Source organism: Brassica napus, chromosome C9 (genome assembly GCF_020379485.1).
Source record: "Brassica napus cultivar Da-Ae chromosome C9, Da-Ae, whole genome shotgun sequence".
Classification (NCBI taxonomy): domain Eukaryota; kingdom Viridiplantae; phylum Streptophyta; class Magnoliopsida; order Brassicales; family Brassicaceae; genus Brassica; species Brassica napus.
The window spans coordinates 43,805,533-43,868,079 of NC_063452.1; the positions used below are offsets into that span (position 1 = coordinate 43,805,533).

General features: G+C 33.6%; 6 protein-coding genes and 2 long non-coding RNA genes across 15 annotated transcripts; 5 read left to right on the forward strand and 3 right to left on the reverse strand.

Moving 5' to 3' along the window:
- Positions 1-753: 753 nt before the first annotated feature.
- On the forward strand, positions 754-3,830 carry LOC106420700. 3 transcript variants are annotated; one of them, XR_007329384.1, is made up of 8 exons: positions 754-1,415; positions 1,665-1,721; positions 1,808-1,958; positions 2,112-2,398; positions 2,489-2,585; positions 2,817-2,894; positions 2,964-3,034; positions 3,128-3,830. It is a non-coding gene; the product is annotated as an uncharacterized LOC106420700 (long non-coding RNA). The 3 variants fall into 3 exon arrangements; XR_007329386.1 differs by having other exon boundaries at positions 3,242-3,830; XR_007329385.1 differs by having other exon boundaries at positions 2,159-2,398.
- Positions 3,831-14,877: 11,047 nt separating this feature from the next.
- LOC106420651 lies at positions 14,878-17,174 on the forward strand. The gene is made up of 6 exons (XM_022714368.2): positions 14,878-15,974; positions 16,052-16,325; positions 16,428-16,554; positions 16,639-16,763; positions 16,860-16,938; positions 17,008-17,174. The coding sequence occupies exons 1-6, from the start codon at positions 15,810-15,812 to the stop codon at positions 17,171-17,173; spliced, it is 936 nt and encodes a 311-aa protein (XP_022570089.2). The 5' UTR covers positions 14,878-15,809; the 3' UTR covers position 17,174.
- On the reverse strand, positions 17,084-19,737 carry LOC125592434. The gene is made up of 7 exons (XR_007328429.1): positions 19,294-19,737; positions 19,159-19,215; positions 18,681-19,054; positions 18,180-18,268; positions 17,646-17,726; positions 17,463-17,556; positions 17,084-17,275 (listed from the first exon to the last, which is right to left on the reverse strand). It is a non-coding gene; the product is annotated as an uncharacterized LOC125592434 (long non-coding RNA).
- LOC111212772 lies at positions 17,313-18,173 on the forward strand. Its single transcript, XM_048767585.1, has 2 exons — positions 17,313-17,582; positions 17,653-18,173. Exons 1-2 carry the CDS (start codon positions 17,448-17,450, stop codon positions 17,854-17,856), a joined length of 339 nt encoding a protein of 112 aa, XP_048623542.1. The 5' UTR covers positions 17,313-17,447; the 3' UTR covers positions 17,857-18,173.
- A 2,251-nt stretch (positions 19,738-21,988) lies between the features above and the next one.
- On the forward strand, positions 21,989-27,324 carry LOC111212774 (double-strand break repair protein MRE11). 2 transcript variants are annotated; one of them, XM_022714371.2, is made up of 23 exons: positions 21,989-22,179; positions 22,554-22,593; positions 22,871-23,006; positions 23,079-23,236; positions 23,383-23,473; positions 23,597-23,716; positions 23,789-23,857; positions 23,935-24,026; positions 24,097-24,199; positions 24,296-24,403; positions 24,536-24,598; positions 24,669-24,740; positions 24,836-24,913; positions 25,099-25,161; positions 25,250-25,310; positions 25,390-25,472; positions 25,624-25,737; positions 25,850-25,927; positions 26,016-26,087; positions 26,193-26,422; positions 26,504-26,615; positions 26,701-26,904; positions 27,022-27,324. In XM_022714371.2, exons 2-23 carry the CDS (start codon positions 22,586-22,588, stop codon positions 27,052-27,054), a joined length of 2,148 nt encoding a protein of 715 aa, XP_022570092.1. In that variant the 5' UTR covers positions 21,989-22,179; positions 22,554-22,585; the 3' UTR covers positions 27,055-27,324. The 2 variants fall into 2 exon arrangements, with proteins under 2 accessions (XP_022570092.1, XP_022570091.1); XM_022714370.2 differs by having other exon boundaries at positions 22,871-23,236.
- Positions 27,325-36,054: 8,730 nt separating this feature from the next.
- LOC106434505 (chlorophyll a-b binding protein 3, chloroplastic) lies at positions 36,055-37,215 on the forward strand. Its single transcript, XM_013875376.3, has 3 exons — positions 36,055-36,313; positions 36,420-36,581; positions 36,646-37,215. The coding sequence occupies exons 1-3, from the start codon at positions 36,188-36,190 to the stop codon at positions 37,153-37,155; spliced, it is 798 nt and encodes a 265-aa protein (XP_013730830.2). The 5' UTR covers positions 36,055-36,187; the 3' UTR covers positions 37,156-37,215.
- On the reverse strand, positions 37,164-43,736 carry LOC106434504 (myosin-2). Its single transcript, XM_013875375.3, has 23 exons — positions 43,483-43,736; positions 42,741-43,327; positions 42,335-42,436; positions 42,094-42,237; positions 41,856-42,006; positions 41,713-41,740; positions 41,457-41,625; positions 41,306-41,369; positions 41,173-41,186; positions 40,999-41,083; positions 40,747-40,850; positions 40,519-40,657; positions 40,321-40,439; positions 40,077-40,229; positions 39,890-39,979; positions 39,730-39,807; positions 39,440-39,598; positions 39,146-39,331; positions 38,721-39,062; positions 38,391-38,634; positions 38,193-38,308; positions 37,907-38,119; positions 37,164-37,830 (listed from the first exon to the last, which is right to left on the reverse strand). The coding sequence occupies exons 2-23, from the start codon at positions 43,188-43,190 to the stop codon at positions 37,357-37,359; spliced, it is 3,624 nt and encodes a 1,207-aa protein (XP_013730829.2). The 5' UTR covers positions 43,191-43,327; positions 43,483-43,736; the 3' UTR covers positions 37,164-37,356.
- A 9,458-nt stretch (positions 43,737-53,194) lies between these two features.
- On the reverse strand, positions 53,195-57,746 carry LOC111213359 (PTI1-like tyrosine-protein kinase 1). 5 transcript variants are annotated; one of them, XR_007328566.1, is made up of 6 exons: positions 56,607-57,739; positions 54,920-56,072; positions 54,120-54,848; positions 53,656-53,905; positions 53,454-53,570; positions 53,195-53,377 (listed from the first exon to the last, which is right to left on the reverse strand). XR_007328566.1 is itself a non-coding variant. In XM_048768439.1 (5 exons), the coding sequence occupies exons 2-5, from the start codon at positions 53,865-53,867 to the stop codon at positions 53,285-53,287; spliced, it is 360 nt and encodes a 119-aa protein (XP_048624396.1). In that variant the 5' UTR covers positions 53,868-53,905; positions 56,607-57,746; the 3' UTR covers positions 53,195-53,284. The 5 variants fall into 5 exon arrangements, 4 of the variants coding, with proteins under 4 accessions (XP_048624396.1, XP_022570820.1, XP_048624395.1 ...); XM_048768439.1 differs by lacking the exons at positions 54,120-54,848; positions 54,920-56,072 and having other exon boundaries at positions 53,656-53,720; positions 53,783-53,905; positions 56,607-57,746; XM_022715099.2 differs by lacking the exons at positions 54,920-56,072; positions 56,607-57,739 and having other exon boundaries at positions 53,656-53,720; positions 53,783-53,905; positions 54,172-54,465.
- Between the last annotated feature and the right edge of the window lie 4,801 nt (positions 57,747-62,547).

A 62,547-nucleotide genomic window follows, 5' to 3' on the forward strand; every position in this document is an offset into this window, starting at 1 on the left:
TTTTAGGGTTTCATTCTTTACAATCAACCAAATTCGATTCATTATGTTCTTAGAATTTGAAATACCTTTAGTTTAGTTGTTTGTAGAAACCGGACCACCAAGAGAGAACCTTGAGCTGGACAGCGAGCTGGAACGGAGTCGCGAACGGATTAGGGTTCGTTGGTATCGTCGGGTTCGGATTAGGGTTCCAAAGCAAATCAGCGTGCACTGTATCTATGTGTGAGGGCACTTCGGTGGTCAGATCGACAAACGGTTTGCACTGACTGATTCGTCTCGGCCAGGGCTTCGATTTGATATCTTGATCGTTTTTTGGGTCTTCACGGTTTGGGAGAACGGCCTCTTCGAAGTTCCAAGGCAGATTCCTTTTCATTTAGGGTTTTAGCGATTTGGTTTTAGGCTCAGGGTGTTAGAGGATATCGTGCTGATAATGTGTTGTAAACTTAAGGATTTAGAACTGTAAGTTTCTGTATATTATTAATGAATAAGTGTTCCCTTTATATAGGGGTTACAAGAGAGATAAATGGAAATACAATAATAGGAAAGATTACAAATTATAAACATAAACGAATTAGGAAATAGGCAAGTTGTACCCGCCTCTCTCTCCTCTCCAAGTCTCGCGGCCGCCTCTCTCTCTCTAGGGTTGGACCGTCTCTCTCTCTAAGTGTATAGGCCGGTTATGGACCGGACCGGTTATGGACATCCACCAATTGATTTATAACAACAATATCAATATTTCAAATTAAAAAAATGTATTTAAATTAAAATAAATTTTATAAATAGATTAATATACAATTAATTATATAGTGGCATGTATAAAATCTAACAATACTAAAAGTAGGATATCAAGCTCTCTAAGCGCGTCTACGTGGGATTGGAAATTCAGACCAATCAGAGATTGACTTTCTGCCACGTCACTTATTTCCTCGGTCTGAACCGGATCAAGATTTATGTATCTGAGAGGGTCCCATTTTGAGATCCATCGTCAAACCCTTCATCTTCCTGCACCTCCCTTCTTTCATCAAACGTATAAAAAAAATATCACTCACGAATAGATCAACGTTACATCTCCTTCACTCCTTTAAGGAAAAACCACATTCAACACACAATTTTGCCTTCAGTTCCAAATTAAATCCCTTCTAAACATCTCTCTATTACATCTACCCTTTCATTTCAATCTGAATCCAGTCATTTCATGTATCTATGAAAGCTCTCCTATAAATTTAGGGCCAAACACGACTAAACCCTCGCCACAATCCACCGCAAAAACATGTCGTCAGCAGATTCGTCTTTCTCAATTCCCGTCTTCCTTTATTGATGATCTTCATCATGATTTATGTCTCGGCTTCATACATCTCCCTCGACAGTCTCCATCTGGATTGATTCAACGTATTGGATTGCATATATGTTGGCTTACGGTATGAAACTTACCTTATATTTTGTTTTTCATCATTTTCATTTTAGTTTGGCATCTATTAAAGCTTTCTAGAGTAGATTGTGGATACATTGTATGTCAGGAAAAAAATAGTGTTACTGTGGTTGATGAAAATATGGAGAGCCTTAAGAAGTACATGTATTTATTTATTGAGTCAACATTTCCCTTTCTGTTTCTAAAAATTTGTTTTAATGTTTCTATTTTCTTTCAAAAACTTCTGAATCTTCTAAAGAAAAAGCTGAGAGTTTCATTCAAGGGAAATAAAAAGGACGCCACTGAATTCTTGGAGGTATATCATTTTAATTAAAAAAATTCGTTCACTAATGTTTTGGCTGGTTTATAAAAAATAGCATGCATCATGTAATGTTTTGTTAGGAGATGAATGAGAAAGAAGCTACATAGATGAAAGAAATCATGGGTCGAAAGGGGAATGGAGTTCTATGTGTCTACCCTCGGGAAAAGAACATCAAAAATATGCTGTCCATCTCAAAAGAGAAGAAGAAAGAGCACCAACGAGTTCAAGCAGGTATAATCATATATGGTTTGATTTCTCATGTGTAAACATCTGCAACTTTTCATATATGATAACTCCATTCTTCACAATTGAAGTTTGTCCTTTAACTTGGATGAAACTTACCTCATCTTACACAATTGAACGTTGTTACTTTCTTTTATGCAGACTTTCTTTCTTAGTTTTGCTTTTTAAGATTTCAAGAATAAAATCAGGTTAGTCCTGTGGATGGCACCGTTCTGAGGTTCGGGGAGTTAAAAGAAAGTAGAGGGATGAACGAGCAAGTCAAAGGACATTCCTACTCAGCACCAGGTCTTCTCGGAACAAACTCACCTTCCCATGGTACCTGAAGGTAAGGATGAATCTGAGAAAGAAGTTGTTGCAGATAAAATCGACAAGTCTTGGTTGAGAATCTCTTTGGCTTCTCCAAAACTACGGGAGAGCATCTCAGCTAGGTCAGTGAAATATTAGCACGTCTAAGCAATGACTTTAGTGTCAAGAAAATTGCAACTTATATGATCGAGTTTTGTTGCACTCCGATGAAGGGGCTCTATTATTGTGTGATATACCTAAGACCAGTGGACTATCATCGTATACACTCTCCAGCTGACTGGAATGCATTGGTTCGTAGACACTTTGCAGGTTTGGTTACTCACTAATCTCTCATGACCTTTGTAACTATTGGTATCTTTCTAAAAACACTTTTTTCTCAGGGCGGTTGTTTCCTGTGAATGAGTGTGCTACAAGAACTATAAAAAATCTCTATGTTGAAAATGAAAGGATAATTATTTATTTGTAAACGTACCAAATATGTGTATGCTTTTCTTTTATCTCCAGATATTGATCGTCAGCTGCTAATCTAATTGAGAACAGGTCGTACTTGAAGGGATATGGAAACAAGGTTTTATGGCACTTGATGTTGATGGTGCGACCAACATTGGATCCATTGAGGTAAGTTTGATGAAAGTTACATATCTTAACTCTCTAAGCCAAAGAAATTACTGACATTTTCTGTCACAGCTATTCATCGAACCTAGGAGCAAGTGTATGATCCACAAGGTCATGGCGTAAAGCTTGAGAAAGGAAAGGAGGTATGTGGTTTCAAAAGATAACAGATACAAATTGGAGTCTAGGGAATGTAATAATATTCTTTTATTAATGTCTTTGGTAAATGGTCGATGCAGGTAGGTGTATTCAACATGGGATCAACTGTGGCGGTTCAAACAGTTCCTCAGATTACAGATTCTGTGTGAAACTCTGTTTGTTAATGACAGTGTCTGAATATGACCCTTTGACAGGCTAATAGCGGTTGAGTGTTGGAGCTACCTAGATGCCTAGAAGAACTCGCTGGCAAGCAATGCTTCTTTCATGATTCAAGTGAAACCATACAATTTCACTCCCAACCATGGCACCTTCACGTACAATGTCTGCAACTTCTGAGGACGTGTCTGTGAAACTCATTCAGAGATAAACAAAGCTTAGTAAAGAAAACATCTTCAACAGCGGTGATTGAAATAACGCATCTACTTATTAGTTATAGGTTGAAAGCAGCAACACAACTCCACAAGCGGCATGGCAGATTGCACAACCACCTGCTTCTGGCACCAACCCGATGGATGGGGCTACAAAAGGGATGGACGTTGATCAACCAACACCACCCAGCTTTGAAGATGAGGAGAAGAGCCTCAAACGCCCCTGGAGTGATTGTTGGAAGTACTACAATTCGTCTTTCCCACCAAGTTTTCTTTTCCTACATTACAAGCTCTGCGCAATTACTCTTTTCCGTCGTTTGTGTTTTTCCTATTTTCTTTTTAAAATTTCCTGCAACAAGCTCCATCTGAGAACATTGTTATTCTAATTTAAATTAAAGGAAGTTTGATGGCTTAACATGTTCACTAATATTCGTCTGGTATAATTAACATGTGGCTACCTTTAGTTAGTCCCTTGATGCATCAACATAGACTTCACTTAATGCACCAATCAAAAACCTCACCTTAATCGCATCGTACTTTTAATACTCTCTATTTTCTTAAAGAAATACAGTGATTTGATCAAGTAACATAAATGCCGTAGCATTCAACCGTCTACTGATAGTATCAATTTTTTTTTTGTAAACTAATAGTATCAAATCTTAAACCCGATAAAAAGGTCATCAACTAAAAGCTGAATGACACTAAAATAGAACCAACCAAAAATAGTGACACAAATACACTTAATATGTTCAACGACGGTGAGGCAAATAATACCAAAAAAAACATCAAAAGACACACACATGTCAAATGATCGTCATTTACAAGGTTTCTTCAAGTAAATCAAGAACACACCTACACCTCCCTACTTATTCCCTGACCCACAATTCTGCAAATATCTACAACGCAACAACACACGTTTAAGAATAACTTCACCTACAGGATTAATTACTCCATAAAGCAACAAGCCAACAACATATACGACCCCGCGCTTGTGCGGGGGGTTCCGCCCCTAGTATCTATCTTATTAAAAGAGAAACATTGTGTTGGATATAACCTTTATTTTGTAAATTTTAAATTAAATACACCTTTCTACTTTATAGTTAAACCTACATTAAATCACTAATATTTCTTTATTTATATTACTATCAATGTTTCTAGGCAATATACTAATTTTTTTATAATACTATCCATGTTTCCAAACAACACTATAATTAATCTTGTGTCCAAACAATATAAAATATTAGATTTCATCTTTTTCTTTCAAATTATTTAGATAAATTAAATAATTGAAAAATTCAAATAATTATAAAACAACGAAAATAAATAAAACTTATTTTTACAGGTTTAAATACTAAAACAAAATTCAATCAATAATATATCAGTTAAATTAATGGATTATTTTATTTATATTTCCTAAATAATGGTTATATCATTTATTTAAGTAACATAATAATTCAATAATAGCCATTACATATAATATATATAAATTTTTTACATTGTACAATAAATATAATAATAAAAGTAATTATGAAAAATGTTCAAAATATATGTTATTTAGGGAAAAATGCTTAACACTAATGGATAACAACAAATTTAAACGATTATAAGATAAACAAAATTATTAACAAGATAAATTTTACAAAAAGCTATAATAAAATTAATTAAGCTATATAAAAAGGAGAAATATGGTCAAGACATATTTCTTTGCGATGGTACGGAACAAGGTGGTACTTGTGATATTTCGGCTTGGGACACATTTTATTTGGCAGTTTTCGGATGTTAATTACTATTGGATGGGTTATGTCGGCGATAAGAAAGAGAGAAAATAAAGAAGGTATGAAATCCTTAGCTCCACCACATGTTAAGCATACGAGAATTGAGTTTGACCAGAATAAGGAAAGTAGTTCTGAGTTAATCTGAGACTGGAGTTGGCCTAGTGGATGAGGGCGTGGAAGATGGTCGGATCTCACTTATCTGCTTGGGTTTCTCGGCCTGGTATCCTAAACCTCGCGTTAATGATGTGCCCCGGAGACACGGTCGCCAACTCTCCTAAAAGACCTTTCTTTCATGCGATTGGCGTACATAAATGGGATCTCCAATAGCTGGCCCAAAAGTTGGATAGGGGTCAAGACGCAGTCGGGCGCTGGTGGCTTACTCAAGTGCCCCCCGAACCGCGAATGGTCACCTATTACACGGCTCACTAACTCCGCCTTTATCGTTTTTAATTATTTTATATCTACCATTTTTTTTATCAAAATTTTGTAGAACGTCATAATTTCATAAAATTGCAAAACAATGAACTGTAAAATTTAGATTAAAAGGTGACAAATTATGAAACTATAAAACAATTTAAATCAAATTGGATTACATATCGGTCATCCATCGGTTCATTCGGTTAGTCTCGGGTTTTAGTGCTTTTTTTAAATATGTATATTTCTAAAACCTAAATTGAATTATGATTAACCGGTTTGACCGGTTCGAGTCGAATTTAAAAGCACTGATTTTTTAAAAAAATATTTTAAATACACAAAAAATTTACAAATTAACAAAATACTAGATCTTGACCCGCGCAACCGCGCGGGTGTTTGTTTGCATATATTTTTATATACAATTTTGTTTACAATTCTAAATTGGTATATTATATAATATATATAAAGTGTGTATATCACTTTTTAAAACATAATATTTTTATCATATATGTTTTTTTTTATTGTTTCAAACTTTTACATATATTTATATTTTTTTATTTAATTTTTTAGAATTTTATTTCATTATATAACTCGTAATTATATATAAAGATTGGTAAATATTGTTTAATTGCTATTTCATTATTTAACTCATAATTATATATAAAGATTTCTTATACTTTTTTTTGTTTGTTGGATTAGTATTTCATTATTGAATAAAAAAATTGAAATAGAATTTGGAAAATATTAAAATATTATTATTTCCAAGGATAAAAAAAAAACATTTCACAAATAGATAGTGGTCGCTTTCTGAGACCAGGTTTTTCTAGTGAAAAAGGAAAATCAAATAGATAGTGAGTCACAATCTTTACTTATAGTTTACACTAATCAGAAAATATTTTGAAACTTACTTGCTACAGAGGTTACACAATTTCTCTGTTCAACTGCTGTTGAAGCTTGGCCAGTCCCACAATCTATACCTATGATTAGAAAATTTAATTTTCTTAGAACTCAATGCACATTGCGTAAAGAGAACCTGATCAGAACTTCAGTTCGTAATGATAAACATACTTTTATAGCACTTGCTGTTGTTAGTCGGTGTACATGGAGTGATCAAGTGTCCTTGATTTGCAGGATTTGGAACAGCACGACTTGGAATGTATCCAACACCTTCGTATAATCTATTGAAAACATAAGGTAAAGGGATATCCAAAACTCCATTTCGTTTTCTACCAAGTTTGGTTTGAACATGAACAAAATTGCCATCATTCTGTTTTCGTCTTGCTGTCCTATCTCTTCCTTTGGTTGAATTCACCAAAGGGGGAGCACTTGGTTTACGTTTCATTGTGCCTGCAATGGTATTAGTTCAACACCAATTCGATATATATTATACGTGTTTCATGTGGAAATTTAATTGACCTGTTCAGGTTTTGAAGTAGTCAAAATATCTCTGCTCCTTGTGAAATGAAAACCAAACACGGTGATACAGAAAATGTTTGAGCAAATCTAGCAGATGAGAAACGAAATGTAGCGTTTTTGAGTTATTACTTTTAAAATATTTAGTTGCTAAAATCTAGAAATTATTGTTAGAAATGGAAGATTTATGACTTAAAAATGTAAATAAACATATTCATAAACGAAATTTGTCTCTTATTAACTATCTATATTTTATCATCGTTTTCTTTTGTGGGGATATTATTAGATTTTGTGAATTCGTATATGGTATGCAACTAATGAATATATTTTAGAAAATTACTAATTAATTTTTTTCCTTTGTTTCAGTAATGATATTGAAATATATCAAAGACTCCAGCCAAACTAAGCCATGCGACTTCCTTTTGTTATCTTATACTCAGGTTAGTTCCTTAAACCATTTATTGTTTGATAGAATATTCAAGTGGTTTGGTTAGATAACAAGGTAATCTATACTAATAAAAGGAACCTTTTGAGGATCTATGGGACGTCCACATCAGCGAAAAAAAATTTTCTCGAAAGATGACACGTGGCATAAAATATAGTTTTACATTTTAATATTACTAATTTTCGAAAATTATAAATAATATGTAAACATACATCATAAAAAATGGAAAAACTACATTAAACATATGTAAAATAACCATTTTTCACTTAAAAAAGCACTAAAAAAAGACGGCTTATATCCATAATGTAACATTACCGTTTTATAAAAAAAAACAAAAAACATTATATATAATTTTGAAAATAATAAATATATGTAAACATACAACATAAAAATGGAAATACTACTTTAAACATATGTAAGATTACCATTTTACATATTTTATTTTTAAAAAAATAATATGTAAACATACAACATAAAAAATAGAAAAACTACATTAAACATATGTAAGATTACCATTTTTCACTAAAAAAATGGCTTATCTCCATAATGTAACATTACTATTTTGTAAAAAAAACATTATAATATGTAAACATACAACATAAAAAATGGAAAAACTACATTAAACATATGTAAAATTACTATTTTTCACTTAAAAAATAGACGGCTTATCTCCATAATGTAACATTACCGTTTTATAAAAAAAAAAGACATTATATATAATTTCAAAAATAATAAATATATGTAAACATACAACATAAAAAATGGAAATACTACTTTAAACATATGTAAGATTACCATTTTACATTTTTATTTTTTAAAAATAATATGTAAACATACAACATAAAAAATAGAAAAACTACATTAAACATATGTAAGATTACCATTTTTCAATAAAAAAAAGATAGCTTATCTCCATAATGTAACATTACTATTTTGAAAAAAAAACATTATATATAATTTCGAAAATAATAAATAATATGTAAACATACAACATAAAAAATGGAAATACTACATTAAACATATGTAAGATTACAATTTTACATTTAAAATAACAATAATATGTAAACATACAACATAAAAAAATGAAAAAAACTACATTAAACATATGTAAGATTATCATTTTTCACTAAAAAAAAACGGTTTATCCCCATAATGTAACATTACTATTTTATAAAAAAAAACATAAATATAACTATTTGACTATTTGTTCAAGTTCTTCTATTAAACATTGCCGTTTTACATTAAAAATAGAAAAAAAAATATTAAGATTTAAACATCTATATTAAAATATAAAATGTAGATATTAACTAAGTATAAAGTATAAGAAAGAGAAATACTCAATATATAAAAAAGTAAATAATAAATAAATATTATAAATATATAAATATATGAATTATATATACAATAATAAGTAAATGCACAATTTTTAAAATATGGAAAGATTACATTAAATATTAAACATCTATCTCAAAAATGTAAAATATAGATATTAAGTAAATAGAAAGTATAAGAAAAAGAAATACACAACTTAAAAACAATGGAAAAAATATATTAATATTTAAACATCTATCTTAAAATGTAAAATATAGATATTACGCAAATAGAAAGTATAAGAAAAAGAAATACACAATTTAAAAAAATAGAAAAAGTACATTAGTATTTAAACATCTATCTTAAGGTCTCGGGTCTAATTGTATCAATAAGGAAGGGATCTTTGAATCCCGAATAAAAGAGACATTTTGAGGCTCCATAGAACGTCTACATCAGCAAAAAAAAATTATTCCGAAAGATGACACGTGGCATTATTATTTCAAAAATAGAAAATAAATAATAAGTAAATTTGCAATATAAGGAAAAATAAATAATAAGTAAATAAACAATATAAAAAAATAGAAACATTGCATTAAACAATAATAAGTAAATATATAATATAAAGAAAATAAATAATAAGTAAATATATAATTAAGAAATAAAAAAACTAAATTAAACATATATCTGAAAAATGTATAGTATAATAAATAATAACCAAATACACAATATAAGAAATAGAAATATTAAATTAAATATTTATCGTAATATTAGAATAAATAAATATAAAATAAAATAAAAAATAATAAGAAAATATAGTATATAAGAAATAAAAATATTACATTAGATATATATCGTATTATTATCATTGATATAAAAGCAAAAAATTTAGAATAAAAATAAAAAGAACCTTTTGAGGCTTCATAGAACGTCCACATCAGCGAAAAAAATTCGCCCGAAAGATGACACGTGGCATTATTATTTCAAAAAATAGAAAATAAATAATAAGTAAATTTGCAATATAAGAAAAAATAAATAATAAGTAAATAAACAATATAAAAAATAGAAACATTGCATTAAACAATAATAAGTAAATATACAACATAAGGAAAATAAATAATAAGTAAATATATAATTAAGAAATAAAAAACTAAATTAAACATATTTATCTGAAAAATGTATAATATAATAAATAATAACTAAATAAACAATATAAGAAATGAAAACATTACATTAAACAATAATAATTAAATATACAATATAAGGAAAAATAAATAATAAGTAAATATAGAATATAATAAATAGAAAAGAAAAAAATTAAAATAAATAAATATACAATATAAGAAAAAATAAATAATAGGTAAAATACAATTAAAAAATTAAAAAACTAAATTAAACATCTCTCTGAAAAAAATGTTTAGTAAAATGAATAATAAGTAAATATACAATTTAACAAATAGAAATATTATATTAAACATCTATCGTAATATTAGAATTAATAAATATACAATATAAGAAAAAATACACAATAAGTAAATAAACAATATTATAACTCACTAAACTAAATTAAGCATCAATCTGAAAAATGTATAGTACAATAAATTATAATTAAGTATATTTTTTTTTGACAACAATAATTAAGTATAAGAAATAAAAATATTACATTAAGCATCTATCATAATATTAGAATAAAAAAGTAAATATACAATATAAAAAAAATAAATAATAATCACAAATATACAATATCCATAGAGCGTCCACATCAGCAAAAAAAAACTTCTCTCGAAAAATGACACGTGGCATAAAATATAGTTTTACATTTTAATATTACTAATTTTCGAAAATTATAAATAATATGTAAATATACAGCATAAAAATGGAAAAACTACATTAAATATATGTAAGATTACCATTTTTCACTTAAAAAAAGACGGCTTATCTCCAGAATGTAACATTACCGTTTTATAAAAAAAAAACATTATATATAATTTCGAAAATAATAAATATATGTAAACATACAACATAAAAAATGGAAATATTAAACATATGTAAGATTACAATTTTACATTTATTTTAGAAAATAATATGTAAACATACAACATAAAAAATAGAAAAACTACATTAAACATATGTAAGATTACCATTTTTCACTTAAAAATGGCTTATCTTCATAATGCAACATTACCATTTTATAAAAAAAGAAAAAAAAACATAAATATAATTATTTGACTATTTGTCCAAGTTCTTCTATTAAACATTGTCGTTTTACATTAAAAATGGAAAAATACATTAAGATTTAAAACTATATCTTAAAATATGAAATATAGATATTAACTAAATATAAATTATAAGAAAGAGAAATACTCAATATATAGAAAAATAAATAATAAGTAAATATTATAAATATATAAATATACAAATTATATATACAATAATAAGTAAATGCAAAAATTTATAAAAATGGAAATAGTACATTAAATATTAAACATCTATATTAAAATGTAAAATATAGATATTAAGTAAATAGAAAGTATAAGAAAAAGAAATGCACAACTTAAAAACAATGGAAAAAGTATATTAAGATTTAAACATCTATATTAAAATGTAAAATATATATATTACGCAAATAGAAAGTATAAGAAAAGGAAATACACAATTTAAAAAAATGGAAAAAGTACATTAGTATTTAAACATCTATCTTAAAATGTAAATCTATCTTAAAATGTAAAATTATTAGTAAATAGAAAGTATAAGAAATAGAAATACACAATATAAAGAAAAATAAATAATAAGTAAATATATAATATAAGTAAATACCCAATTTAAAAAATGGAAAATTACATTAAGATTTAAAAATATATTTTAAAATTTAAACTATAAATATTACGTAAATAGAAAGTATAACAAATGGAAATATACAATTTAAAAAAAATGGAAAACGTACATTAAGATTTAAACATCTATCTTAAAATGTAAAATAGAAATATTAAGTAAATAAAAAGTACAAGAAATGGAAATACTTATACAGGAAAATAAATAATAAGTAAATAATGTAAATATATAATATATGAATTATATATATAATAATAAGTAAATACACAATTTTTTTAAAAAAATGGAAAAAGTTCATTAAGCATTAAACATTAAACATCTATCTTAAAATGTAAAATATATAATATAAGTAAATACACAATTAAAAAAATGGAAAAAGTACATTAAGATTTAAATCTATTTTAAAATATAAAATATAGATATTACGTAAATAAAAAATATAAGAAATGGAAATAAACATTTTAAAAATGGAAAAAGTACATTAAGATTTAAACATCTATCTTAAAATGTACATCTATCTTAAAATGGTAGTAAATTATATAAAAATGGAAATACCACATTAAACAAAAATAAAATAAAAATGTAAAGTTTTACATCAAGAAAGTCCCTATAAAATTCATTATTCCATCAACATCAACCTCACACTATCAAGGAAAACTTCAAAGCACTCGAGCAAAAAAATGGTTCCATTATCAACTATTGCCGTCCCAAAAACCTTTAATGACCTTGAAGGAGATTTTTTATAACAACGAACTTTTTGTTAGGTGGATTCATTGTTGGGAAACCCGCAACTTCCAAAAGCCAAACTTATTCATGGAAATTGAATTGCTTTTCATAGACTCAAAGGTATTCTTACAAATTTAAATTAATCTAATCCATAATTTTATTGTTAATATTCATACTAACTCTTTCATGATCAAACCATTACAGTTAATAATCATTCAAACGTTTATCCCGAAACACTTCTTTTAAGCTTTCCCTCCTTTTAAGCTTTCATTGTTTGATGAGTGAGGCCTTCTTCGGAAAGTCTTACATGTGCATAATGTTGAGAGTATCGGGAACGACAATGCTTGATCTTCATTCTTGCTAGATTAGGCACTCTATTGTCTAGCTATAGGTGGGGGGTGAGAGTTGTGATTATGATTTGGGAACAATGAAAAAGGAAAAAAAAAATGACTCTTTGTGTTTAAGTGAATTGTCTTATTGGGATAAGTAGAAAAACCTCTAGCTTAAGTTATGAAAAGTCTTGGCCCTCATCTAAAAAAAAAAAAAAAAAAAATGAAAAGAAAAGGAAAAGAAAGAAAAAGGGGGCTAGCAAAGTTGTTAGGAGCTAAGTAATGTTTTGAGGTTGTGAAAAATCCCTTGTAGATTTCAAAGAGAAGGAGTTAATGTTCTTAGGATCTTTTGGTGAGAGATGTGAGTTGGGTTTAACATTTGAGAATGATTGTGTAACTTGTATGTTTTGGGAAAAGGGTAGAACAATGGAGATTGAGCATTGTATGCATGAGTTGCTCCCTTTCTTAGATATATTATGTGCAATGTCAAGGCTACTTGTTTTGAGAGTAAACCACCTTAAAGATCATATATTTTGAACCTCTTGACTCACTTGACTAAAAGCCTTCCCTTACCCAACCAAATGACTTGGACCAACTGACCATTTGCAAGAATTCACTTGATGTCTTATGCTTAATGAATGTGAGAGTTGGTTGATTTGAATGTGTGGATGCTTGATGATGAGTATAAGGGCAAAAAGGAGTTGAGATAGGCCTAGAGAAGCTAGAGTGTAATAAGATAGTGTGCTCATGTTGGATTAGATGTTGAATTGAGTGCTAGTTGTGTTTCTCTTGGCTAAGAGCTCCCATCTTCAAACCTCTCTCCCTATGAGTTCTAGAAAGTTCACTTGTGGACAAGTAAAAGAACAAGTTTGGGGGAGTTGATATCTTGCATATTTCCATTATCTTATCCATTCATCCATGTGCATTTTGATCATATAGACTAGGATTTAGCCATGTTTAGGTTACATTTTGCATACATGAGTCTCTATCAGGTGTTGGAGTGCCACATGGAGTTCTTGGGGCTATTTGGATGCATTTGGAGCTCAAAGGAGGTGAAATATGTGATCATTGGACGAGCAGAGCACGGGAGCGAGGTTCCGCAGCGACGTCATGAGGTCGCTCCAAAGCACCTCTCAGAGCGACCTAGCTGGAGCGACCCCGTGAAGTCGCTCGCCATATTCACCCCGTGAAGCGACTTGCCCAGAGCGACGCGCCGAGGTCGCTCGCATCTCACACCCCTCTCGGAGCGACCTCCCAAAGCGACACCCCGAGGTCGCTCGCGTCTCTATGGCGAGACGACACGAAGCGAAGCCCGGAGCGACCTCTTAGAGCGATCCACTGAGGTCGCTCCCGAAGGCCAGAGCGACCTCTCGGAGCGACATGCCGAGGTCGCTCCGCGTCTATTGTTGGGTCGATTTTCTATTTTACTTAAGGGCCTTTTGGTCATTTCATTATGCACGTTTTACATTTCTAAAACCTATGTTTTAAACATCTTTTGTAGCCACCAGGCAGAGGATCTTTTGATCTATTGAGAAATACACAAAAACTCTCTTGAGAAGTTCATCTCTTGGATTTTGATTGCTATGTTCTTGTGTTATTGTTGATTTCTTATCTATTTCTCTACATGATTAATCTGAAATCCAATATGGGTTTAAGAGGAATCATGGAGATTAGTGAGTTCATGGGTTAGGGAGATCTAGGGTGATTAGGTTAGTTCTAGGATGTTTTAGTGTAGATCATTCTTGTTCCTTGCTAGTATAGTATTCATAATGCATCTTCTGAGTTGGCCACTCAAAAGTTGATCAATAGGCATTTCCCACCCAAAAGGTGTTTGATGAAATGCCTGAGACAACTCTCCTAGGCTTTTAGTATACTTTGCCAAAGACATTTGTTGTTAAAGGTGCTAAAATAGCTAATAGACTTGTTAGTAATGATTGCTTTCATATTATTCAACCAAATACATTTGATGTTTGAGATATGTTAGCAAATGAGCATTCATCTAGACATAGAGCTTGCTTAGAATTGTGTCTAGGCTTAAGGTCGATAGTTTGATTGATCATTTGTCATCCTTAGTTCGAAACTTGATCACCCAAGGTCTAATCCCTACGCCCATGAGTTCTCTTTTCCCTTAGTCAAGAAAGTATCATTCTGTTATTGCTTTTTAGTTTTAGTCATAGCTTAAAACTCATCTAAATCATTGGTTGCACTTAGATTAAGTGAGTACTTGCATTCTCAGTGCTTTGATATCCCTCAGAACTGGTTCGACAATCACTATACTACAACATTTGTCTTAGGAGCTTGAAAACGCTTAATATCAATGGCCGATTCACGCCTGAAGATCCTCAAGAACAAAAATGAAATTCAGACTAAACAGCTGAGGCGAGAGTTAGCTCAATTGCTCGAAGCTGGGAACAGCTTTACCAATGGTGAATTCGCGCCTGAAGATCCTCAAGAACAAAAAAGAGATTCAGATTAAACAGCTGAGTCGAGAGTTAGCTCAATTGCTCGAAGCTGGGAACACCCCTAAGATAGAATCCGGGTAAGAACAACTTGAATCTTTGTTTCAATCATGTTGTGTATTGATCACATTGTGAATGTATCCACACTACTTTTGGTTTCACTCATGTTGTTTGTTGATGAGATTGTGAATGTGGTTTTGTTATGTTTCTCTTTCTATCTCTCAGGTGGAAGAGAAGACAGTGGCTGCCTATGAACTCATTGGTATCTACTGCGAACTCATTGTTGTTCTTTAGGTGTTATCGGGTCTCAAAAGTAAGCACAAGTTAGCTTCTTTTTGGTGAACATTATTATAAAGTCTTCGTTTTTTGTTCTGTGTATAATGTGCTGATCATTGTGATCAATACTTACAGAAACTGCCCCATTCATCTGAAATAAGCGGTTGCGAGCGTATTATTCACTTTCCAGAGGTTATCAGATGTCCCTGAGCTCTCAAAAATCGTTAAGCAATTCACGACCAAGTACTGGAAGGATTTTCTATACTGGAAGTTGATCCTTCCCGTACTTTATGAGACAGTGTAATAGAAGTTAATAAGGATTTGCTCATATATTTCTCTATAAAACCCATTATCTCAACACCATCAACCTCACACCCATCAAAGAAGACTCCAAAGAAATCCAGCAAAGAAAAGACAATGGCTCCTCCAACAACCCTCGCTGTCCCAACAACGTTTGACGACCTCGAAGGAGATTTCTGTAACAAGGATGTTTTTGTCAGACTGATTCATTGCTGGGAAGCCCGAAACTTCAAAAAGGCGAACATACTCATGGGAGTTGAGTTGCTCCTCATAGACTCAAAGGTATTCTCTCAACTTAAACTACCATAATTTTATTGTTAACATTCATTACTAACTCTTGCGTAATGATACCACCACAGTCAACAACCATTCAGGGGTTTATCTCCACACACTTCCTTCCCCGCTTCAAAGAGGACCTGAAACCCAACACAGTTTACAAGCTCAACGGGTTCAGCATCAGACCTTCCAAATCAGTTTACAGAGTCTCACCACATAAACACGGGATCAGCTTCAACAACAAGACAACCTTCGCTCCTGTTCATGAAGTGGACTACCAGATTGATTCTCAGCACTTTCGTATACGCGATCTCCAAGCGTTCACCGACATTGTTGATAAACACACAGATCTTCTCGGTGAGCACTTTTTACTCTCTAAACATTATAAATCTTTGATTCTAATGATTTATTTAGACCAGATTGATTCTCAGCACTTTAACATTTTTTACTCCCTGACAGATATCATTGGCTTTTTGCGAGTCATCAATGGGGACAACTTAGAGACTCAGACACCCATGGCTACTGCCCCAGCACCTGCTGGTGAAAGATCAAAGGATATGGTCTTCTTGCATGTCCAACTTGAAGAGTAAGACCAAACTAATACCAAACGTATTTATTTAAGCGTCTAAGAGATTTGGTGTTAAATACCTTAGTATCTTTAATTAAACAGCGGCGAGACAGCTCGTGTTTATCTGTGGGACAAAATTGCTGCTGCTTTCCGAAGTAGATGGAATGATAGCAAGACAAAACCGACAGTAATCTTGCTCACCACTCTCAATTCAAAAACACTTGGAGGTTTGTCTATTTTCATCTTTTTGTTTCATAAAGTCATATATTAATTTAATTTCGTGTGTGTATCACTACCAATATCAATTACTGTCCACTTCGCAGGTGTTGTTACCCTAAGCTCCACAGCCTCCACACGCCTCTTCTTTGACTCGGACATCATTGAGACAGAAAAATTATTAAGGTAGTTGTGAATCAACCCCTCTCTTACTGCAAAGCTATCATGTCTCATATTCAAACATGTTCGACCTAGGTTTGAAGCTGATGGAAAAATCCCACCAACTGTCAACAGCTCCTCCGCTGCAGTTACTAAAGTGGAGACAGTGACATTGAAAGAAATTCACAAATTCTTAGAAAATGAGTCACCACAGGTTTGGCCTTCCTCGCACACATTAAAATTATTTCTTTATTATTCTTAGTATTTACACCCATCTAAACATTCAGGTTGCTAGCTTCATTTGTACTGCAACAATAACGGATGTCATGGAAGAATATGGTTGGTACTTCATCTCCTGCACCGCCTGCAAGTGGCAACTTGAAAGGTCAGAAACAACTTTCATTTGCCCTAACTTCAAGTGCAAGAAACCAAACACTGTCGGGCTCATCAGGTCAGGTTCATTTAAAAACAAATACAGAAAACATATGCTAAAGAGCTACCAAACTTCAATCTGATTACTCATTTTGATCTATCGTATGTGGTATAGATACCGGTTCGAGGTTAAAGTTTGCGACGACAGTGGCAATGAAGGAACCTTTGTCATTTTCGACAAAGAAGCACTGAAACTGGTGGTAAGACAGGCACCTGACGTCATGAATGAGATGAGTGAGGTAAGAACAATCGAAAAGTTTAACAGAGCTTATGTGTCAGTCTAACTAATCACATGTTTATACCATGTAGTCTGGTGAAAACGGCTCAAATGAAGATTCTGGCACCGCAACACCTCAATGTGTCCTAGACATTGTGGGGCGCACCTGCAAGTTCCAAGTGAAGGTCAATGACTTTAATTTCAAATCAGCTCGCACAACAGCTACAGTTTCCCGCATTATTGATGATGATGTTCAGAACGAGAAGAATGATGGCAAGCGCCAACGTCTCAACTAAGCTCCCCAGCATTGAAGTTTTTGATTTTAGCTTTCCAAGTTTTTTTTTTTATCATTAATGCTTTGTTTTAAATCAGAACTAAGATTCTAGCTAAGTTTGTTTTGTTTTTTGTTCACGTCAGGACTAAGATCCCAATTATGTATCAGATTTTTTAAGTTATTTTATGCTTTGCTAGGTATTTCTAAATTTCTCAATCAAACCTCCTCATACAATAATGGAATTTTAATATGAATAGATCTTGGATTTGAATACTAAAAATTTAGAGGTTTCTCAATCAAACCATTCCTAACTTCTAAAAATCTGAAAAAATGGTTAATACTTACTGATTAAATTGTTGCAGAACAGTTGGAGAAAAGTCATCGCTTTGCTTCCTTATTTCTATCTCGATGAGCCATGTAGTACACATATGGTCCTATAAAAGCAACAAAATCAACAGAATATATATCAGATTAAGTTATATATCCATGTTATCTGGTTGCTCTCCATGCTTTCCTATCCACAGAATCTAAACAATTCACACAAACATATAATTCAAATTACAAAGCCCTCATGTGTTCACTTAGTAAATTCTTTGACACACAAAATCGAAAATAAAGAATGACTAAAAGCAAAAAAAAAAAGCTATATATTACTCATGAATTTGAATTTTAGAAAACTTCATAATTTAGATTATTTGACATACAAAAACTTGTAGATTATTTGACATACAAAAACGAAAGTAATCTATATTTTGCTTTAATATTAAGAAGTGATTATTCATGGATGGCAAACAAACTCCTAAAACTAAAAGCAGACAATTTCCCAACAGTAGGCAATGGGCGTACCCGACTGTTTTGGCACCATAACTGGTCTTCTAAGGGTAATCTTTGAACATTCTTGGGAAGATCTGCCTAAAGACTTGGTGTCCATTAACTGTATGACCAAGACAGATGGATTCTTCGACCAGCTAGATCAGAAGAACAAGTCGAGCTCCATACATTCCTGTCCACATTAACTTTCACAAGTGACGAGCACATATATGAATGCTCTGTAAATGGTGCCGCTGCATTAAAGTTTGTTGCAGGAATGGTATACATAGACTTACTAAACTCTTCGCCAGAAGTCAAAAAGGATAGGGTGATCTGGCCAAATCTGCTGCAGTTGTGTGTCAAGCCAATGCATCAACAAACCATTTTGCAGGCTTCCCTTGAACAGTAGACTGAAAAATAAACTGGTTACACATGAATATACAAACCATTTTTTGCAAGACAGTCAACACCGAAAGGCCTTTTTGTTTCACACTATCCTCAGAGATTCTCTTACCGAACATAACTGGCAGGAATATCAGACAAATGAGCGACGCCAAGCTAACCAAAAATGCTGCATACAAGAAAAGAAAACTCTAATAATCAACATCAAATTCATTTACGAGTTTGCAAAATTCAATAAACCAATTACCAAATCCAGAAAGATTAGAACTTGATTCATGATCATGATCATGATGAAGACAAGGCTCAAACCCACATAACCTCATATCCTCCTCCTCAACCAGCTCCTCCGGCAACTTCATCTTCACCGCCTCATGATGATGATCGTGATCATGCAAGTGACTACACGCACCTCCGTCATGATGCACGTGATCCTCACACGCCGGCGTTGAGTGAGAGAGTCCGGTGTCTCTACGCACAGATCCAGAAACAGAATCACGAGTCTTATAGTTGAGAACGACATCTGATTGATCTAATGCAGGGAGAGACTAAGAGGAGCGGCGGTTTTTACAGCAGGCGCCTTCCATGGTGATGAAGCAGACGATGAAGAAGATGAGAATGACGATTCCGTGTATTACTCCGAAAGTGACCGCATCCCTTTTTTTGTAAATTAATTAACTTTGAAAATCTTTTTCTTTATTTGTAATTTTAACCCTTTCTTTCTAAATAGCCAGAAAAGCCACATTTATGAGATTGGGTAGATGTGCACGTTCAAGTGTTTCGAACTTTTTTGGATTCTCAATTAAATTTCAGGTCAAATTCAATTATTTTTGTCATAATCAGATTTTAAGTTACAATCACATATTTAACCACATTTTAATTTTATGTTATTATATTTTTTTTATTATTTATCTAAAAAATATACAAAATATAATTATATAAGTACGAACGAAATTACACTGCAATTAGTTATGATTCACGTAACAAAATAACAAAATTTTCATTAATCAATGGATATCGGCACCACTCAAAAGATGATAAATATCAATGCAAATATCAACATCATTCATAAAAAAATATATCAACATCATTCATAAAAGAACATATTTTTACGGGTTTTTGGGAAAATGTTGTTACAATTTTATAGTTTAGCTTAGTATTTTTTTTTTTACAATTTTAACAAAAAATTAATTTCTTTTTTTCAAAATAAGAAAAATAGTCCCGGGCGTAGTCCGGGTTAACCCCTAGTTTATAAAGAAATCCAGGATATTTCATTTTTCATGGTTTAAGGTAGTATAAATTCGTTTTGGTCAATCAGTAAGGAAATTGGAAAATTTAATTAGGAAAACAAAAACACATATTATTAAGTTCAATAAAGAGAACAAATTGTCTGTTTCAAGAAACAACAGACATTATTAAAACACCAGAACACTTAAAAAGGCCAAAAACAAAACAATAAGAAAGAAAGAAATCATCTCCATCGCCTGACACCTTCAATTTCATTTTTAATCATCTTTAATCTTCTCCATCTTGACAGACTTGAAACAAATTTTCTTTGAAGTCGAATTCTGATCAAGTTGGTCTTTTTCTTGGCGCTTTGAGAATGGGGTTGAGGTTCCTTCAGATGAATTCTGACTGTTCTTTCCCGACGCAGAAACCTTATTATTAAGTCCACAAACAACATAACATGAATAACACTAATCAAACTGTACAATTACCAAAAGGATACAAACAATATAAACACTCATAGTTTTTAAATTTTTACCTCTCCACCAGACATGATTGATGAACCATCAATAAGATGAGTGATTGGCTCAAAATTTGCCTCGATCTGAAGAATCTTATCCCCAGAACAAACTTGTGAAACCAGAAAGACATCTGATCCATTTGCAACATTTTCAGAACCAAGAGTAACACCAAAACACAGAGATTTACCAGCTAAATCTTGAATAGGCTGAGGCAAATCTATCGGATCTTCAATCTGCATACTCAAACTTTAGTGACTCAATAAAACCACCATAATAAATCCAACAAAAAAATAAAATATATAGTAACCTCATCATAGGAGCCATCCCAAAGTTCTTCAGCTTCACATCCGACTAAGAGTTTAGCAACAGAATCAAGCATGATGACTTTGCAAGTACTTGTGTCATCTTTGACAACCATATGCAGTTTGTATCTGATCAGGAAGATCATAATAAGTTTGGCTGAATTAACAATATATATTAAAACATAGTGGAGTACTAAACTCACTTTGGTGCTACACTAGTGACCTTAGAATGACATGATGTGCACCAGAACAATGACATGATTGTTTCAAAATCTAGACTGGTACGTATCTTGTTTTGAAAAAAACTTTTTGGATATTTTGTTAGTCGTTTAAAGTTGGTTTCCAAAATGGAATAGGTTTCGAGATTTTAGTGGTTATTTGTTTTTGGAATTGTAGCCATATTTATGTAATTTAGTTAGGCATAATAACAACCTTGATTAGATATTAAATGTAACATTAGTTTCTAGTAATAGGTCTATTAGGTCCAGTTTTTAAAAAATCATACATCAATCAAGGTTAAGACTTCTCTTTTAATATATAAGATGTGTTAAGTTACTAATGACATTTCTCATCATAAAATATTTCGTGCTGGCAAAGCGCGGATCAAAATCTATTATAACCCTTAACATAAAAAAAACAAAAATCAACTTATAAAGATGTAAGAAGTTCTTACTAAGAACTAAGAACAAAAATCAACTTACTAAGAACTAACACTCGTACGGCCCAGTCACACCTAGTAGAAGTAAAAGAAACTCGTGCGCTGCTTTAATGGGGCAAAACAGTAAGCCCATTTTGATTTTTGAAGATTGGACGAAACAGAAAAGCCCAAACAAACCGAATAAAAATTGCTTCTTATGGACCTTTTTAGTTAATACTAAAATATAAAGTGCTTTCGGAGTATTAAGTCATTAATAGAGGACCAAATATGTAGTATACTAAAAATGTGTTGTCGTTCGTCTAGTCGTCTCCCTAAATTGGTCCGTCGTTCTTTAAAGTTCACTCCGATTCTCAGTCTCGTTTCCGTCGGATTCTCTCTTTCTGGTGACCGGAGTTCCGTCCCTTGAGTTTAATCCTATCGAAGAGCAGGTTAGGGTTCTATTTCCACTCTGCTGAGAATGTGCGACTAGGTAGAAAATTGTGGAAACAGTCCTACTACTGATTCAACACTTGGTAGTTTTTTTTATGAATCAATTTCAGACCTGGTTTATTGAACATCGATTATTCTTTTTTTTTTTTTTTTTAATGTAAAGAATTTAGGGTTTTAGAAAGTGCGTTTGGTGAATCAACACCAAAGAAAGTGACCCCTTTAGTTTTTCTTATCGCAGTTAATCTCAATAATGGATTCAATCAATGATATGTTTGTTTGATTCTTCACTGAGAAACTTCCTTGTTGACTTCTCTATATATTGTTATGAAAGTGTGACCAGATCAGATCATGTAATTTGTTTTGTATTTTTCAGGTTTACAGAACTGCAAGCGCTTGCCATCCATCATGTCTAGGTGAGCTTTTTGGCTTTGTTTTTCTTTCCTGTAACCCCCCCCCCCCCCCCCCCCCCCCCCCCCCAACAAATAAACAAGATTTGTTTTGTTCAGTATTAACCAAAAAAAAAATGATTGCTGACCTCAAGGCTGTTAAACCTTCTTTATTCTCTTACTAGTTCAACATTTTCTTTAACTCATTTAAGATGTGTACAGCACTGAATGTTGGCATCTCTACATCAATTGTTACTTTTCTTTTTTTCTTCTAGAATTGAGTGTGTTCGTGTATGCTTGACAGAGAGGATTTGAGTGATACTCTTCGGATACTTGTTGCAACTGATTGCCACTTGGGCTACATGGAGAAGGATGAAATAAGGCGCCACGATTCCTTCAAGGCTTTTCAAGAGATTTGCTCTATTGCTGAGGATAAACAGGTTTTGATTTTTTTTATCCTTTCCCTTGCCACTATTTTCATTTCTTCTTCTTTTCCTCATTATTTCAAACAGGTGGACTTCTTACTCCTTGGAGGTGATCTTTTCCATGAGAATAAACCCTCTAGAACTACGCTTGTTAAAGCCATTGAGATTCTTCGTCGCCATTGCCTTAATGATAAACCCGTGCAGTTTCAAGTGGTCAGCGACCAGACTGTAAATTTTCAAAATGCGTGAGACTCTCTACTCTTTTGCTATTTTACTCTTAATCATTATCAGGAGGAACACTATATTGACTCAACATGTGCTCTCTTGTACACTTCATTTTCTCATACTGTGGATTAATCTATTCTTCCTTCGCCTTATTTTCTTCCTACAGGTTTGGTCATGTAAATTATGAGGATCCCCACTTCAATGTAGGCTTGCCCGTCTTTAGTATTCATGGAAACCATGACGATCCAGCTGGAGTGGTACATTTTCATTATTTGGTTATGAAAAATTCATTTGAATATCTTTGGAACTTGTTTATTTTGTGCAGCTTCTTCCTTAGGCATATTATTTCGTTTTTTCTTTTCTGTGGCATCTGGCAACAGGACAACCTTTCTGCAATTGATATCCTCTCAGCATGCAACCTCGTGAATTATTTTGGAAAGATGAATCTTGGTGGTTCGGGTGTTGGCCAGATTTCTCTCCACCCTATACTTATGAGGAAGGTTGGTGCAAAGAATTTGTAGCCTGGACACTTGGCTCCTCTTGGATTTACATTTAATCAAATTAATATTCAGGGTTCAACAACTGTGGCTCTCTATGGTTTAGGAAACATCAGGGATGAACGTCTCAACAGAATGTTTCAGGTAATCCAGAGGATTCCTCACCTTTTGCTATACAATTGTTTATTGTGTTAATATTTATTGCCTTGTTGGTTTTACAGACCCCACACGCTGTCCAATGGATGAGGCCTGAAGTTCAAGAAGGCTGTGACGTTTCTGACTGGTTCAATATTCTGGTGCTTCATCAAAATAGGTTGAACCCATTGCAATAGTATGTTTAGATTCTGTATTTTGATTTTGTACTCATATTCTATGACTTGCAGGGTGAAATCAAACCCCAAAAATGCAATAAGCGAGCACTTTCTTCCTCGGTTCCTCGACTTCATTGTGTGGGGCCATGAGCATGAATGCCTTATCGACCCCCAGGTCCGTTGAAACTTTGATTCTTGGAGTTGTTGCATTTAAAGAAGTGTGAGGCACAATGTGCATTGTCTCTGAGATAAACCGTTTAAATTTTTGAAGGAGGTATCTGGAATGGGCTTCCACATCACACAACCAGGATCTTCTGTGGCAACATCACTGATTGATGGGGAATCAAAGCCAAAGCATGTTCTTCTCTTAGAAATCAAGGTTCTTCAGCTAACAATCTGAGACTTTATCTTTACTTTGATCGTACTGCTTAATCTACTTGCCTCAAGTATGGGTTCTTGCTCTTTTTAATCAAGCATGTAAGCCTGAGTAATTTCAATATATGACTTGCAGGGCAATCAATATCGTCCTACGAAGATACCTTTGACATCTGTGAGGCCTTTTGAGTATACAGAGGTAAAAAAAAAAGTTCCCTATATGTTATGGCGGTGACAGACTTCTATGCTTACATATTTTCAAAGTGCAGATTGTTTTAAAGGATGAAGATGATATTGATCCCAATGATCAAAACTCAATTCTCGAACACTTGGATAAAGTGGTAACTATTCAATTTTCTCGTATTTCATGTGGATATTTGTTTTTCTCCTGCCTCTTTTTTGATTATGCCTCTAAGAATATCTACAAAATTGTTAGGTCAGAGATCTAATAGAAAAAGCAAGCAAAAAAGCTGTCAACAGATCAGATATCCAGCTCCCGTTGGTTCGAATCAAGGTAATTTGTTTCCGGCTTCCATGCTTCCTTCACACCGCTGCAAGTTCTAGCAACTCTCACATAATTAAACCTTTATTGTCCAACAAAAGTAGAGGCATGGACACCCACCCATAGCCACAAACTCATACTCTATTTGTTTTATTTCAATGACCAAAAAAAGACTGAGATCAGGTTCAATCTTTCAGGTAGATTACTCTGGATTTATGACGATAAATCCTCAAAGATTTGGACAGAAATATGTGGGAAAGGTACCTAAAAATTAGTTGGTATAATTTGATGTTCACCATCTTTCTGCAATGTTTGGTTAACTTGTGATAAATTCTGAAACAATTACAGGTTGCAAATCCCCAGGACATTTTAATATTCTCCAAAGCTTCTAAGAAAGGTCAACGCGAAGGTAGGGGCATTTGGACAATATTGTTGCGTTTTATCTAATGTGATTTAGTTATCATATATTTCTATCTTCCATTTTACAGGCACCATCGATGATTCTGAGCGGCTCCGTCCAGAAGAACTGAACCAGCAAAATATAGAAGCACTAGTAGCTGAAAGCAACCTGGTACATCCCGCAACCCTTCTATCGTTATGATTATGTTATTGGCTTCAGCCCCTGTAGAACTTTCACCAAAGAATGATATAGACTTGATTCAATAGATTACGAAATGTGCTTGAATACACAACGGGATAATCACTCTTATCCTCTTTTGCAGAAAATGGAGATCCTTCCAGTTAACGATCTTGACGTTGCTCTTCAAAATTTTGTGAACAAGGATGATAAACTAGCTTTCTACTCATGCGTTCAGTACAATCTTCAAGAGACTCGTGTATGTACTTCTTTTTTTTCGGTCACCATTGAAACTAAGTTCTACGTAGGATATAGTTGTTACTCGGTAGCACGATTGTTGTATTTATGATGTTCTCTTCCCATTTTTTCAGGGTAAACTTGCAAAAGATTCAGATGCCCAGAAATTTGAGGAGGACGATCTGATTCTTAAAGTGGGAGAGTGCTTAGAGGCAAGACGATTTAATTTCAGTTATTTTATCTCGTAGATTGTGGGAAGGTATAAAATATCAACCTACTAGTTGCACTATGTTTGTGCAGGAACGCTTGAAAGATAGGTCAACTCGACCCAGTGGTTCCTCACAGTTTTTATCCACTGGATTGACATCAGAGGTTTATATTCTTTCTAAGAGTTTCCTTGCAGTTTCTGACTTCACATTCATCTCTGTCATGCCGTCGCTTTCTTACAATGCTGTTTTCTGCCTGAGATTGGTACAGAATTTGACGAAAAGAAGCAGTGGCATCGCGAATGCTTCTTTCAGTGATGATGAAGACACGACTCAGATCTCTGGTTCAGTGCCTGCCACTAGAGGACGGAGAGGTTCATCCACTGGTACATCTCGTGGCAGAGCTAAAGCCCCAACCAGAGGAAGAGGCCGAGGTAAGGCCTCAAGTGCGATGAAGCAAACCACTCTTGATGGTTCTCTTGGTTTGCGCCAGTCTCAGAGGTATTTTTTTGTCATAACGTTTAACCAAGTACGGTTTGGTTCAGCTAGCTAATGTCATGTCCGTGATTTGTCTTTCATTAGATCTGCTTCAGCTTCCTTCAAAAGTGCTTCTACCATTGTAGAAGACGATGTGGATTCTCCTTCAAGCGAAGAAGCAGAGCCTGAAGATCTTAACCAAGTTGACAGCAGTTCGGTATGAACAATTCCTACATTGTTATTCATTTGTGCACTGCAATTAGTTCGTCTCATCATGATTCTTGCTTCAATATCAATTAAAGGAGGAGGAAGAGAACACTAGAGGCAAAGGACGGAAAAGACAAGCTACTACTAAGAGAGGCAGAGGTAGAGGTACGGTGACATCAAAACGTGGTAGAAAAAACGAAAGCTCTTCTTCACTTCATAGGCTGCTCAGTAGCAAAGACGAAGACGAGGACGAAGATGATGAAGATATTGAAAAGAAGCTAAACAGATCTCAGCCTCGGGTATGTTAATCACATCTATTTTTCCATTTTCTTTGCTGTTTCGGGCTCGTTAGTGAGTTCAAGTTCCTGTTTACCATATGATATTTGCTCACTTAGTTGTATGATTTGTAAACGTAGGTTACAAGGAACTATGGAGCTCTAAGAAGATAAAATGGCAAGCTCTCCGACGTCCCAGCTCACAACGAAGCTTTATAGTGTTTTTTTCTCTTCATTCGTAGCGACTTCTCACGCCAAATAACGCTGAAAAGAGCAACCAAACACTGATGAGTCTTTGTGAAATGGGTAGTGAGAATTTTGTAGTGTACTTTTTACCGTGCTCTTTTTGAGTTTTGATGTTGATCAATGAGGAAATATATTTTATTATCAGACATCTTTGTTTAACATCGTTTGTGTCAGTAATAATATGTAAAACGCGATCAAGTATAATGTTTAACATAGAAAACAACAAGCGGGGATAGCTCGAGCGTCAGACTGAAGATCTGAAGGTTGCGTGTTCCATCCACGCTCACCGCAATTTTATAACTTTTGTTTAAATTAATTTTATATGATTTTGGTTAATATGAATTATTATTCTAGTTTTGATTTACATTATTAAGTTACTGTTGTGAAACAATAGATTTAAAGCTGAATGTTTATGTATTTCATTAATGAATAAGTGTTCCCTTTATATAAGAAATTACAAGATAAGTAAAAAAGAAAGTATCAAAAACCTAAATCAACTAGGATTAGGAAAGACTACTAATACATAATATGGAAAGGTTACAAAGAATGAAAATCTTAATCATACAAGAAAAAAGAAACACATGAATGTGCCCGTCTCTTTCTCTCTACTCAATAGGCCAACTCTCTCTCCTCTCTCTCTCCTGCGGATGGGCCGGTTATGAAAATCCATCAATTGATTTATAACACTCCCTTTGGATGTCATAACCATACAGAGATTGTAATACGCTTAATGTTGCCTCATTAAAACTTTATCATGAAAAATCTAGTGGGACAAAAACATGATGAAGAAAAAAGAGTACAACACGTACTACTCCCCCTGATGAGAACCTCAGTAGAGGTCTTTCAGCCTACGCATCCCAATCTGATGCGTGAGCTTCCTGAATGTACAGGTCGGAAGTGCCTTACTGAATAAATCGGCCTAGTGATAAGCCGAGTTATCACTAGACCGTACTTGGATCACTTTTACCTCTCCGGTCTTTTGCCAATCGTGGGTAAAGAAGAACTTATGCAAAATATGTTTTGTCCTATCCCCTTTGATATAACCATCTTTGAGCTGAGAATGCAAGCCGCATTGTCCTCGAAGATAATGGTCGGCTCTTTGCACTCGACCATCCCACAATCTGATCTGATATGTTGGGTCATCGACCTCAACCAAACGACCTCGCGGCTAGCCTCATGAATGGCTAGTATTTCCGAATGATTGGATGATGTGGCCGCGATGGTCTGTTTCATGGAACGCCATGATATGGCCGTACCTCCATGTGTAAAGACGTATCTTGTCTGTGATCGAGCTTGATGTGGATCTGATAAATATCCAGCATCAGCAAAGCCAACTAAACCATCCTTATTATGGTTAGTATAAAACAGACCCAAGTCTTTCGTTCCTTGTAGGTAACGAAAAACATGTTTGATCCCGTTCCAGTGCCTAAGGGTCGGACAGGAGATTCACGACAAAGGCTATATCAGGCCGTGTATGAGTTGCCAAATACATCAAGGCTCCAATGGCACTGAGGTAAGGCATTTCGGGACCAAGGACATCCTCATCGTCCATCTTGGGACGGAATGGGTCAGTGTCCAGGCCGAGTGATCTCACGACCATGGGACTGGTCAGAGGATGGCAATCGGCCATGTTAAACCTCTTGAGTACTTTCTCTGTGTATGCCTTCTGATGCACAAGGATGCCGTCACTTATGTACTCAAGCTGTAATCCCAAACAGAATTTTGTTTTCCCGAGATCTTTCATCTCAAATTCTTTCTTAAGGTATTCAACGGTCTGGGAAATCTCTCCAGAGGTTCCAAGGATGTTGAGATCATCAACATACACAGCTATGATCACGAACCCTTGATTTTCGAATTTCTTTATGAAAATACATGGACTGATAGGGTCATTTCTATATCTCTCTTTCTCTAGGTACTCACTGAGTCTATTGTACCACATTCGTCCGGATTGTTTCAGTCCATAAAGAGATTTTTCCAACTTAATACAATGTTGGTCTCGAGAACTCTCTTTGTTTTTCAATTCTATACCCTCTGGGACTTTCATATAAATGTCATTATCCAGTGGGCCATAAAGGTATGCTGTTACAACATCCATTAACCGCAAATTCAGACCCTCTCTCACGGCCAGACTTATCAAAAATCTGAAGGTCGTAGCATCCACCACAGGGGAGTATGTCTCCTCATAATCTATTCCAGGTCGCTGTGAGAATCCTTGTGCAACAAGCCGGGCTTTATACCTCACGACTTCTTCTTTCTCATTTCTCTTTCTCACAAAGATCCATTTGTATCCCACTGGTTTAATATCATGAGGTGTTCGGATTATTGAACCAAACACACCTCTATTTCTCAGTGATTCTAACTCCACGTTTATGGCTTCTTTCCACTTAAGTCAATCTGATCTTTGCATGCATGCATATATAGACGTGGGTTCTTAATCCTCATTATCCATAAGTTCAAGTGCTACTTCATAAGCAAATAAATCATCCATGTCGACATGTTTTTTATTCCACTGTTTCCCAGACAAGACATAATTCATTGAGATCTCATTATTATTTGTACCATCAGTACCATGAATCTTGGCGTCCCAAGAATCATTGTTTGGCACATCAGGGCCGGCCACTTTAGTGGCATCAGGTCTGGCCATGTCTAAAGCCGGGTTGGTCGGCCGCAGCCGTGTCTGGTGTCTTATGAACCTCGGTTGCACCTTTCTTTATTTTCCGAGGGTTCTTATCTTTGAAACCTATAGGTCTACCACGTTTCACACGCTGGCTAGACTCTGTAGCAACTTGATTGTGTCCCTCTTGAACATCAATTCTTATTGGTGCATTAGCAGCAGGTATGTATGACTTGGTCACACTTTTCGGGTCAGCAAAGGAATCTGGCAATTGATTAGCTAGCTTTTGTAAATGTATAATCTTTTGAACTTCAAGATTACACACTTCAGTTCGAGGATCTTGCCAAGAAATGGATGTTTGATTCCATGAAATTTCTTTTATCATTTTGCTGCTATCTCCCCCTAAGGTCGGATGTTCGGATTCATTAAAATGACAATCCGCATATCTGGCCTTAAACAAATCACCCGTAGTTGGCTCAAGATATTTTAAAATCGTGGGGGAATCAAATCCGACATATATCCCCATCCTCCTTTGAGGTCCCATCTTTGTTCTCTGTGGTGGAGCTATAGGAACATAAACGGCACAACTGAATGTCTTAAGATGGGATACGTCTGGCTCATGACCCGTAAGTAATTGTAATGGGGAATACTTATGTTCACTTGAGGCCGCGTGAAGGACCGCATGTCCCCACGCTGAGACCGGAAGCCTCGACCTCATGAGTAATGGTCGAGCTATGAGCTGTATGCGTTTTATAAATGACTTGGCCAAGCCGTTTTTTGTATGTACATGTGCCACGGATTGTTCCACACTTACCCCCATGGACATACAGTAGTCATTAAACGCTTGGGAAGTGAACTCACCAGCATTATCAAGACGTATAGTCTTTAATGGAAAATCTGGAAAGTGTGCTCGTAATCGAATTATCTGAGCAAGCAACCTGGCAAAGGCCAAGTTCCTGGTCGACAGGAGACAGACATGCGACCATCTAGTGGACGCATCTATGAGGACATGAAATATCGAAATATCCCACAAGGTGGGTGAATTGGTCCACAGATGTCTCTTTGAATTCTTTCCAGAAAGTTTATAGTCTCTTTAGTGACTTTAATTGGTGATGGCCTAGAAATGAGTTTCCCTTGGGAAGAAGCAACACAAGATATGTGCTTAGGGATGACTCGTTTCTCTTTAAGGGAATGGCCGTTCGAGTTCATAATCAGTTTACGCATCATGGACGACCCGAGATGACCCAGTCGGTTGTGCCACAAAATGAAGTTATCGATTGCCTCTTTATTAAAAATGGCATTAGCTTTGATCATATTGACTTTAGTGTGGTAAAGACCAGTAGATAGTGCGGGTATGCATTCTAAGACTTTCTTATTGCCATGGACGAGTTCAAAGATTTGAAGAAATTCTTTGTTTCCCTCGCCCTTGGTTTCAATATGAAATCCATTCATTCGAATGTCTTTAAAGCTTAATAGACTTCTCATAGAGTTGAGTGAATACAAGGCATCTGATATCTCAAGATGTGTACCCATAGGCAACATAATACTAGCCTGGCCGTGCCCCTATATGAGGCTGGCAATACCCGCAATGGTTGAGATGTTGGCGTTTTTAAGAGTTACATTTATGAAGTATCTCTTATCTTTAAGAATCGTGTGGCTTGAGCCACTGTCCACAACGAGTACATCCTTGTTCTTGTTCATCTCTAAAACAAGATTCAAAAGGATGCAACTTAGAGACTTCATATATATAAGGAAAGCTTTTATTTTATTATATAGGTCTTTAAAACAAGTTTAAATAAAATACAACATAGAATTTAAAAAAAAAACACCAAAACATAGAAATCAGATTATAATGTCGAAATCACTTCAGTCTTTAAGACAATCCGAAGTTTCATAATCTATAAGATCATCCTTGTCATGATCGAAGTCTTTTTCATTGTCTTGACAAAACCATATGGGCTTCAGGATTCTTCCCTTTCAAACTCTCTTGATAAAGCTCAACAAGATGCTTTGGAGTTCTACAAGTCTTAGCCTAATGATTGTCCATTCCACATCTATGGCACACTGATTTACTTGATTTGGTCGAGTGTTGATGCTTAAACGAAGATCCACGTCCACGACCATGGCCTCGTCCAAATGAGCCACGATCATGTCCATGATCTCGTCCATGATCTCGTCCATTCTGATTACCTCGTCCGCGGCCAGAGAAACCTCGGCCACGGCCACGTCCGTATCTACTTCCTCGACCACGGCCATAATAGCTGTTTCCTTGGACATGGTGGGACTCTTTATCGTCCTCGGTGTTGTGTGCTTCAGGTGGTGTTGCTGAGCCAACATGTCTCATCTCACTGTTTCTTATTAATAACTCATTATTCTGCTCAGCAAGCAAGAGACAAGAAATAAGATCAGCATAGGTCTTAAAACCTTTCTCTATGTATTGTTGTTGTAACAACACATTGCTTGTGTGGAAAGTGGAAAAGGTTTTCTCAAGCATATCCTGATCCGTAATACTTTCACCACACAGTTTCAACTTTGAAACGATCTTAAACATGGCCGAGTTGTACTCGTCTACGGACTTATAGTCTTGGATTCTTAGATCCCTCCAATCAGACCGAGCCTTTGGTAAGATCACTGTTCTCTGGTGATCATATCTTGATTTCAATTCGTTCCAAAGCTCTAGTGGATTCTCAATGGTTAGGTATTGATCCTTGAGACTCTCAGCTAGATGGTGACAAATGATCAAGATGGCTCTGTAATGATCTTTCTCATTTGAGTTTTTGTCCTCGGTGATACATTCACCGAGACCTTTGGATTTCAATATGATCTTGGTATCAAGCGCCCAATGAAGGTAATTGTCTCCAGAGACATTTAGGACAGCAAAATCCAAGTTATTGATTTTCGACATCTGAAATCATAGATAATATAGGTCTTTTAGAAATAGGGTTTTTTATTTTTTAAAAACATTCAAGTAAAGCCTAATGGCCAAAGTATATGCCTTACGGCCAAGTAGAAGCCACACGGCCAAGAAAGAGAAGCCACAAGGCCAAGATTCAATTTAGGGTTAATGCATATAGTTTTACATGTAATTGCAATCCTAAGATGGTTGGTTTCTATCAGTTCATGATTCAATCAAACAATCAAACAAACCAATCGGCCAAGTAATAGAACAAGCCACACGGCTATTTAGTTCAATTCAACATCATCCCTATAATTAGATCTAAGTTCAAATGCAATCAATCAGTAGTGATCAGGTTTGGATATGGATGCAACAAGGCCACACGGCCACGGATTATGATCTAGAACAATTTAACCTAGAATGTATTAAGGCCACACGGCCACAATCTAATTCGATTTCAAAGTGATAAAAACTAGATCATTAGGGTTTTAACCAAGTCAAGCAATTCAGATTCAGGTTTAAACAATCCTAATCAATATTTTCTAGGTGATCAAACAAACAATTAAATTTCAAATCAAAATTAAAACCGATTTTCCAATTTAGGGTTTTAGGGATTTCGAAACTTTGATCTTTGATCAAAGAGATTTGATTTTAGATTCAAAACCTTTAAGGTTATGATTTTAATTGATCAATGGATCAATCTCAATTTAGGGTTTAGGGGATCGGACTTATTCGAGCTCTGATTTACTCTTTTAGGGTTTGATCTATTATCCTAGGGTTTTATTTTAGAGATTAGTTTTTAGTGTTTTAATCTTTACAAACAATCCAAATTCAATTCTCATGTTCTTAGAATTAGGGTTACCTTTTGTTTGCAGATTGTAGAAACCGGACCACCAAGAGAACCTCGAACGGACGCGAGCTGGAACGAGCTGGAGTTGAAGTCACGCGAGTTGATCGATGTCGGGTCGCGAGCTGGCTGATCGGGGAATGCGAGCTGTAGCTGTCCGGGATGCAAGCTGAGAATGGATGGAGCTGAGGCTGTGTTCGTCTAGTATCAGAAACACCTTAGGGCTGAGGCTGATCGGATGAACACGAGCTGGAACGCTTGCAATAACAGATTAGGGTTCGTCGGGTTAGGGTTCAAGGTCGCCGGCTAGGTTTTAGGTTTAGGAGTTTTTCGATTAGGTTTTTAGGCTCAAGGTGTTTAGGGACTATCGTGTTGATAACGTGTTGTGAAACAATAGATTTAGAGCTGAATGTTTCTGTATTTCATTAATGAATAAGTGTTTCCTTTATATAGGGAATTACAAGATAAGTAAAAAGGAAAGTATCCAAAACCTAAATCAACTAGGATTAGGAAAGACTACTAATACATAATATGGAAAGATTACAAAGAATGGAAATCCTAATCATACAAGGAAAAGGAAACACATGAATGTGGCTGCCTCTCTCTCTCTCCTCAATAGGCCGACTCTCTCTCCTCTCTCTCTCTCCTGCGGATGGGCCGGTTTATGGACCGGGCCGGTTATTGACATCCATCAATTGATTTATAACAGTTGCAAATTTGTATAATATCGAAAAAGTAAATGAATTTTTGTTTAAAACTAGCTTATTTGAGATTTTGTATTACAATGTCATCTTTATATTTTATGTATATTTTGTATGAATTAGTGAAACATAAAATTTACTAGGTAGATTTTTGGATAATTTAATAGTATAGATTTATAAGGTTTATAATAGTTTTAACAACGTTTTCATATCTGATCCAGCCTGTATGTGAACCGGTAAATCTGGTGATTCGTATATATCCGGTCTGGAATTAGTTAAAATCTGATATATAAATAACTTAGAGAAAATTCTTTCAAAGCCCAAAAACCTACCACTAACATGCGATCCAATATTGGTTAACCTGATAAAATCCCACATAAAGCCTGATGATATTGTTAAAAAAATTGATTCAAACTTTTGACTCGAATTAATATTTTTTCAAACAGGAATCTTGTTTAACTTAGGTATTTCGATCATATTCATACTAATCTTCAATGTGTTTCGACAATAAATAGAACCTCTTTCCAGATTTTCAAATGAGGTTCTATATCATTTTTTAATATAATGAAACATATAAATTTTATCCATAATTATATATATTAACATTTTCTATATGATTTATGTTTAAATTTGTGTATAGAATTGATTTTTGTTATTTGAACTCTATTTTTAGAGATATCAGATAATTCTAACTTGAATATCTTTATTTAACCCGTTTGTTTAACTTGTTTTAGCTAATTGTCATCAATGTATTTTTATCAAATAAAAATACATTTATTTATTTATAAATATTCTGACTTACAATATTTCTATATTATAAATCAAAATTAATTATTTCACATTTAAATATTTTTAACAGTTTATATTTTAAAATTAAAATATATTGTAAGATATATGAATATGTGTATATTATAAATCAGAATTAATTATTTCAAATTTAAATATATTTAAATTTTTATATTTTAAAATATATGAATATGTGTGATGCAATTTTAGATTATAAGGTAATTATGTGTTGTCCAGAAAAGAAACTTATATAATCAATGACCTTTAAGGAACCAGTTCAACCGTATATATATAATTTTAGCCAACATAATTACTTAAGAAATGAATGTATGTGTAGCCAATATATGGGTATTCGAGACACTGAATATCCGGGATACCAAATATATGGGTGGTTACGGATCGAATCGAATCGGATAACTGATTATTCGAACGAAACGATCGGATCATGACTACCTCTAAGAACCCGGATATCCGCTTCGCTTCCACCTATCTACAACTGTTACTTTTGTTTCCAAGAACTGAGTGTGTGGAGTGATACTGATACACTTCTAATACTTGTTTGATTGCATGCACATCCATCGCCGCAAACTCATATACTGTATTTGTTATAGAAGAATATTCAATGGCCAAAGAAAGACAAAAGATGTGGTTAAATCTTTCAGGTATATTACTCTGAATTTATATACAATCACTCTATATAGTCTATCTTGCATCATTAATTGCCAAGGTTTTTAGTTCAAAAATATAAAATAAAAATTGCCAAGCTTTTGGAGCTAACAAAGGCTTGATTTATTTTGTTTCATGCAAGTCTGAAATGTCGGAAGAACTAGCGGACATTTGAGCGAGTATAATTTAAGAAGTTGAATAATATGCTTGTCAAACTAAATGTATAATCCAAAGACAAGGGCCAAGGGGAAGACGCAGTTACTTTTTTTCGTAAAAAGGTTAAAAATTTAAGGGGAAAAGACAAAAAACAAAATATGGATAAAAAAAGAGATTGAGTTAGAGATTCTTCAAATCCAAAACTGTTTCCTGATTGGCTAATCCCAGCATCTAACTCTATCAATATCCCATCTCTGATTCTCCCGTCTCTTCTCATCCACAAAACACTCGCTTTAAAACTCAAACTCCCTTAGATCAATTCTCCACCAAACCAGCAAAGAAGAAGAACGACACCACAGAGAGAAAACAAACGCTCAAAATCCTAGAGAGACTCAATGGCTTCAACATTCATGAGCTCAAGCAGTGTTCTGACCCCAACACCATTTCTTGGACAGACTAAAGGCTCCACCTTCAACCCTCTTCGTGATGCTGTCTCTCTCGGATCTCCCAAGTATACTATGGTTTGTTTCTTTTTGTCCTAAATCTCTTGTTTAAGTTTAAGAGTTTCATCTATGCTATTAAGTTGGTGTCTGATTTTCTTTTTCTTTTTAAACTTGACATGTGAAGGGGAATGATCTTTGGTACGGACCAGACAGAGTTAAGTACTTAGGACCGTTTTCCGTCCAAACCCCGTCTTACCTCACCGGAGAGTTTCCCGGAGACTATGGTTGGGACACCGCTGGTTTATCCGCAGACCCTGAAGCCTTTGCCAAGAACAGAGCTCTTGAGGTTAGACTCTTAACTCTCACTCACTCAATTGGGTAAACACTAATCACTAATCACCATGTTACAGGTGATCCATGGGAGATGGGCAATGTTGGGAGCATTAGGTTGCATAACCCCTGAAGTTCTTCAGAAATGGGTCCGTGTGGACTTCAAAGAGCCGGTCTGGTTCAAAGCCGGTTCACAAATCTTCTCTGAAGGCGGTTTGGACTATTTAGGCAACCCAAACCTAGTCCACGCCCAAAGCATTTTAGCCGTCCTTGGCTTCCAAGTTATCCTAATGGGATTAGTTGAAGGTTTCCGCATCAACGGTCTTGATGGTGTTGGTGAAGGCAATGACTTGTACCCGGGCGGGCAATACTTTGACCCGCTGGGTCTCGCGGATGATCCGGTTACTTTGGCCGAGCTTAAGGTGAAGGAAATCAAGAATGGAAGGTTGGCTATGTTCTCAATGTTTGGCTTCTTTGTTCAAGCCATCGTTACAGGAAAGGGTCCTTTAGAGAATCTCCTTGACCATCTTGATAACCCTGTTGCTAACAATGCTTGGGCTTTTGCAACAAAGTTTGTACCTGGTGCTTGATTTTTTTAAGTCTTAAAATGTAATCCTTTTGAAATGATATGAACATAACCTTTCTTGTTCCTCTGCAAATTACAACACTCTATTTGCTATGCACAGAAAAAAAGTTCCAAAACAAATACATGTCTCTCAGCTGAATCTACAATGATCTTGTGATTGTGTTTTACTAATACAACAAACCCTAAGCGAGTGGTGGAAAACCCCTTAGCCTCTTTTGCCCCACCATTTCCGGTGGCGACCTTTATCACTATGGAGTCTTGCTTTAGTCTCTCTTAATCTAGCTTTGTAATCTTTCTTCCATGTCTCAAATCTTAGCTTCAATCTCTTGAACTCATCCTCTGGATGTTGCTGCTGTTGCTGCCCGTTTGGAGTTGCCTGCGGTCCACCTTTCACCTCCATGATAGCTCTAGCATCTTCGTCGAAATTGAGTCTCCTTTGATCAAACTCTCTTGCGAGATGATTAACAGCGTTCAGACTTCCGTTGAGCTCTCTGATTCTGAGTTCTGGAGTGTTCCCGTTGCTGAACTTAGTTGTGGGAGTTCTCACTCCGGGAGTTCCAGTAGACATTGTGTCCTCCGAGTCATAGCCGAAAGGTGACATCGATGCGTCTTGTCTTCCTCCTGCTTGACCTGTATTGTTTTCTGTAGCTAGACTCTTTCGAGCAGCAGCAAGACTCATCTGAGAGAAAAAGGAAACACTTCTTAATCTTTATTTTATGTTTGTGTCTTGAATCAGTCAAGGATGAGGAACTAACCTGCAACGATGACATTTGTTTTTGCCAAGTGTCCTCCATCGACTTCATCTTTATTTCATACTCTGACCATCTCTCCTCAAATTGTCTCAACTGATCTCTCAATGCTGTGTTTTCTTCTTCCTTCTGCACTAAAGCTTCTTCAGATTTCAAAACCCGCTTCTGGAGATCAGACATAGCTGATTGTTGAACTTGGAACCGCTCCACCGGCAAATCCTACATCACAAACGAGAGAATGTTAAAAGTGTTTGATTCAGAAGTGTACAATCTTTCTTTTGATAGTAAGTACCTTGTCTTCTGAAATCCTCCTGCCAGCTTTCCTCTTTGATTTAGTCGTCACATCGACAAGTTCTTTCTGTCTTTGCATAATGTTGAATCTTTTCCGAGCCAACCATCCACGAACAGCTGCAAAAGAGACGAATGATGAGCATTAAGATCCATATTCCAAATATGACAACCAAAATCTCTAGTTAAGCAAATAAGATACCAGATTGCAAGTTTATGACTGCAGTCAACTCTCCTGCACCTGCTTCAGAAACAGACTCCGCATGGATCTTTGCTTCAACGTCAAACCTTCTTCGAGCATTTTGACCTCGTACATATGACTGAAGTACCAATGCTCCGTTTCTCATATTTTGGAAGTATTCACGAGACAAGTGACCACGGAGATGCTTTTGTAAGCCCACTATGCCGTAGAGAACTTTCTTTCTCCTATCTTCAAAGACACCAATCTGTAAAAAAAATTGAAGTTCAGGCGCATAAGAATTGTACAAGATCAGGAATTAGCCTCTATATCTCTGCGTAAAGAACTACTTACTTGCCCAGTTCGAAGGTACAGTTTTGTATAGCCAACTTGATACATTTCTGGATGAAGTTCGTACTGTTTCAGAACAGCGATTGATACGCTCAAAGGATCCTGAGAGACCTTTTTGTCTGACAACAGGAACCCATATCTTCCTGCAAACTCTTGATGTGTCAAACGTGTAGGATATCCAGATCTTGATATTCTAACAACCTCCAACACGCCACAACATCTAAGCTGTTGTAGGACAAGATCCTCTTCATAAACTCTGGGAAGCTGCTTCGAGTTTGGCTTTATGCATCTAATGAAGTGAGGGCTTGTGTTTTCCAACTTGTTCATCAACTTGAAAAGTTGACCCTGTAAAGAGATAAATAACCATATGAGGGGATGCAACGTGAGTTGAGAAAGATTGCAAAACTGCATCATTCAAGCCTTTTTACCTTGAACTTAGTCCCAACAGTTTGATTTGTGGAGTCTGATAACATAAGCGGCTTCTGAGATTTGCCACGCATTTTAGTAGAAAACAATTTCAGCAACTGGCAGTCGCATGATGATAAAAGATTGATAAGATCAGCAGGCAACGGATCCCTGTTCTTTTCCAAAAACCCATTTGTATCGTAGAGAACCTGCAAGCAAAAAAATATTCATTCAAAGAACAACCCCCATAAGTACAAGAAAAGCTGTACACAATCAGGATGTAGAGACTAGTTTTTGATCTAAGGGGATCAACTGACCTCTCCAGCATAATGATTAACTCTGAAGGCTCGACCTCTCTCTCCTTTGAAGCAAGAGTTGGTCTTCAAATGTTGCTTGAGCTTGTTTGCAAAGGTCAAATCAGTTGCTTTCGGAAAATTTGATTCCTCGTCTAGTAGGGTCAATAAACCAATGGGTTTCTGCACAGGCAAGACATATGCAAGAGATTACTTTTTAAAACATGCAGAAAACGTCCTTATAACATAGAGCAAACTAGTAATATATCTCTTTCCTTCTTGAAGCAAATAAAACAAAAGTGGACACTGATTACCTTTTCAATTAGATCTAAGCACTCTTGATTGTCTACAAATTCGACCTTGGTCCAATCAATTCCATCCTCTTCATATTCCTGAACAGAGAAGAACAATATTGAATGGAACAGTATAGCAGAAAGCACACACTATCATATCATTTAGACCAAAACAAATCACCTCTTGTTCAAGTTTAAATAAATGCCGGTTGAAGTGTTGCTGCAACCTTTCATTTGCATAGTTTATACAGAATTGTTCAAAGCTATTATTCTGCAATCATAGAGAAACAAATCATCGTCTCAGGAGTCAGGAGTTCAAAGAGAACGATAGTAATAAGAAATCTAAAACATGTATGGGTACTACTAACCTTAAATGATTCAAACCCATATATATCAAGGATGCTTATAGATCTCCCTGTGAGTGATTTACCGACTTCTAATGCAATGTTTATTTGCTCAACAAGCCAGTCGAAAAGGCTTGCATAAATAAATTTTGCTATTCCATCCCTCATGTTCGTTGCCTGCAGGTAAAAACAGTCCAGAAATTTATACAGTACCTTATGATCGATGTACATGTATATAAGAATCAAGCTTATGACTATTAGACGGTACCTGCCGCAACGTCAGTTTTTTTGAAATACGATCTGTACCAGCTTGAAGTTTACGGGTAGACAAAACCACCATAAGCTCTTCTGAGTTGCACCCCATTAACATAGCGGCATTGGTGACAGCTGTAAGAAATAGCAGCCAAGTGTCAAGAAAGCATCACCAAGTCACTGTTTTTGATGAATTAAGATAAAGAGATTCTACCTTCATCTGCGACCACCTCCACATGATTTTCGTTGTCAGTAACTCGGAAAGATACATTCCCTAGCCACAACACCGCCGCAAGCAATGCAAACACACGCTCCTGATGTTCTTTAGGGATTTGAACAATGTCAAAAGCTTCCTACAAAAGAAGAGAAAACCATAATAAAACTTTGGCATCTTAACAATGGAATCAGAAGCAAGCAGGGGAAAGAAAAACAGAAAGATTACAAGTAGCTTGCGAAATTTCTGAGCATCATCAACACGGTCGATGGTCAAGCAATCACTCTGGTTTAGGTAAGTATACTCACTTGCTGTTTTAAGCTTCAACCTCTCTACAAAAAAGAATCATTGTAACGATAGTTTAGCCACAAGACAAAGTAAGCAAATATTTGAAGTCTGTTTGTATTTCTACTTCAGCAAGGCATTTCTAAAGAAAGATAAACAGTGTTAAATTTCGGAGATTTCAGTTTGTGATGTTACCTTTGAGAACAGGCGAAGCACCTGCACAAAACTCATAAAATATGTGGTAGGATCTTTCGCCATTGCACAGCTGAACCACTCTTGACTGGTCAAAGGATACTACTGCCAGTTAGTGACCGATGGCTGAGTAGTGAAAGTCAGATGAAAAAAGATTCTCAATGGAAACAAAGTTACCTTCTCTAGCAGAACTGTGCGCATTAAACAAAGAGTAGTTATGCAAAACATGGAGAGAAAGACAAAAGAAACAAGTGAGCTCCCAATACAAACAATATGATAAACAATGTCTGTATGGTTAGAGTATACTCACAAGTTTCAAGTTTGGCTCCACATATCTTTCCCATTGCACTAAAATGAATTTCTATGAGTTTACCCTGCGCCAGTTAAGATCTAACGATCAACTTCTCAATTTACATGATAATAACTTGACCAAATAAGGAATGGAGAAAACTACAACTCACAAATCTGCTAGAGTTAGCATTTCTTGATGTTTTAGCATTTCCAAAAGCTTCGAGAATGCAAGTTGTCTTGAGAATTTCATACTCTACTCCACAGCTGCCTCCACCAAGAGCTGCCAAATACTGCATTGCAAATTTCGCAGTCTCAGTTTTCCCAGCTCCACTTTCTCCACTGCAGAACAATTTTGATGTAAATACCAGAAAAAAAAAACACCTCATGTATTCAAAATAATCCAGAAATATACAAAGCTACTCGTACCTTATAATAATAGACTGATTCTTCTCTTCTGCATGTAGAAAGGTTCAAAATGTAAGTGCCAGATTACCCAGTGGAAGACCGATTAGGATTACTGAAGTCATGTAAATACAAAAAAAAGCGTGATTATAAATGTGTCCCCTCACCGCTCATCATCTCATCATAAGCTGCACCTGCCACAGCATATACATGAGGAGCATCCACAGCCTTCTTCTGATAAGCTGAGATGAAATCATCTCCGTATATATCAACATTCTTGAACGGATTGACCGCAATCAACACTGGTCCTGCTTTGCTCTACGGTAAAAAAAAAACGCCAAGTTAGCTATGAAAAATCACAAGAAATCAAAAGAGTCAAAGAATTATTAGCAGTAGTAAACTCACATAAATAACGTCTTGCGAGTATCTGACACGAAGGTTAAAAAGAACAGAGGGTTCATTTAAATAGCTAAGCTGTATAAGGTTTTCAACACCTTCCAGAATATCTGGGTTTGCAGGAAAGAGATCTTCAGTAGACACTTCCACAACCTTTGGTAGCAACAAAGATCACAAGATTTGGATAGTCAGAAGGCAGAAACTTTTAAATTTCATATGGAAAGTGCAACAAGGTTACAAATAAACTTACATTTGCAGTGGACAACATAACAAGAGACGTATCAGCCGCAGTAGACTGTATCTTCCCCAGCTGCCACTGCCCATTTGCAACCCGGCACCAAACTCGAAGTTTCTGGAACAAAAAACAAAACAAAGTTCTAGATCTCATTTCTAAGGTAGAAAAGTAAACACAACTAGGACACCTCTAAGCAAGCTATCTACCAAGAGAAAACGTATTGGGCCTCTTCATCATATATGCTTCCACAAAACATTCTGAGAACAGGCTTTTGTTATGACAAAGTTCAAAACCTCACTGCTCAAGTTACACTAAAGACTCATTCCTGATCTCTCAGCCCTAACCTCTGACTCTGAGATGAACACACTAAATTTAAAAACAAAGGACAACCAAGAGACAGAAGAATCATGTATGTACCTACCTTCTTAATGAAATAGTCAACATTATCGTTCCACTCAGGTTTCTGCTCCTCCACGGGACTGACCTTAGCAGCAGCAGCCACCTTTACATCTTCCTCTTTCTCTGCAGCGTAAGGAGACTCTGAGCTAGGACCAGTCCTCCTCATCTTCTTGCTTCCGAAACTCTTCCTCTTAACTCTTAAATCCTTCTCTTTCCGCGGCTTCCCTTCCGGTTCAGGCTGCCTAGAAGAAGCAACACTCCCGTTCTGATTCTGATCTTCAGTGACGCTAGAAACACTAAAGTTGGCCGGAAGCGAGCGGCGAGAGGAAGGAAGACGAGCCCTGGAGTTAGGGCGAGAAGGAAGCGCCGGAGGGATATCTCGAGGCTGCTGTTGTTGGCACTCATCTTTCTGCCGGAGAGACTCGAGCATCTCCTCTAGCGAGCTTTTCGCTAGCGACGCCGATAACATCATTGCCCCCTCCCCAAAACACGAATCACTAAAAAGTTTAATCGACAAGCACTCCACGCAATCTACGCTTCATAAACCCTAAATTTCACAAACAGGTGCAGTGAACGAGGGACGTCGTTAACCTTCTTGGGAAACACAGCCTATTTAAAAAATAAACAATAATAATTTCAGCGCACAATCTCTCTCAAGTAAATTGCAAAATCTCGAGGGCTCCTCCATTTCTGTTAAGAGACATTTGGAATTAAAAAAAAAAAAAAAAAAACAGATTTTGACTAAACGGGAGATCAACAAAAACCTGGTCCCTTGCACGAACGATGAAGAGAAAATGATTTGAAAAGGGGAGAAAACGAATTCTTTCCTGACAAAATTGTAAACCCTAATATTCTCTCTTCTTCTCAGAAAATGATGATTGTTTTTTCTCTGCAACTTTTGCTTTTTCTATTGGAAAGAGCAATCAAATAAAATCCTCTCTTCTTCTTCGACCAACAAACAAATTTCAAATTTTTTGGTTGTTCAGACAAAAGATGGTCCAATTTGAATTATACTTTAATGACTTGATTAAATATTTATATATTCGTAAGAACGTTGGTCGCGAAAATAACGTTGCTGCTGTCATCTGCATCACACATAACGCTCTACCCCTCCCCCCCCCCCCCAAAGGTAAAAGAATGTACCCCCTGTTTTTTCAAAAAAAAATGGTATCCCCCCTCACACTGAAGTAAGTGAATCTTCAACAAATCAATCCTTATGGTAGTTAACTTAATACCAAATCTGTTAACATTCCGAGTTGTGATATATAGAAAAAATCAAGTGGATTGATTCGGCTACGTATGTCATCAAAATGCAATTACATTTTCTGTCACGCACTCTAGAATTAAACGTGATTGAGTTAAAATAGTGGAAGGATGGATTACCTATCGGAAAGTGATTCGCGATACTGTGTAAGTCATGGGGAAAGGTCTATGATAATTGCATGGTCAGTAAATAAAATTTTCGGACCTTGAAAAATTAACGCACCGCCCGTCAGATGGAATATGATCCACGGGCCGAATGAACGGGCGTGGGTGATCCATTAGTTGTAGGCGGTCGGAGCGTTACAAAATCATTAACTATGAGGCCTCCTCATCAAATAGATATCTAGAAAAAAATTTACTAATTAAGTTAATAAAATTAAAAGACTCATTTACAAAATAATATTGCTGCTGTCATCTGCATCGCACATAACGCCCTTGTGAATGTAACCCCCCCCCCGGGGTAAAAGAACGTACCCCCTGTTTTTCAAACAAAAAAAAATGGTAACCCCTTTCACACTGAAGTAACTGAATCTTCAACAAATAGGTAATACCAAATCTATGACATCCCGAGTTGTGATATATAAAAAAAATTAAGTGGATTGATTTGGCTACCTATGTCATTAAAGTGCGATTACATTTTCCGCCACGCATCCGTTTAGAACTCCAGAATTAAACGTGATTGAGCTAACGTAGTAGAAGGATGGATAACCTATCGGAAAGTGATTCGCGATAATGTGTGAGTCACGGGGAAAGGTCTATGATAATTGCAGGGTCAATAAATAAGACTTTCGGACCTTGAAAAATTAACGCACCGCCCGTCAGATAGAATGGGACCCACGGACCGAGCGAACGGACGTGGGTGACCCATTAGTTGTGGGTGGTCGGAGCGTTACAAAATCATTAACTATGAGGCCTCCTCATCAAATAGATATCTAGGAAATTTTTTACTAATTAAGTTAATAAAAGGGCAAATCTCCAAAATAGCACATTTCTAAGTTTATGTCACAAAAATAGCCCTCAAAAACTAAAATGACCGAAATAGCATTTTATCTTTTGAAAAATTTAAATTTTTTTTATTTTTCAAAATTTGAAATCTTATCACAAAACCCCACTCCCCAACTCTAAACCCTAAACCCTAAACCCAAAATCCTAAACCCTAAACCCTAAATCTTAAACCCCACCCCTTAACTCTAAACCCCACCCCTAAACTCTAAACCATAAACCCTAAACTCTAAACCCTAAACCCTAAACCCTAAACCCTAAATACTAAATCCTAAACCCCACCCCTTAACTCTAAACCCTAATGTCTAAATTAATTTACCATTAGGGTATAAGTGTATATTTATCTCTTTTGATAAAATATTAAGTGCTATTTTGGTCATTTTTATTCTTAGAGGCTATATTTGTGACAAAAACTTTTTTAGTGCTATCCTAGTCATTTTCTCTTAATAAAATTAAAAGACTCATTTATAACTTGACATTTTCTATTGGTCTAATTGTTTTCTTAAAATTTTAATTAATGTTAATTATATTAAATTTATACTGTATTATGAAAAACTTACCTTAGAGCTTACTTCAATGCTGATGATCTATTCTAAACATCTACTACATATTTTTATCTATAGATGACCTCCCATTGATAGATAGATCGTTAATCAAATTTATGTCTTAGTTAACCAAAATTCATAAATTTTATCATATCATTGGTTTTGTTTTATGTTATTATAAAGTATTAAAATTGCTACTTTGTTTTCTATTTTTAATTTAAAATATATTTGATTAAAATTGCTTTAAGTTTTATTTTTGTAATTTAATTTAAAATTATTCATATTTTTATTTTCTTCATTGTTCTTCTATATTTTGATCATCTAACTGCTAAACCAAAAAATACACCTAATAATTAACTAAGGCGACCTGTTAAAAAGAAAATAATGTACTTATTTTAAAACACTAATCCTTTAATTATTTAATAACCATAAAAAGCTTCATAGTGGATTTTTTTCTACTTAACTTTTAGTTTTCTAACACTAATATCCTGATTTTGCTCAAACAAAATCTTAAGCTTTATGTTTAATATGTATGTCCATTTACTTTGTCTTATTTTTCAAAAGTTAGTTAATTATTTTATTTTATTTTGTATTCAAAGCTCAAGCCCAGTCTATATACGTTTATACTTAAAAGTCATTTATACTAAAACCAAAAGTAATGGTCCATGATTATCTAAAAATGGAAATACAAATGTACTAATTTCGTGAGCATGAATAGACGTTGATACAGCGATTTAATATTTGAAATAGATCCACAAATGACAAAAGTCAAAAGTATTTGTTGTAGAGCGTGACACGTTGGAGGAAAGATTAATGGTTGTTAAGGTTTTGCTTTATCAAAACTTGACGATAACACCCTTGAATCAAGGCACTCACGTAGCATCTATTCATCAAGTCTCTCAACACCAACAACCCTCTCGACTCTTCTCCACAAACTTTAATTTGCCAAATTTTTTTCTTTATTGCAATATTTCCCGGTGGACCGATTGCTAACCACACAGCAGTGTTTCGAAACACGTGAATCCACGGTCGAACCGGTAAACTCGATAATCCGATATGTAATTCAGTTAGGTTTTTAAAAAAAATAATTATTCAAAAACTTGATAAAACTCGCAAAACCCTGTTAAAACTCAAGTCCGGTTAAACCAGTAAGTAGCCTTTAAATTTTTTCTTAATTTTTTTGATTACGTTAGTAAAATATATTTTATTTTAAATTAAAAATTAGGTTTTAAGGTTCTATAATTGCTTATAGTGAATTGGAAAATGTTCTTGCTGAAAATATCCCATAAATGAAAAGTGACTCATAAAATCTTGATGGTACTTTTAAAATTTTGACTGAATTTCTGATTTTTTATCTTACATCATATCCACTAAACTATTTTATTTGTGACTTTAAAATTTGATAAAGATTTCACTACAGTATCTGAAGAAAATGAAGTGAACGATGATAAAGAGAATCAAAATCAATTGATGTGATTTGGTATTAATTTATTTTTGTTATGGTCAATCTATTACCATTGATGTTTTATGTTTGGTTTATTTTTTATTTAAAATTTAATTTTATTATCATATTAGACATTTAAATACTTATGATATTTTGATATTTTTATTATATGTCATAACTTTTAACTTATTACAAAAATTGTTAAATTATTTAAATTATTTTTGGTATTTTGTACGTGAAATTAAAATAAACTAAAGAAAAAGTTTAAATAATTGTCTATGTACTTTTAAAATGTAAAATATCTTTTATATTTTTAAATAACTAATATAGTCGTATATAATAAAAATAATTAATTTATTAACTTGCAATTCACATGTGGTAGTGGCTCGGAGAGTTGTCCGGTACGATATCAGAGTTGGACTTACAAACATTGTCCCACAGAGACCGAGACTCAAACCTAACATATTTATCTTTAGGACAGAATAATAGAAACAATAGCTCCGGGTAATTTTTCAAAAGTTAGTTATGTAATTATGTTAAGTTCATATTTCGTGCAATTAAATTAATAAGATGTTAACTGATTACAAATGACAATAAAAGTATATACTATATATATATATTATTATATCTACAAAAATTTGCATTGTCTATCATAACTTACACAATTTAAATATAGATTAAAGACATAAGGATGATACTAAAATAAATGATTAGTGTATAGTTCTTGGTCAATATTCACAAATTTACAATCCTAAGTTTTTGATTGAATATTATGCTACCATATATTTGAAAAATCTGAGTCTATATAATTGCACAGTATTTTCTTTGAAAGATTACACTCATATTGGTATTTACTTTGATGACTGAGTAAATAATGTCTAGCTGTCAAATACAAAGTCCATACGTAGAATCTCCATAAAGTAATATTCGATAAATTAATAAATGCTATAAATTAATAAATTTCATCAGTTTTGAATTAGACCAATGTAAAATATATTACAATTCGACAAGATAATTAGATAATATTTTTTTAAAAAAACTTATGTTAATATATAATCTCAAAATAAACATAAATTAATAATTAATGTATATAAGTTTATATATATAAATGTAAAAAATATATTGTATAGTTTATTTTTATTCATAGTGAAGTCTATATTTAATTTTCTTAACATTTCTAAATACATGTTGATGTTATTTTGTCATTTTACACTTTAAGTGTATTTAAATTTAAGGTAAATATTTTTTATACATCAAATAATCAAATAAAAAAAACATAAAATTTGTATTCTTACAATTGAATCACTACATATACGGTAAAATCAAGTGTTCTACTTATTTTTTACATCAAAATATACTTTAAATTTTTAAATTCTTAAAAAATAAAATCCTATGTGAATTAATAACTCTGTAAGTTAATAAAATATTAGAATTTTTTACATTATTAATTTATAGAGTTTTTATTGTATATCAATAATTTATGCCACGTATGCACAATAATTGAGTTTTGTAGATAAATTATTTTTATTATTAAATGAACAAAGTATAAACGTGGCTTCCGCTAATCTAGCAATGAAAGAGCACTGAGATCTTGCACTGAAGCTTTATACCTATAATAATAACAATAACGAGAAATTAATGTTTCAGACAATTATTTTTTCATTAATTGGTCACCTTATTAATTTGACCAGACCACGAATTATTTCTTAAACACTAATGATGTTTTAATTAAAAAACTAGATCTCGATTCGTGCAACCGCGCATGTTTTTATTTTTATTTATTTTTATATAAATATTTTATTTTCAATTCTAAATTGGTATATATTATAATATATATGTGTCTATCAATTCTTAAAACATAATAAGTTTACAGTATATTTTTTTCATTGAATAGATTGTTCAAACTTTCACATGTATTTCTATCTTCTTCTATATATATATTTTCGGATTATTATTTCATTATTAAAATCGTAACTATATATATAAAGATTAGTAAAATATTGTTTTACTGTAATATTCAAAGATATTGCAACATTTCACAAATTTAGAAAGTTTTTAAAAAATTAAATTTTTCGCTTCATAGATTTATATTATCGAATAAATAATTAAACATTTAGTTTTTGTTTAATTTTTAAAATAAACTATATAGTTTAAATTTTGTTTTCATTGGTTTAAGGTAGTAAAGATTAATCATTGTTAGATAATATGATTTTTGTTATTTAAAAAGAAATATTTATAATTTTAAAAATTAACATCAACAAATATTTAAATAATTAACATATGGAGGTATAATATTACAACATTAAATTATATATATTTAATTTATACTATCTATAAATCCAATGGATCTTCTATTGTTTAAATTCAATTATTGATAGCCCAATAAAAATTTCTGGTAGACCCAAAATTTAAATGATAAGATTAGAGATTAAATGTAATATGACTTTCTAGGAATATGTCAATTAGGTCCATTTTTTTAAAAAATCACACATGAATCAAGGTTGTAACTTATGTTTTAATATATAAGATGTGTCTATCAATTTTTAAAACATAATAACTTTACTGTATATTTTTTTCATTGAATAGATTGTTTCAAACTTTCATATATATTTGTATCTTCTTATATATATATATATATTTTCGGATTATTATTTCATTATTAAAATCATAACTATATATCTAAAGATTAGTAAAATATTGTTTTATTGTCATATTCAAAGATATTGTAACATTTCACAAATTTAGAAAGTTTTTAAAAAATTAAACTTTTTGCTTCATAGATTTATATTATCGAGTAAATAATTAACATTTAGTTTTTGTTTAATTTTTAAAATAAAATATATAGTTTAAATTTTTTTTTCATTGGTTTAAGGTAGTAAAGATTAATCATTGTTAGATAATATGATTTTTGTTATTTAAAAAAAAACTTTATAATTTTAAAAGTTAACATCGACAAATATTTAAATATTTAGCATATAGAGGTATAGTATTACAATATTAAATTATATCTATTTAATTTATACTATCTATAAGTCCAATGGATCATCTATTGTTTAAATCCAATTATTGATAGCCCAATAAAAATTCTTTGTAGGCCCAAAATTAAAATGATAAGATTAGATATTAAATGTAACATGACTTTCTAGGAATATGTCTATTAAGTCCATTTTTTAAAAAATTACACATGAATCAAGGTTGTGACTTATGTTTTAATATATAAAACTAGACCTTGATCCGCGCGACATATTTACTTTTTCGTTTTAGTTTTTGGTGTACTGAATGATGCATTTGCCAGAGTTAGTCATATTACACTGAGTTATTTTTTGTGTGTCTGTTAACAATTTATTGGTATCATATAAACAACTCAAAAATGTATATATAATTAGAGGTATGTAAAGTATATATAGAAAACTTATTTTTGAATTTGGTAATATGAAAAAATAGAGAACTAAGAGTTAGTATGATATATAATCTTGTTAAATTAGTTATAACATTAAGACTGAAAAAAATTATTTAATTTCTATAAAATTTGTACGATATAAAACATTTGGATTATAATTGTAAATAAATATTAATGAAAGTATCAATTTATAAGATAGATGATTACATCTTTTTATGGGCTCAAATTTGTGTATACAAAAATAAAAATTTGAGTTATCATAAATTGTTGGAGGTCCAATTGTATTTGTCAGCTCAATTGAATATATATATATTTTTTGGTCGAGAAAAGCCAACCAACAAATAATGGGAATGATTGATTGGGCTGTAGATACACACTTTAGCTTTAATTGTTATCTACATTCTTTTGAAATACCAATCATGTTGTAAATCAATTTATAAAGCTACATAAAAAAAATGGCTGTAAGCCTTCTGTTTTATAAAGAAATATTTAATAGACTACAGAAAAATGTACAGCTATAGCAGATATATCTACAACAAAAATTATACACCAAATTTTACAATATAAAATTTAAAACTACATCTCAATCGATCATCCCCATCTCTTCTTGTTGGTTGACATTATGTTCTATAAGTGGGGATGAAAAGATTTGTGTGGGAGTTGTTGAGGTGATATTGAATACGTATTCATTGTTTCTTATATATAATGTGAATGTGAAACCCTAATGTATAGAATATACTTAAACGTACTGTGGAAGAGAAAATCACGTGATATTATGGAACCATATAAAATTGTTTCCAAAATATCTTTTAGCATAGGAAAATATAAGCAATTGCTTGGATACAAATTATTCACAAAATCTTGCATTTATTGTTGACTCTTCAGCAAGTCAAACGAGGAAGAATTGATTTGGAAACAATTTATAGAAAATATATTATTTACGTAATATAATAGTTAGCGAAAATGTAGGCTATAGTTTCTATATTTTAGATATATTAATAAAGATTGGAATGTTGATGTAGCCTATGCATTTTTTGGATTCGGAATGTATTTATTCGGCTAATAGTTGTATGATAGCAAATGAAAACGTGACTGAACTTTGGATTTTTAGGATTAACTAATATATGTATGATAGGTGAAGAAGAAAGTTGCAGGTTTCAGTTAAGTGATAGGCTGATAGCACAATAAAAGAACAATAAAACCATTTCGTTTTTCACATGTTTTAGTTTAGCTACTGAAACAGATTACGTTTTGCTCATTGTTTCCGTTTTTGTTGGTAAAATTAGAATTAGGAAATGCATTTATTAATCAGAAAAGACAACATTATTAAAAGGAAATATTATTTATAATTTCAGTGGCATTTTAGTGTAAATAAAATACAAAACTAAGGGGTATTTCTATTTTGTACTCCTTTTTTAATAGATTAGATGGTTACACACTATATGCAAACCTTTAGAGCACCGTCAGTTTAGGCTATGAATGGTAACTTTAGAGCACCGTCAGTTTAGGATCCGAATGGTAACAGCGGATTGAACGGTGCGGGACAAGCGGATTGAGCGGTGCGGTACGGTTTAACTGCGGTTTGTATAAGAGAAACGCATGATGTATAACAACTGTGATTCGTCTAAAATAAGCGGTTCAAAACAAATTATGAATGGTAACATGTATAATAAATAGTATAACTGCGGGATTCATATAAACAAAATAAACAGTGATACTAATATAATTTTTAAAAATATAAATTTTATTTTAAAATTATTTTATATATCTCAAATATGAAATTTAATATGCTATTATTGAGATTTTATTTAATTTAGAAAAAAAATTATATATGTGTTTGTGCTATTTTCTATATATTTAATAATTAAAAACAATAAAATAAATTATCTATATTTAGTAATTACAAAATTGTACCGCACTTAGCTACCTAAAAGCACTTAGCTACCTAAAAACCACATAGGCTTCGAATGTTACGAACCACACCGCATCACAGTTAACACTAACAAAAATCTCTATATATACTATATATCTATATGTTTTTATAACTTTTAGAACCGCACCGCAGTTGAACCGCTTGTTCCGCACCGCTCAATCCGTAATTACCATTCAGAGCCTATTATGAGTTGCATATTATTATCATGTGCGTTTTAGTTTTTCACTTCGTAATTTTGAACCGGACTTGGTATAATTTAAATTTTTTTTTATCAAACACTTTAGTTAAGAAACACCTAGATTTTGTGCTCCAATGCTAGTTTCTTAATTAATGGTTCTTAAAAAAAATATTAAACATTGTTTTATTAAAGATAAAATTAATTTATTAAATAAAACATATTAAAAGATAACATTTAAAACATAAATTTTAAAATAAAAACATAAAAACAAAGATTAGTAAAATAATCGAGAATAATTTGAAAGAAGCATCTGAGCTCAGTTGTTGTCTTCATCACGTCCAAGTTTACGTCATATATATTCAACCAAATCAGCTTTCAGTTGTTGATGTATTTGTCTATCACGAATTCTAGTTTGAACACCCATCATATTGGTGATATTTGTAGGGATGCCATATATGTGTAGCAATTGTTTTAGATTTTCATAAAAAAAAAAAAGAACAAGAGTGTTGTGAATAAAGTTTGGTGTTGTGAATAAAATTTGGTGTTGTGAATAAAAAGAGTGAATGGTGATTAAAGAGAGAACAAAAGTGTTGTGAAACTTTATATGGACTTTGAATAGAAAGAGACTATGAATCTTGTGTTGTGAAGTTACTTGGTATGGACTTTGAATAGAAAGAGATTATGAAACTTTATATGGACTTTGAAGTTATGTTAAAGAGAGAACAAGAGTATTGTGAAGTTATATAGAAACTTTAACACAAGTCTATGGACTTTGAATTGATACATGACACTTGCATGACTTTACACAAGTCTGTGACTGATAATACACAAGAATACAAAAGTTCTATTCAGACAATAATACAAGAGCTCGTGCTCCTTGAACTCCCTTCCTACCTGTAATCAATTTACATGGACATACATGTTATTTAGCTAAAAGAACTGAGCAAAGGAATCTCAAAGTCATTCTCACCATGTAAGATATCATGCAAGGATCCCATTGCTGCAAACTCATATGCCAGGACTCGGAGGTTTCCATCAACACAAAAACCAAGTAGTTGAATGAGATTCTCATAGACACCATGAAAACCTAAGGAAGAGCAAAGTATTAATATATAAATAAGTTTGAAAAGAAAATGTAAACACAAGCTTCCTGAATCAAGAAGATTAATAACCTGACTCAAGAACTCATCATCTGATTCAGCTTTAGGTGCGACATCAAGTTTCTTCAGAGCAACCGCTACACCATCGACCAAATGTCAACTCATTTGATTGGTGTCATTGTAGATAACAACAACATACCATTGGATTGCTGCTGAGAAGATTTCAAGTGTTCCTCTTCATTGGAGTCTTGTATCTGACATGTACAACAGATACACTTGCGCATCCTTGTTCAATAAGAGATGTTACACAACCTTTTGGCTCCTGGAAGAGATTTAAGTAACTGAATATGGATGCAAAGGAGATATGAGCAGATCCACGAGGCAAAAAAACAGAGACCAAAGTAACAAACTTTATGGAAATTTGATTGAGCATGTTCTCAGATTACACAAATTCATCAAAAAAAAAATTCAAAACTTTCAATCAAGAACAGAAAGAGACATGATCCAACAACAAACACTACACTGAGAACATTTACATGCAAATAACCTCCTCTTTGCCAGAGATATAATCAAAGTTGACAGCTTTACCAACACTACAAGAAAATCTGAGAATTGCCACTATAAATTTTGTGGCTGATGATTGAATTTTGTGGCTATTTCACTCATAGCTACGAATAGCCACAAATATAATTCGCTGACTATGAGCTCGTGGATATCAGACCATCGTTGCTATTTGCGGCTTTCTTTCTACGACCTATCCACAAATTATATTTGTGGCTAATATCTACAAATAGCATAAAATTATCTTTGTGACTAATTTAGCCACAGAAAACCACATTTTGAATCGTAGAAAATATTTTATTAAAAAAAATATAAATTACAAATCACAAAATAAGTTACAAATAAAAATATAAATATGTCTGATATATTAAATTTGGTATATAATAAACTGATTTACGAGTAAATTTTCTTTTTGTCGACATTTACGAATAAATTTTTATTTATAAATTAAAGCCACTTTACAAATTGAAACTCATTTACAAACTAAGTCAAATTAATTACAACAAAAAAACTAAACCAAATTAACCTTTTTTAAAGAATTTAACCCAAAAAGAACTAAACCTAAAAAAAAAGAATTGGTCATCGTCTTCTCCGCCGCTTCGTTGCTTCGAGTTGACGGTGCCACCATCTGCTGTCCATCTCCACCCTCGCCACCATATTCCGTCCTCCCACTTTCGTCACGCTCTCTCCCCCATCGCTAACTTCTAAATCGATAACAACATCAAAATCAGTATCCTAAATGAAAAACAAAACTAAATCTGAGAGTGAGAGATACCTTCATCTTCTTCGTCTCTCTCCAGCATCGTATTCGTCTTCGTCCTCTCTAACTTGCTGGATCTTCTTCATCCTCTCTTCTCTTCTTTGTATGTGTGGTGGACGAAGAGCTTCGGTGGTGACAGCGACGAGCCTTTAGTGGTGGCGATGACAAACGAGCTACGGTGATGAGCTTTGGTGACGAACAAGCTTTGGTGAACAACGTGATTGAGAATTCGAGATTCAGGAATGAAAGAGAGATGAGATCTTTGTGAAGAAAAGAGAGAGTGAGAGACACGAGGAAGAAACACAAAGTGATCTTGACCATTGGATCAAATTTAATCAATGGTCCAAAATTCTAGATAGCAATCCTTTAGCTACTTTGTCAACCAATGAAAAATTAGAAGAGTTTTTTTTTTTTTTTTTTGTTTATCGTTTTAATTTTGGTCAAGATGCGCGCGGGGAAGGAAGAAAAATTTGGCCGAAAGATATAATTTTGGCCAAAGATTTTTTTTTTTTTTTGCATATATAATGAATTAGATTCATGACCGCATGCTTTAATAAATTTTATGTAAAACATTCAATTAAATTATATATGACTTTACCATAATTGGCTTTGCTTAAATTATATTTATCGCTACGGAATTTAGAAAGATTGGAATAGATATTAATTATATATTTGTTTACATGAAAAAAATTTGAGTTTGTTTAAATAATATATTTGAAGTTTAAAAATATTGGATTCATGGTTTTATATGTAGGGTTTGAGTTTGGGGTTTAGAATATTAGATTAAGGTATGATTTATGTAGTATAGATTTAAAATGAGATTAGGTTTGATGTTTTAGATTTTGGGTTTGGTATATAGGGTTTAGGTTTATAGTAGAGGGTTTGGATGGGAGGATGTGATCTGGGTAGTTTGATATCATTGGTCAAGGATAATTTTTTCTTTTTCTATGTTTGTGTTCCTGCATAGAGAACATAAAAAAAAACTAATTGATGAAAAGAAATGTCAAATTAAGAACAAGAAAAGTTAAAAGTCATTGTGTAAAGGTTTAAGTGTATATACCTCATGATCCTCAAATGTCTTAATTAGTTAGCTTTACCAACAATAGTTTATTTCTCCATTGGTTGGTCCACCGATTTCAACATGTTCATATTTACATCAAAATATAACCTAAACATAAAAAAATAAATATATTTAGTGTATATATATATATATATCTAAAATATATTACTATTCATATCGTTTAACGTTTGTATTTAAGAGTTCAATTCATGATCTAGGATAAATGGTTTTAGGGTATGTTTAGGGTTTAGAATAAGTTTAGGATCTATATTTCTCCAAATAGCCACAAATTACATTGTGGCTAAATACTTCAACAAATTATTTTGTGGTTAATAGTGGATTTTTTACGTCTACAACTGTTTTGTGACTAATTGTGGCTAACTATCCTCAAGGTCTTGACTGAAATATAATAGCCACAAGTTTTGCTTTTTAAATACGGTGGCTATTTTTGTAGCTATTTGTAGCCGTAAAACTCTAGCCACAAATTTTTTGTGGCTCATTTGTGGTTATTTACAAGTTTTCTTGTAGTGCAAATCAGAAACAAAACCCATGAATCTATAGATTAGACATTTTTTTTCTTCTACAACAAAATCTAATTTTCAGATGCAAACAGAGAAGAAAGAGAAGAAGAGAAGACGTTACCCGTTTAATCTACACATGAGTCCCTTTCACTGTCCCTCTCTATCTCACGAGGGTTCGTCGCGTAGATCGTCGCCTCCTCTGCGTTGATGAGAGAGAGGGAGAAAGGGGATTGCTTGATGAGAGAGAGAGAGAGAGAGAGAGAGAGAGAGAGAGAAAGGATATTTCCCTTCTCATACAATGGTAACACGTGTCTTCTAAGACACGGTTCTTCCAGCCCCTATTTAGGAGATGTATCTTCTATTAATTGATATTTTTCTTTTTCTTTAATTCCTCATCAAGCGTCCACAAGGTTTGGGTTTCTCAGTCTATTGGAGTAAATCACTTATCTTAGAACCTTGTCTTTTGTTAGGGTTTAATTATCTTAATAAGAGTCTCCTTTTACGTTGGAATGAGGATGATGTGCTCTTTTTGAAGCTCTTTTTACCTCAGTTTGAGGATGTTGCAGGCTCTGTGAGTTTCATTATGAAACTCTATTTACCTCAGTATGAGGATATTACACTGTGGTGTACCAGTTTGTTACCGCTGTATGAGGTTATTTGGACCTTTGCCTTGGTGATTTTGGTTCCAATTGTTTCAGGTTTACTCATTTGGCAGTGGTGGTCCTCTTCACAGCTTTCAGACTTCATAAAGCGAGGCTTTGTTGCCTCTGAGTTTGTAGCTGTAGGGTCCCTAACTGTTCATGTTTAAATCCTTCCGACTGATTCGGTGAATGGAATGTGGTTCAAAACTTTAAAAAGTGGAGGTTTTGGGTGATCTATCAATGGAAAGGGTGAAGCCCATGACTCCCAAGTCTCCTCTATTCTGTTGAGCGCAGGCTCGTCCCTTGCCAAGGAAGCTATAAGGATGCTTGAAGCTCTTCAATCAGCAAAGACTCATAGACTCTCAAGTCTTCAGTTAATTTTGGACTCTATTGTCCTCTTCTCTGCCATGCGTTGCTGGACATGATTAAGATCACAGGTCTTCTTTTCAGAAACCTTGTCACTCTTTTCACTCAACTATCTTGCAGTTTTAATCAATGTACAACCACTTGTTTTGATGTTGCTTTCACATTGAGTGTTATATCCAAACTTTGTTCTCGAATTAGTCTGTTTTGAGTTTATGAAATGAAATCGTTGACAAAAAAAAAAGACCACCTAAGATATTGAGATAATCATGCTCTTAGTATCTAAGAAAGGAGTTCTAAATCAAATAAAACTAATATTTTAGTAAGTTTTAATTATATAATTAAATTTTAATATATGTTTAAAATAAAGTTAAATCAGTCACATATTGACATGTGTTATCATAGTATCTAAAGAGCTTCTCAAAAATTGTAATTTGAGAAATTTTTGTTATCTCTCTATTAAATTTTATATTTTTTTTCTTTTCCTTATTTATTTAGATACTTAGTAAGTATTTATTGTTAGAAGTGCTTTACTGCGTATAGAATAAGCATTCACAAGGTCTTGACTGAAATATAAAGACAGAAGATCAAACAGATCAATAAAGACATTGAAGATCAAACAGATCGACCATTATGTGGCTGACAACCAACATGAAACATCTGAAACATTAATTTGTCAGTGATTGGTGAACCCAAAATAAAATCCTTACAAGTTTTCATTCCATCCTTCCAATATAATATAGGATGACGACCAACATGAAACATTCCACATTTGTCTTTTAAAACGCTGAAATTTGGGCTGCCAGTGCCAATAAGCATAATGAGTTCATTATCTTCTAGGAACGTAGCTACCATAATGTAGGTTTTCAGTCATAGAATCTCAGAAAAATAGTTCAAAGAACGCTTTTGCTGGAAGTGAAAAAATTATTCTTTATAATAAATATATCAAATTATCAATGATCAATATGCATGGAGAATCAATGATCAATACAATTTTCTTACAATTTCGCAGAAAAACAGAATATCGTATTTTTGAGAAAGATCTCAAAAGATAAGAAATTAAGAAAATTTGAACATGTATACAATAGAAACTATGCCATACAATATTATCATTTTAATGTTATTTATTATTATCTGACATTATCAACTACTCCATTCGTTTCATTAAGATAGACTTTTTAGAAGAAAAAAATTGTTTCACAAAAATGTATTTTTGTGTTTTCTATGAAAACTTTGTAAACTTCAAGAAAATTAATTGACTTTATTGAATTACTATTGGTTAAAAGTTACTCCATCCGTTTCATATTGTAAGTAGTTTTAGGAAAATTTTTTTGTTTCAAAATGTAAGTAGTTTTCGTATTTCTATGTAACTTTTACATTTATTGAATACAGTGTGACCAATCAAATTAAATAGACTTATTTTTTATTGGTTAAATTATATCTAACCTATTTATTATAAAATACTTTTTAAAAACATAATAATTTTCTTAATCTTCGCGTTTTTATCCAAAACGACTTATATTACGAAACGGATGGAGTATTAAAAATTATAGAAAATGATACATTTATTATGGTAGTTTAATGTATTTTCTTAATATGTGTGAAAATACTAAAAAAATTATTTTTGTAAAACAAAGGGAGTATATGATTTCCTTTCTTGAAAAAAATGAAAAAAGAGTAATTTTGTAGCTGTAAAATTCGTGAAACAGCTTTTATATTAAAGTGTCTCTACAAATACTTTTTAAAAAAGAGGTGGAATTTTATGTTAAAATGTTGTAGCCTTGTAGTTTCCTTGAGAGGTTATTGGAAATAACTTCTTTTTTTTTTTAACTTTTATTGGAAATAACTTGGAATATAAATTGGGGCGAACGATATTGACAACACCGGAACGATCACACCATAGTTTAATTGCCAAAACATCTGAAATGTTAAATCAGCTATGAGTTATCCTATCGTTTTCAGGATCATGTCTCATTACATGTACTTTTAATAGGTCAGGTAGATCCAACTAAAAAAAAAAACTGAAAAAGAGATACATAACACATATGATCGTATTTATATGAATTTTATTTCATAGTAAGTTGGTAACCAAAGGAAAAGAAACATCTAGTAAACAAAACCAATTTATGACATTTTTAATTAAAAACCAATTTATGACATAAATCTACATGATGGTAATGACTACTAGTAATACTTTGTTAAAACTACTAATACTAGTTAGACTAAGGGGGTGGTATTGAATTCAAGAATTTGAAAGAATTCACATGTAATAACTTTTACAGTATTTTAAATGATTTTATGAGATTTTAATGCAATTGTCTAATTCTTATGTTTATCTTTTGCCATAGAATTTAAGTGAATGTAAATTAATTTGATGGAATTCAAATGGTAATACTAACGCTATGAATGATAACAAAAAAATACACAACTAGTAGTTAACTCTTAGATATTTTTTTACCAAAATAAAACACTTTGGAAAATTTTACTTTTTGTAGATAGATTTTTTTTACTAAAGAAATCTTTTTGGGTGAACTAGCCATGGACATTCGGGTTGAGTGAAACTGATGACATTTTATTTTATATCAAAGTGTTGAAACTTGTTTTTCCGGATATTCGGGTACCGTTCGGTTTTCGGTTCGGTTACGTTTCCGATTCGGTTATTCAGATATAGAAATATAGAAACCATTCAGATATTTGAGGCGGTCCGATTTTGGTTTCGAATAATTTGGTTTGATTCTATTTCAGTTTTTCGGTTCCGGTTTTGGAAGAGGAGAGACATGAAATTGGGCTGGTGTAGGTGATATGTCTTCTAAAGACGTAGTGGGTTACCGTGGGGTCAAATTGGTTCTAAAAATAACAAATCCCTTCATAAAAGCAAGGAATTGATCCTTTGCATTTTACATTACATTTTCCATTAAATTCTTTTCAAATGACATTCCTATTAAATCTAACAAATATTGAATAACACTAGAATTTAAATGAATTGATAAAATATGCAATTGAATAACACAAGAATTTAAAAGAATTGATAAAATACACAATTGAATAACACTAGAATTTAATGGAAACCATAATCCCTTCAAATTCTATCAAATTTCTAAATCCAATACCCCCACCTAAGATAGATAATATATATGGTTATTTATGAAAACTTTTCCTGTGCGGGTAATCACTAATCAGTACATGGAGCCACAAGTACTTTGATAAGATTTTTTTCAAAAACAAATTAAATGTTAAATAAAAAAGGGATGATTTGCACACTTCCATATCTATGCACGGGGAAAAATCATATCAAAAAGGAACAAAAGTTAACTAAATTTTTTTACGTATTTCTGATTTTTTGGCTGCGAGGAAAAATAGAAGAAACCATACTCTTGCATGTGTTTCACAACTATTGATAAAATATGAACATGTTGATCTGTCCATATCTATAGTGTACTACAGAAATAGAACATAGGAGCTAGTATTTAGAAAGTGCAGTTTGCATATACTACTTTTCACTTTTGATTTGCGGTGCAATTTTTGTTGGAAAAAAACAAGTATGAGATTTGTTCGCTTAAGGTACTAGTTTTACATAGCGCTCGTGATCTTCAGTGTGGCACGTACTTATATCTACATATATTTTTTTTTTTTTTTTTTTTTTTTTTTTTTTTTTTTTTTTGGACATCCTTTCCAAATAAACCCATCAGGGTAAAAGTTTACATCAGATGTAACTCGTACTAGAGAAATCGACAATTACAGAGACAGCATAATAAGGAACTTAATAATATAATGTGAAACTTTTGTGAAGCAGATCTGATGATTCCCTTCTCAAGCTTGGAATCTATCAAACCATATATACAAATATGACTCTTCATATTGTCGCAGAGAAGTTGTACCGATAGTTCTCTCCCTGTCAAGACCAAGAAGCTTTGCCCGAGCCTGGAGTTGAACCTCTTTGACGATCAGAGTAGCTGGCTTATGTAAAGCAGAGTGAAGACGGGAATTCCTTTCCCTCCAAATGAAATAAACAGAAGCTTGGAAAACTAATTTCAAGATAGCTTTAATCTTCTTACGCAAGGGGACTGAAGTGAGCCAAGGAACAATCTCTTCCAAAGAAGTAGGAAAGGTGAGCCTGAGTTTAGATAATAGCATTCCCCACACTGCAATAGAGAAGTGACACTCAAAAAACAGATGTTTAGACGTCTCTGTTGCATGACCACAGAGAAGACACTCTTCGGGAACCACAAGACCCCATGATCTTAATCTGTCACGAGTCAGCATTCTGTCCTTAAGTACAAGCCATACTATGAAAGAATGCTTGGGAATATTTTGGCTAAACCAGACCACCTTGTGCCAAGCCACTGAGGGCGGAGTAGGGTTTAGGGAAAACCAAGTCTTGGAAGCTGAGAACCCTGATGGAGGGTCGTTTACCGAGTTCCTCCACATATAATAGTCACACTCTGAGGAAGAAATGTCTGGAGCCTGCGAAGGTAAGGATTGACGCAGTAGTCTTAACGTCGGGTTCCTAGAACGAGGAGCTCTCCAAGCACCTGCTACCACCGCCTCAGCAACTGAAGATTCAATAGGAATGCCCGAGACCTGAGGTCCTAGCGTTCCAGTAATATCAATAAGAGACCCCAATTCCGTCCAGTTATCATGCCAAAAGGACGCAATTGAACCAGAGTTAACATGGCAGAGAATGCGGGGTTTTGCTAGATCTCGAAGCTTCATGAGACGTCTCCAAATCCAGCTACCCACATTTGAGAAATCAAAAGACCAAAACAGTCTCGCAGCTATAATATGTTCTCGAACCCAAGCAACCCATAACGAATCAGAACCAGCAAAAATAAACCATATTAATTTGATTCCATAAACCTGATTTAAATCAGCAAGTCGACGCAAACCCAACCCTCCACACTCTTTAGGTAAACAAACAGCTTCCCATGAGACTTTTGCTCCTCTTGCCGAATTAGGTGCTCCTGTCCAGAGGAATGCATTACAAATCTGTTCGAGAGTATCCAAGCATTCCTTCGGCAGGGGAAAGATAGATGACCAGAAGTTGATCATGCTGTAAAT

Excerpts from the sequence above, each read along its gene's own strand:
- LOC106434504 (XM_013875375.3), bottom strand. The coding sequence starts at position 43,190 with ATGATGTTATCGGCGTCGCTAGCGAAAAGCTCGCTAGAGGAGATGCTC. Across the intron at positions 40,658-40,746 it reads AGAAATTTCGCAAGCTACTT|GAAGCTTTTGACATTGTTCA; the intron begins GTAATCTTTCTG and ends CTTCTTTTGTAG. Across the intron at positions 39,332-39,439 it reads TTAATCATTATGCTGGAGAG|GTTCTCTACGATACAAATGG; the intron begins GTCAGTTGATCC and ends TTTTGCTTGCAG.
- LOC111212774 (XM_022714370.2), top strand. Across the intron at positions 23,717-23,788 it reads ACCCTATACTTATGAGGAAG|GGTTCAACAACTGTGGCTCT; the intron begins GTTGGTGCAAAG and ends ATTAATATTCAG. Across the intron at positions 25,162-25,249 it reads GACAGAAATATGTGGGAAAG|GTTGCAAATCCCCAGGACAT; the intron begins GTACCTAAAAAT and ends AAACAATTACAG.
- LOC106420651 (XM_022714368.2), top strand. The coding sequence starts at position 15,810 with ATGGCTCCTCCAACAACCCTCGCTGTCCCAACAACGTTTGACGACCTC. Across the intron at positions 16,764-16,859 it reads CAATTCAAAAACACTTGGAG|GTGTTGTTACCCTAAGCTCC; the intron begins GTTTGTCTATTT and ends TCCACTTCGCAG. Across the intron at positions 16,939-17,007 it reads GAGACAGAAAAATTATTAAG|GTTTGAAGCTGATGGAAAAA; the intron begins GTAGTTGTGAAT and ends TGTTCGACCTAG.
- LOC111213359 (XM_048768439.1), bottom strand. The coding sequence starts at position 53,867 with ATGCGCAAGTGTATCTGTTGTACATGTCAGATACAAGACTCCAATGAA. Across the intron at positions 53,721-53,782 it reads TTCTCAGCAGCAATCCAATG|CGGTTGCTCTGAAGAAACTT; the intron begins GTATGTTGTTGT and ends TCGATGGTGTAG. Across the intron at positions 53,571-53,655 it reads ATGATGAGTTCTTGAGTCAG|GTTTTCATGGTGTCTATGAG; the intron begins GTTATTAATCTT and ends GCTCTTCCTTAG.
- LOC111212772 (XM_048767585.1), top strand. The coding sequence starts at position 17,448 with ATGTGGTATAGATACCGGTTCGAGGTTAAAGTTTGCGACGACAGTGGC. Across the intron at positions 17,583-17,652 it reads TCATGAATGAGATGAGTGAG|TCTGGTGAAAACGGCTCAAA; the intron begins GTAAGAACAATC and ends TATACCATGTAG.
- LOC106434505 (XM_013875376.3), top strand. The coding sequence starts at position 36,188 with ATGGCTTCAACATTCATGAGCTCAAGCAGTGTTCTGACCCCAACACCA. Across the intron at positions 36,314-36,419 it reads GATCTCCCAAGTATACTATG|GGGAATGATCTTTGGTACGG; the intron begins GTTTGTTTCTTT and ends TGACATGTGAAG. Across the intron at positions 36,582-36,645 it reads CCAAGAACAGAGCTCTTGAG|GTGATCCATGGGAGATGGGC; the intron begins GTTAGACTCTTA and ends ACCATGTTACAG.